This window comes from Lycorma delicatula, chromosome 4 (assembly GCF_047948215.1).
Source record: "Lycorma delicatula isolate Av1 chromosome 4, ASM4794821v1, whole genome shotgun sequence".
NCBI classification, from domain to species: domain Eukaryota; kingdom Metazoa; phylum Arthropoda; class Insecta; order Hemiptera; family Fulgoridae; genus Lycorma; species Lycorma delicatula.
In genome coordinates, this window is record NC_134458.1 from 10,625,194 (window position 1) to 10,686,926 (window position 61,733).

General features: G+C 30.8%; 1 protein-coding gene across 3 annotated transcripts; it reads left to right on the forward strand.

Annotated features, from left to right (window-relative positions):
* The first annotated feature begins 17,916 nt into the window (after positions 1-17,916).
* Arc42 (Activator-recruited cofactor subunit 42) lies at positions 17,917-57,704 on the forward strand. Of its 3 annotated transcripts, none has more exons than XM_075362287.1 (10): positions 17,917-18,209; positions 23,930-24,099; positions 29,739-29,848; positions 33,965-34,116; positions 37,727-37,918; positions 40,933-41,076; positions 42,429-42,556; positions 45,913-46,008; positions 50,678-50,743; positions 54,774-57,704. In XM_075362287.1, the coding sequence occupies exons 1-10, from the start codon at positions 18,179-18,181 to the stop codon at positions 54,915-54,917; spliced, it is 1,233 nt and encodes a 410-aa protein (XP_075218402.1). In that variant the 5' UTR covers positions 17,917-18,178; the 3' UTR covers positions 54,918-57,704. The 3 variants fall into 3 exon arrangements, with proteins under 3 accessions (XP_075218402.1, XP_075218403.1, XP_075218401.1); XM_075362286.1 differs by lacking the exon at positions 17,917-18,209 and adding an exon at positions 18,551-18,638; XM_075362288.1 differs by lacking the exon at positions 23,930-24,099.
* Positions 57,705-61,733: the final 4,029 nt, after the last annotated feature.

Here is a 61,733-nt window from a genome sequence, read left to right on the forward strand (position 1 = left end):
TTAATCATAAAAATGTAACCAACTCAGTTTTTTTACAATCAGTTACAAGTTGTATTGTTGAAAAAATCTTTAAAGAAAAATAAGTCACCAGGAATAGATAACATCAATTCTGATTTAATTAAAAAAGTGTTTATTAATATTAAAGAAGTTTTAACATACATTATTAATATAAGTCTTGAGACTGGCAAATATCCCTTGTTATTCCATTGCATAAAAAAGGCCGAAGACATGAATTATCTAATTATAGACCTATTTCTTTAGTTTCAACTTTTTCCAACATTTTTGAAAAAATAATCAAATTTCAACTCCTAAAATTTTTAAATAAAATAAAATTTTTTAGTAAAAATCAATTTGGATTTTTAGAACAGCGTAATACAGAGGATGCACTTCTTTGTTTTGTTTCTTCAGTTGTGAAAAGACTAAACGAAGGACGAAAAGTTAGTGGCCTTTTTCTCAGTATAGCAAAAGCATTTGATATGGTGGATCACAGTATATTATTACAAATAATGTGGAATTGTGGCATTAGAGGAGTGGCACATAGGTGGTTTGAAAGTTACTTATCAGGTAGGAAACAATGTGTTAAAGTAGAACAGATTAGTGACTAGGGTTTTGTTAAAATTGGGGTACCTCAAAACCATGTTAGGTCCAATTTTGTTTCTCATATATATTAACAGCTTATATTTAATGGTAAAATAATATCCTTTGCAGATGCTACTGCATTATTTTATCACAGTACATCTTGGTTAGAAAATAAGGAAGCTATCTAAAAAGGTTTTATGATTCTCTGAACATGAAATGATTCTAAGCACTCAAAAAACAAATTACATTAACTTCTCTCTAAGAAAATCTCAAGACTCTTCTAACTCAGTTACTTATAGGTGTCTGCAGTGTCTTGTTTCACACAGTGCATGCCAAACATGTTCCTCCATAGTTAGAGGATTTTCTACGAAATATTTGGGTATTCTCATAGATGAGCAACTCTCCTAGAAACTCCACATAGACAGCTTAACGAAAAAATTAAATAAAATCAGAAGAATTTTTTACTTCCTAACTAATCTCTGTCCTCAAGAGATCAGTAGAAAGCTCTATTTTTCGGTGGTACAAAGTAGATTAGATTATGGATTAACTTGTTGCGGAGCAGCTTTTTACACAAACTTAATTCCTGTTGCTAACATAAAAAAAAAATTATTCGAATAATAGCAAACGAAAAATTAATAATTATTCGAAAAAGCTCAAACTGAATGTTCGAGACAAATTTTTTTAATCTAAATATCTTCCCACTACAACATCTGTATGTATATAAAGTTTTAAATTTGTTTTACAAAAGTTGTAATAGCAAACCAAAAGAAATTAATATATACCGACAACAGTTGAGGTCTAGGCATGACTTTCACATGCCAAAATCAAATTTTACTACATTTAATAAATTTTACACATATTTTCCCCCAAGAATCTTTAATAAATTACCTGTATTTATAAAAAAACTCTCCAAACATTAAGTTATTTAAAAGAAATTTATCAACAGGTTATCAACACTGTAGTGTAAAGAGTGTTTACAGTGTTTATCAGTAATATTTGTCTTCTAATATTATGTATTTAATTTTGTATTTTTTTAAGAGTAGCTTTTATCTTTATTATTACTAGTTGTTGTACAATAAGTTTTCTCAAATTATAGAATTCATACTGGTAAATCGATTATTTTTTTTTTTTAATATTTTTTATTTGTCTGCTCTGCTGTAAATTATTAATTACTAATTTTAATTTTTTAGCTCTAGTTTTAATTCTCCATTAACTCAATTACTAATTTTTAAGTGTCATGGTAACCCTGACACAGGCAATGCCTTAATAAGGCACCTAGTTCTTTTAAACCATTTAAATTTAATTTTAATGTACATATCTAATTTTAATTTTTGTTTTTTTACCGTTTTTATTTTATTTTTTATATATATTAAGTGCCTAATAAAGTTTACTGTTTGTATAAAAATTTTATGTACTGTACATTGTAATGGTTGAAAGAATAAAAATGATTTGATTTGATTTGATAATAAAGAACACCAATAGGGAGTGTACAGATATATCAGTAAATATAAATTTAACAGTAAATATTATAAGTTAATTTAGAAAAAGGGGCGGTACTTACAATAAGATACAAAGCCGATCTCACATTCATAAGCTCAACAATAGCAAACTATTCAAGTCTAATTAATCATTTATAAGTAAATTAGAATTTTTAAGTTTATTAATTTCCAATTACTCTAAAAGGTTCAGTTCAATCTGAAAGGTGATGAACTAAAAAGTACCTTTGTTCTTGACATGAAGTACTTTGAAATTACCATTAAAAGCATGATTTTCATCAATTAAATGAGAGGCATAATTAGAAACCCCCTTGTTAATGGAAAAACAAGATTCGTGGCTCCTTATAAGATTCTCAAAAGATCTTCCAATCTGTACAATATAAACTTTACCTCAAGAACCACATTCATGTTTGTAAACAACTTATTTTTTAAGTTTATCAGTTTTACTTTTGTTATTCTTATTAAATTTATCTAAATAATTATTAGATTTAAAGCAATATCAACATCTCCGATTCCAAAAAAATGATTAATCTTCTCTCTGGACTTACCTACATAAGTGAATGTGGGAAATTCCTTTTGTTAGAATGAATTACTTGAAGGAAAAAATTTGTTAATTATAATTTTGTCTAATTTATTCTGAAGCAGATGATCAATTAGACTCTTTTTATAACCATTATTCACTGCAATTTGTCTAATAATATTAAGTTCTTTTACAAACTTATCATCTGATACTGGAACTTTTAACAATCTATGAATATAACTATTTAAAGCCACTAATTTATGTGCAAATGGATGTAGTTGTGTATTACGAATGACAATATCAGTATGTGAGGATTTTTAATGTATGCTAAAATCCAATTTGTTATTGATTTTAATAATATTCAAATCTAAAAAGATAGAACTATTTTGTTCCACTTCCAAAGTAAAAGCTATATTTTTGTGTAATGCGTTAATAAATTTCATGAAAATTCCTAATTGTCCAAGCTAGCCGTAAAACAAGTAAAAATGTCATCCATGTATCTATACCAAGATTTGATATATTTAAAGAAAGGATGAGCACAAATTTATTTTCTAAAAATTTATTCATAAAAATTTCAGCAGCTAATGGACGAAGTGGGATTACCTATAATCAAACCCTCCTGCAGAGTGTAATGTTATTTTTAAACTCAAAATAGTTTTGATTGAAAAAACATTCAATGCCTCAACTATCTCAATTCTTGTACCTTCATTAGTTTTCTAGATAATCAGTAACTTGTTAACAATACTGATAACCTCTTGTAGTGGAATATTAAGAAATAGATTTTTTACATCAACAGAAAGCAGAGTAGAATTATCTGGAATATATAAAGCTTTAATATTTTCAACAAGCACAGTTGTTTTTAATACTAAATTTTGGTTGAAATTTACAATGAGAATGGATAATATTAATCATCCTACTAGACAATTTAACAGCAGTAGCATTAACATACATAACTACTGGTCTAACAGCATGATTTTCTTAACATAATTTAGTAAGAGAATATAATTTGGGTAGCGGCGGATTCATTACTATTAATGTAAAACCATCACTCTCTCTGAAAATAGAACACTTCTTAATAATTCTTTTAACCTCTATTTTAAATTTAGTTGTAGAATTTGTAGGGTTAGGTCCCAAGTCTTAAATTGAATTAACACAATGAAATAAAGAAAAGGCTGATTTTATTCTTATAAAACCACATGAATGAACTGATTAAAACTACTGAATATAGACTGTCTTCTAACTGAATAAATGTGTAAACAAATTCATATTACTATTACTCCTACTGTTACTATAGATAATTAGAATTAAGTAAATTTAATCAGCTGACTGTCTCGAATGGTATGCCTTTCTCAATGCAGAGCAAGGCAAACACATGTGTGTAGGTGGGGAAATACAAAATGTATTAGAAACGCAACGGAATTCACCTTAAAAATACCAAATCTGTTGGGATCTAAAAATTCAAGAGTTTTTGTGATATAATTACTATTTTCCAACACAATAACAGTTTTTCCTTTATCTGCAGTCCTTTCCCTTTTCTTTACATATTTATCTCTTTTGATTTTTGTATTTACCTTTTTTTTTTATAATGTACTTTTACCTAAGTATTCTATTTGTAACATCTGAGGAAGATACTGTGTGCCAAAACAGTTATCATCATTTATTAAATAAATTTTGAGAAAATCAAATAACATATTTTGTTTATTTTCTTTTTTTTATGATCTTCTTCAAGTAATGGCTTCATTCATCAATTATTTATTTATATTATTATTATATATGGATTTTATATTCTATATTACATGAATATTATTGATTTTCTGTGTGTTTTATACATATTTATTTCTTATTATTTTTTATGCAACATATTAATGTTTAATATGTTCTATTCCACCTTCTCCGTGTCTAGGTCATTTAAGTTTCCCAAAATTGTATTTTAGTGGTAGATTATGGATGGCTAAAATAGGAGATGAGGATGATGTAAAAAGTTATTACTATCATTATTATTTTTCTGTAAATTATTAGGATATTTCCAATTCAAAACCCCACTCTCTGTGACCCTGTAGATATTCCAGTTTATTTAATTACAAATCAATGTTAATAATAATAATAAGCCATCAATTTTTTATTCTTAATAAATGGAATAGCCCATACAAGTTGTACTAATAATGATTAGGAAGAAAATAAAGATTCTTTTTTAAATGATACTGCAGAGTTAATACAAACTGATGAAATAGATTGTATTTAAATACTTTAATCTTTTAAAAGCTATGCAACATAAAGAAGATAGAGAAATGTTAAAAAAAATTACTGTACTTCTTTTAGATTACATTGTTTATAATTCTTTATTAATTCACTGTGAGTTGATTTTCTATAACATGACTGCAAAAAATAAAAATAAATTAAAGAAATAATATTTAATATTATTAACTACAAGTTTTAAACTAATACTGAAATTTAGTGTTATTTTTGTGTGGATGAATAAAACAAAATTTTTATTTTTATTTTTATTTTTTTTACCATTCACATGAACAATAAATTCAGCTCTACAGTAAACATTGATACTGTGGGAAAAGAAAGACAGCCCACTTTTTATTATGTTGCTGTTACTTGTTCCCTACATAGTAAAATGGCTGAGTACAACTCAAGTAACCAGCAACTTAAAGTAGACTTATTCATGATTACAATAAGTTGTGTTTACAAGACATATATATATATATATATATATATATATATATATATATATTATTCATTCAGAACAACAATTCTCAGTGAAGAGTATCAACATTATTATCTTTTGTGAGAGTATTGACTAAAGTTATACAACATAACTGAAGGTTATTTAATGGAAAAAGTGGAATAATATTACACACTTAAATATGGGTACACTTTTATTAGAAAAATAGAATAAATAAATATCTCTAATAAAGGCATCTTTCGTGAGGGAAATGTATCAGTTGAAACTGTTTGAGAATTGTCATGTTATTACAACACTATTACAACATGTTACAATACTTATTGATTGGCACTAGTTCAGATATACGCTTAGTGTACATTTTTTTTATTTATAACATTTCATTTATTGACTATGATATCAAACAAAATTAAATCTTTTTTTCTTCTTTTTAATTTTTTTCCAGATTCTGACGTAATCCTTTCGTATAAGCAGGATCAAAGTTGAAAGTGATAGCTGATTTCAGTATGTTATCAGATGTTACAAAGTCTTAAAAATTTTAATTTTTGTTGCAATAGAAAAAGAGATACAGCCTCCAAATGACTTTCCTTGTTAACATTGTTTTGGGTAATACAACTATATGTAAAGTTTGTAAATGTCCAATTACACATTAAAATTACTTGTGAGATAGATCAAACATTTTTTTTTTTTAAAGTAGATTCACAGATCAAACATTTTTTTTTTTAAAGTAGATTCACCATTCTACACAAAATAAAATAAAGATAAACAATACAAAAAATATATCACATTAACATGTATAAAAAACTCAGATAAAAGGCTCATCCATTTAAAAAACTGAATATAATATGACGTTTAGAATCAAACAAAAAAAATCATCATTCAAAAATGCATCCAAGCAAAATACTCCTTTTCTTTCTTTTTCCTGTTTAGCCTCTGCTAATTACCTGTTCAGATAATACTTCAAAGGATGAATGAGGAAAATATGTATGAGTGTAAATGAAGTGTAGTCTTGTACAGTCTCAGTTTGACCATTCCTGAGGTGTGTGGTTAATTGAAACCCAACCACCAAAGAACACCGGTATCCACTATCTAGTATTCAAATCTGTATAAAAGTTTACAGCCTAGCCTTTACTAGGACTTGAATGCTTAGGTCTGACTGAAAGTTTTAATTAAGTTTTACCCACCGGGTTGGTCTAGTGGTGAATGCGTCTTCTCAAATCAGTTGATTTGGAAGTCAAGAATTCCAGCGTTCAAGTCCTAGTAAAGTCAGTTATTTTTATACGGAATTGATTTTTATACATTATTTTTATATGAATTTGCCATTAAAAATCAATTGTTTTCTGTTATTTTTACAATCAGCTATCATTGACCACAATACTGTAGAGAGAATTTGTACTCCTATTCACCACTGCCACAATAATCAACAAAGAAATATTTTATGTTAATTTAACAAGTCAGTCACTCAAAAGGAATTAAAAATATAAGTTTATTACCATATAAAACAAATGATAATTTCTGAGTTTAAAAACACGTATTTGTTTCTATTTGTCCATGTGGACATCTGAATAGCAAAGGGTAGTAACTGTAACAAAACAAGAAATTTTGATATGTTTTATCAATTTTTATGTACAATAAGTACACTATCTGATGTTTAGAATTGTTCTAGATTGATATTTTTTTAGTAAAAAGAAAGTATAGTAATTAAAAAAAGGAAATCATTTTAATCATATTTACAGTAAGGTCAAATGTTACAAAATATATTATTATTAATTCAATAAATTATTAACCGTAATAATAATAACACTGTACCATTTTCTAAATCTTGTGTTGAATTTTTCAATTAACGTATGTATCATTCACATCATTTTTTTACCATTATTACCTATTTTTCCATTGATGGAGAAAGATTTGACAGATTAAATATTTATAATACAGCTGGACCTATATTACTTAGAAAATTATCTACTTAGTTAAAAGTACAAAACGATATGAAATAAAAAATTTAATTTAATCATTAAATATACCTTAAAATATTATTAGGAATTGTGCACATCACTACCAGATCAAACTTAATGATTGTGGTGAATATTTCTTTCATTTAATATGAGCTTTTTATTCCATTTTCTTTGTTTACTTTTACAAAAATTGGCCCTTAAAAAAAGAGACTGATTGTCATGACACAAAAGACTATAACCATCTGTGCACAATTACACCATCAAAGTCATTGAACTGTAATTTAAATTGACTATATAGGAAAATAGATATTTAAATAGTAGTAATTATTTCACTAAAAATTTAATGGTAATGGATTTTTTTAAATTTATTTTTGTAAATAAACTTATTTAATGTATAGTTTTATATGTTAAAAATACAATGATGATTCTATCCTTTGATTCATTCCTAGGAGAGGAGATAAACCTCCATACCATCATTTACCCTTGCCAAGGATATTTTTGTAAAATATATATATTTTACATTTATATATATATATATATATATATATATATATAAACAGGTAGGAATTTATTAAATTTTCATAAAATTTAACAAAAAAATCATTATGTATATGCACTGAAGTACAGTTTCATTTCCATGAAATCTAGCTAAAAAAAATAACCCATCAAATTTCTTAATTTTGAAAAAATAAAACGGAATGAAAGTGATAACAATTGATCCCAGAGGCCAAAGGTCAACCTCTTAACCACACACTTGCATAAGAGTCTTCGAGTATGTTTTTTGTAAATATTTAGAACCATTGTAAAAATATTTCATCTCATGTTCACAAAATGTAATTAGAAACTAAAAAGCCATAAACAAACAACTCTTTATTTAGAAAAAATAAAGCAGATTAAGAGGCATTAAACTGATACCAGTGGCTGTTGGTTGACCTCCTTAATTTAGTCTGGGGGTAAACCTTTGCTGAAAATGATCTTCAAAAACATTTTATGCTAAATCTGTAATATTTTTCACAAAATGTATATTTATAGTTTTATATATATCTTTATCATATCTTATAATACACTGTTTCATTTCCATAAATTCTATAAAATATTTATTTCTTCCTCATTTTGGAATTTCAAAATGAAAAAGTGTTAACTGATCTGGACTGATGATATTGTACACCTATCATAGATTGGGTAAGCCTTTCTCGAATACTCTTTTGTAAAAACATATATTAACTCTTAACTAGTCCAGTACCATATTTGTTACTAAACAATCCTGCGTAGGCTGAGATACTACTTTTTTGAGAGGCCAAAAAGAAACAAAAAAAGGAAAAATTACTGAATGTTTTATTTAACATGAATATTATAAACATAACTGAACTAGAACATATAAAAATGAACAATTTCTAAAATAATATTATGCAGAAAGTTTTGGAAAAAGAATTGTAAACTAAGTGTAAAAGAAAATAAAAAACATATCAACACCCTACTTTATGTTTTTTTAAGTTTTTAAAGCATTTAAATAAGTGAAACATTTAAGAAAAATAAACATTAACAAAAATTGGACTCAAGCATGTTTCAACTTCCATTGTTCTTAAGCATAGTTATTATAGATTGGTTTTGTGCACTATAGACATACAGGCCTTTTGCACTGCAGGCACAGGTATTTCGTCATTCTAAGCTATTTGCTAGGGCAAAAGTAACAAATCTTACATTTTTTCAGAATTAGAAAGTCTGTATTGTTGTCTTTTTGCTTTTCTGGAATTTCTAGTATTTTCCTAATAGTAATACAATGTATTACAAAATGCAGCTGTAACCCAAGGTGGAAACTACCAAGCGGATGGGTGGATGGTTCTATGCACTGAGTCTCGAACGATGTCTTCTGCACTGAGCACTTGGGCGAACCCAGTTGTATTTAGCTCTAGCCTCTGTATGCGTGGGCTCTACAGAGGTGGTCCTGTATTTCTCCAGTTCTCGTGGGACCAAAATTTCTAGTCCTCAAATCATTTCTATGATGGTTGGTGGTTCATCTGATAAAACCACCAAACAATGTCTAGTGAAAAGGCCTCTGTAAGCTTTGTCTGATGAGGATAATAGTCCTTTATATATCTGTAATTCTGTATCTATAGTTACCTTTATTTATAAATACTATCGAAAGGAATGTTTTAAGTCTTCAGTACCGCATTGAAGATGTTTGATATTGACACATGCACAAGAACCTTTAATAATTTAAGAACCTTCCTAGAAACGCACCTTCTGCAACAAGATGCAGTAACACTCAGGGACTATTTTGATAAGAGATATGACTGTCTTGTAGACTGTAAAGAGAGTGTTGGTGTTGCTATCTTCATGCGGGGCGAGACGTTATAAAGGTGAAGCAAATAATGAAACGTCAGAGTGGAGTGGAGGAACCTACTCCTTTCCTTATATTGACGTTCAACCTTCCCATACCACCAGAGAAAATAAAAGTAGGTTACCTGTCAGTTTGAGTACGATCATTCATCCCCAACTTACAGCAATGTTTCCATTACCAAGTGTATGGCTACACTACAACATCTTGCTTGAAAACTGTAATAAGTGCTCGATGTGCTAAAGAAGGTCACAACACTAACTGCCAGGAAGAACAAAAATGTGCTAACTGTGGTAGGTCACCTTTAGCTGGCTCATGAGATTTTCCAACTTTTAGAAAAGAGAAGGTAGTTCTCAAAATTTGTACCGAGGAGAAGCTATCTTTTCAAGCCACGTGAAGAGAATATAAAAAGACATGAACTCCTGGAATCTGGTTAAACCAGACATCTCTTTTGTCACCTCTACATCAAGACAAGCCTTTGCAAATGTGAGTAATAAACAGTGCAGACCCTGCAGTGAGTTAAAAAAGCTTGTTCAGATGTAATCTGATCAAATTGCTTTGCTCACAGCCACTGTTTCTGAACTAATTAATATGAAGTCAATAGTTACAGCTAGTGAAACAACAGTTAGTGGGATCCCTCTGAAAGTTCCTGTCCAAGGTTTTGCCTTATGGGAAAACCCAGCCAGCTGTATTTACTTGTGTAAATACAGCTGGTGGTAAGCTATATAATAACCTCCCTGTTAAGAGAGCCTACACAAATACCCCCTCTGGTTTGTCATCTGTGACTTACCATTTTTCAAAATCTCCTCCCCCTTCATCATTTCATATGCTGGTGGTATGGTTGAGGAGCCCCAACCACAAGGAATTACAGTTTATTAAAATGAACAATTCTAAGAAGAAACTCGGATCATGTACAATTAATTATTAATAGTTTATAGTTTCCTTTATTTATGAACATTATCCAGTGGAACATTCAAGGTCTTTGGCTTCAATTTGAAGGCACTGGAGTATTAATGTGTGCACAAGTACCTTTAATAATGTGCTTCTAAGAAATGCACCTTCTACAACAAGATACAGTTAACACTCAGAGGCTATTTCTGTGAGAGATACAACTGCCTCGTAGATAGTAAAGAAAGTGGTGGGGTTGCTATCTTCATGCAAGACAAAGTGTTAGCTACAAGGATACTACAAGCTACCATCATACCTGCTGTTACCATAAAAATCTCTGTCCCCTTTAAATTACATATTTGTAATCTGTATCTCTTATTGAACTCAGTCAATTTCGAACTCTCATCAAGTTCGATACTCTAGATACATCAAATCTCCTTGCACAAATTCTGTCACTGTCATTAATAGTACGAGACTTTAATGCCCACTGTATTTCATGGGGCTCATCAGTCTGTTGTTCTTGAGGAAATATGATAAACAGAGTTAGACAAGACTTGGACCTCTGTCTGCTGAATGATGGATCATGCACGTTTATGTCGTCATCATCTGGTACATTGTTCTACATTGACCTCTTCTTATGCTCACCAAGTGTACTCTCTCATCTTAATTGGTCTGTTTCTGACGATTTTTACAGCAGTGACCATAGGCCAATTATTATTGCTTTTGGTGACAACCGTTTGGTGAACAAAAGGCCGTAGAAATGGACTGTTGAAAGAGCAAATTGGAATGGTTACCGTAAAGCCTTCCCATCACATTATTACGATAGTGCTTACGCCCTGAATCAACTAACCTCTTCTATCTCCCTGGTACTCAATAATGCTAGTTGATACATCCCACAAACATCTGGAATAAAGATTTCTAAAATGCGATTAGGAAACGATCTCAGGCACTTTATAAATTAACCGCAGACTTACAAATTAACATATGAGTTTGTACCATAAGGCTAGAGCAGATGTTGTCGGGTATTCTTAGATGCTAGGAGATAGTCATAGATGAATTACTTAGACACCACCATACACACTACTCCCACATCTACTATGTGGAAGAAGCTAAGTGCAATTTGCAGATCGCAGAAACAATCTGTTCTCAGACTTACTCATGATGGAAAACTTCAGAGTCGTCTTCTGCAGTTGCAACTAACTTGGCAGACAGTTTTTCTTCAGTGTCTCTTACTTCATTGTATACTAATGAATTTCAGAGATATAAGATACAGATAGAAATACTGTCAATTAATATTGGTGATTCGATCGGTGAATTAAATGCTCTCTTTACATACAATGAGTTTTCATATGTACTAAAAAACTGAAGTGACATCTCCCTGGACCTGACAATATTAATTTCAGTATGCTCTCACACCTTCCCAATTCAGCGCTACAATACCTATTGTGAATTTATAATTATTTGTTCTCCACTCAAGTCTTCCCACCCGTCTGGACAATGGCTAGAAGCCAATTTTGTATTGTCATACCAGTACTTGAACCTGGTAAAGACAAAGTATGCCCCTCAGACTACTGCCCTATTTTCTTGACAAGCATTTTATGCAAAGTGATGGAAAGAATAGTGAACCGCAGTGACTTAGAGTCATGCCCTTTTATCTCCATAATAGTGTGGTTTCCACCAAGGACAATCTTCCATTGACCATCTAGTGCCACTGGAAACAGCTATTAAACACGCTTTCCAGCTATCTTCTTTGATATCAGGAAGGCGTATGACACGCCTGGCGATGTGGTATTCTAAACATCCTTAAATAATGGGGAATCAAGGACAATATGCTTGTCTTTATTAGGGATTTCTTAAATAACCAAACTTTCCATGTTCGTATTGGAGATTCTTTGTTGAGTAGCATCACCTTGGAGAATGGAGTGCCTCAAAGAAGTGTATTAAGTGCCACCTTGTTTATCATAGCCATCAACAATATTACTAAATGTATGCAGCCACCTGTTTCATGTTCTTTATCTGTTGATGATTTTGTGATAAATATCATGTTCCGTTCAATAGCCACAGCTGAGAGACTACTGCAGAATACTATATCTTGTATTGAAGCTTGGTCCAAGGTCACCAGCTTCACTGTTTTGCCTGAGAAAACAAAATGTGTAGTCTTCTCTCCTTCGAGACCCTTTTATTCCACAAGTCTTTCTCAACGGAGAGCCAATTGCTATTTCTCCTGACGTTAAATTTTTAGGTTTGTTTTTGATAGCCGTTTTATTTGGGTCAAATACATAAAACAATTGAAAACAAAATGTTTCAAATGTCTAGATATACTGCGAGTCCTTAGCAATTGAGGAGCCGATTGACCATGTATGTTGCGTTTTTATTATTCTTTTGTGCGTTCCCGTTTAGACTATGATTGTGTCACCTACTCTTTAGCGCATCATACCGTGCTTAAGATGCTGAATGCTGAACATCGTTTTTCTCCATTTTGCTTCAGGTACCTTTAGATAACCCTGTTGATTGTGGTGAGCCATCACTTTGGGATAGATGGGACCAGCTGCTAGCTTCTTATTCTGCCCATCTTAAGGACAACCAAGTCACCTGGTTTTTAAAGCAGTTCTCGCAAACCCTCATTTACAACTGCTATGAAGACCATCCATGTTATACGGCACCATTGGGTGTTCATACCCAGCGCTTACTATAACTTCTAACATTTGACACATCTTCTATTTTTCCAACCTATCCCTGTTCATATCCTCCGTAGAGAATCAATCCCATAAATTTTAATTTTGACCTTACCATGTACAATAAAAACTCTACAACTCCGTTTGTCTTTCAGCAAATGTTTTACCAATTTCTATCCAAGACAAACCCAGATGCAGTAGTATATACAGATAGATGGAAACAGAATGATACCGTTGGATACGCATTTGTTGTTAATGACAGAACCTATATGTTTAGTCTACAGTATTACAAGTGTCTTCACTGCTGGACTGTACATAATCAATAAGGTTTTGAATATCATTAAACCAAAATACTGTCATATCCTTATTTGCAGTGACTCTTGTAGTGCACTCCAAGCTTTAGAAGATTTGTATTCTAGACATTCTATTGTCACCGAAGTCTATAATGCAATCGCTGAGTTGAACCATCGCAACACACAAGTGAGTTTCTGCTGGATCCCTAGCCATGTGGGAATTCTGGGTAATGAAGGTGCAGATTCTGCTGTGAAAGACCATATGTAATCAACTGTCCTTCCCCACTCGTGTTACTACTTCCAACTTTATTAATTGTGTAAAACAGACTGTTTGAGCAAAGTGGCAGGGTAACTGGACTGTTACAGTAAATAATAAACTCTGACACATCAAAGATACTGTGTTGCTATAGGACTTCTCATGTAGAAAAATTCACCCAGAGGAAGTGGTCCTCTGCTGTTAGGACACACCAGAGCTACTTACGGGTGTCTGATGTCAGCAGAAAACGCACCAATATGTGTACGATGTGACTGCTGCTTAAGCGTCGCCATTCCTTGTGGATTGCATATGTTATGCAGCCTTACGTTGTAAATTAAAATTACTGAGGAAAATTTGCCACAACCTGGACAATGATAAAAATTTATTAGACTGGGTATTTTTATTTCTACAAAATATCTATATACTTCATGAAATTTAACGTTATTATTCCATTATACCAACAATAAATTTTTGATTTTATTTTGTTATTCGTGTTGTACATATTATTCTAGTGGCAACGTTTTTTAATTATTATTATAGTTTTAATCTCAGTTTCTTAATATTTTTATTTTCCGAGAAGGGACCTTTATACTCCATTTGGATACCTTTAAATTCTATTTATATTTATTTTTAATTTTGTGTTTTATATTTCTTTTATTTTTGCTGCTCTTTTTAAATAAAGTATATGTTATTTTTTTAATATTCTGTCTGTGATATTAGTTAGAAATAATTTTTTATTATGTTAACTGAGATACTAGTTGTGGTACTTTTTCGTTTCTCCATACCCACCACAAAAGTTTGCAAATTTTTCACCTTTAGATATTAATATTACTAATAACCAGGTTGAAGAAATAAAGCAATAACTCAATATAACCATTTGTATTTATTTATTTAAAAATATAATCAAACCAAACCTAACCTACACTCATTTACCTTGACTATTTAACAGTAATGTTATGAGTATTTAAATAATAAATTCAGTAATTATTACAATTATTTATTATTTAAATAATCAAAACATTACTGTTCATTAGTTGAGGTTAGTGAGTGTAGGTTAAGTTTGGTTAGATTATATTTGTAATTTGTATCAATAATTATAAGCAACAATGCTTATACTTTTAATATGTAAAATAAGTTAATGTGGCGAATGTTCAAAATAACCATTATAAAACTGCAAGTTAGTGTGTTATTGAGTTATTTCTCTAACCTGGTTATTGTTAATATCAATATTTCCTGGTATGTTAAGTTATTTCCAGATGAAAAACTTGCAAACTTTTGTGGGGGGAGACACAAAAAAGTACCCTAGTTGACAGTTTTTTGTTTTTAATATTTTAGTTTTTGTTTATGTTTTGTTCAATGTAATAAATGTTTATGTTTTGGCAATGATAACGCTAAAGAATCTCCCCCCCCCCCCTTAAATAAAACCTTCTGCTTCCACTTTATTTTTCCAAAACAAAGTATTGTATGGCAACTTATTTCTTTCTTTAGATTTAGTAAAAATATATTAGACACTACTAGCTTAAAGTTTTACAAAAACATTTTTGCAAGGAGCTTACTGCAATATATATTAAGAAGATCGATAATGAACATTAAGAAAAATCAGTTTCAATTTATTTTGCCAAAGCAAAATTTTATTCCTCTTTCTTCTGAAAATAAAGTAGACTTGTTTTTTCTGGTTAGAACTATTATAAATAATAAAATATTATTAAATGTCATATTTACTGTTACAAAAAAAGATTCCAAAGGGTCATATGCAAGTATATGGTGATGATGTTGACTTCGATCCAGGAGAGCCACCCCACCAAGCTAGTCTAGTGGTTAACTCATGGTTAAATTAGCTGATCATTTCAGAATTAGCTGACTTCGAAGTGGAGAGTTCTAAGGTTCAAATCCTAGTAAAGACAGTTACTTTTATACGGATTTGAATACTAGATCGTGGATACCGATGTTCCTTGGCAGTCAGGTTTCAATTAACCGCACATCTCAGGAACGGTCGACCTGAGACTGTATAAGACTACACTTCATTTACTTCATATGTATCATCCTCTGAAGTAATACCTTACGGTGGTTTCGGTGGCTAAACAGAAAAGAGAGAGAGGCCCAGGAGTGTCAGTTCAGTCTTATTCACTTCTGTTGCATTATTTTTCTTTTCCAGGACGAAGTAAAAAATACTGGTGTTTAATATCAGAAAATACTTCTTCATTGTATTTGTATTATTTAATTAAACATTAAGCTCTGGGAGGCTTATGCATGTATGTAGTAAGAAAATGGGTCCTGAGTCCTGGGATCATTTTCAATCTCTTGAATTCCGTATACATTTAAAAAATTTTTATCATACTTTGTTTACATATTAAATCTTACTTTATTCAATATCTTACAAAAATGTATTTTGGTGATAGTTATGCAACTGTACATTAAGGATATTGACCACTGGTTCCAAGAAATCAGCTTTAATCATATTTATTCCAGTTTATTATTCTAATGGTGATAATTAAACAAAGAAACTGATATTTCATTTTTTTTATCTATGACAGAACAGAGACAGTATGTGTGTTTGGGGTAAGAGTTTGTGTATGTGGGTGTCTGCTACCATTTTCCTCAAAAACTACTGGGCCGATTTTGATGAGGTTTTTGCATTACATAGCTATAACCTCACTGCATTACATAGGTGTCACTTCAGAGCAGGTTTTTAGATTAGTTTAGTGGTTATAAGCTGCCAGGAGGCGCTACAGTAGACATGTTTCTTCAAAATGGCTTTGTGGGTTTTTAATTTATCACTTGTTAATCAACTCTTATGAAAATCTAAGGAGCTGAGTAAAGAGATGTATTGTATAAAATTGTTGATTAATAAATTAGAAATGAACAATGAGTCACTTCTGTCTAAACTTAATTATAGTTTGAAATATTCTAGAATTGAAATTTACTAAAACCTAACATTATAAATATTAATACATCCAAATCTTAAAAAATCTCTATCTTTTTCAATAGTCATGATTAGGTACTGCAGCACAGCTTTTCTATTGACAAATTCTGGAATGATGATGCAAATTTAGAAAAGCCTGATTTTGTATATAGATAGCTATATATTTGGTGATTTATTATTGTTTTTTTTCTATTTAAGTATCATTGTTTCTACATATGGCCTTATATCATTGGTCTTATATCTGGCTCCAGTAACATCAGTAATACAAATACTACTGTATTATACATTAGTGTATTATAACACTACTAGTATATTATAACTCTGAGGCTTTTGTATGTAATTGTGGAGTTTTATATTTCTTGTGTATACTTTACCACCTAGTTGTAACCTAAAGATGAATAATTTATTAATAATGAAATTATTAATAGAGATTTGCACCCGAAATGGATCAGGTGAAGATAATCAAACTTCATCAAGATCAAGATCTTTTTCAAGTTAACATTCAGTTAAGAGGGAAGTATAAACGAGTCATTTTTTTTTTCAATCAGTATTTTAGGGAAAAACCAAGTATTGGTAACTGGTGACATAAATATTGATATCTTAGATGCTGAAAACTTACATCTTAAAAGTAATTTCTTGTACCTTTGTAAGTATTGTGGAATGAATGAATCATTTGTTTAGTTATTAACATTCAGTTTCGTATTAGAAAGTTGAATGTAATCAACATGCAACAATGGTCTAGATTTTACAGAGCAGCTCCTAATTTTAAGTAAAAAAATTAACAAATAAATATTGCGATATTAAAATAAACATACTTTTTCTGTCATACAAACACGATGCAGACAGGAGAGGAAATGCAACCGTCAGGTATATTTATATAACTTATTGCTCCTGACTATTAACACTTTCGAACCATTAAGGTTTCACATAAATTTGGTAGTGATTAGTTAAGCAGACAAGAACTAGAAAAATTAAGGAAACTGTTTGAGTGTAGAAGAAAACCTTTAGAGTAAAAAAAAAAAAATTATTAGACGGGCCCTTCAATTTCATTAATAAAGATTAGATATTAAAGAAAATTTTGAACTAGAATTAAATAATTTAAAGAAGTCTGAACACAAATTAAATAACATAAATAATTACTTTTTCTAAGCAAAGTTAATTTCATGATAAGAAAAAATATAACTTTTGTGTACAGAGTAAATGAGTAAACGAAAAAGAAATAATTCGTATCTCACCCAATTTACTTTTCTCTGTAAGTTCGTTGCTCTGCATGCAACTTTGATTCAACAGCTGTTAGGTGGCGACCTTGCATTAAGTTAATGAATTGTCATTAATATAAGAATTTATGGAACTAAACGTGAACTGTAGATTTTTCAATTTCTGTTCGAAAAAATTTCCGTGCATATTCGTATACGGGATTGATTTCACGTAATTGCATCTTTGCACTGAAACAAATAAAAAAAAATAAAAAATTGATTTTCGTAATAATGGACTTTTTCTCCTACCACTAATTAGTGATCATTTATATTTTCTGAAAGTATTTGTGTTACTGGATCGATTGCATCAATGGCTTTAACTTCTAGAACATTTTCACGAGGTAATTGATTTCATTATGACATTAAGTTCACTCTCCTAGATGTCTTATTTGTCCGCTCAAGAAGTGTAAACATTAATAATTCAGCTATTATCTGACGTGAAATTCAAGTATCACAAATCACTTCATGTTAAGTGGAGTAATAAATATTTGCGGAAGGTACATTTTCTATTCGGTTTCAGAAGATTATTGCCTTTTTAGTTTAGCATCATATGCAAGTATTATGAATAAAATTAGTTCACAATTTGAGTTAACTAAGATACAAAACTAATGTGGTTTGGCAGAGTTTTCGAAGTTAACGTACAACATAACCTTCAATTATGTTAATGATTGTGGCATTTATTAGTATCTCAAATGTGATGCATTCTATGTTTCATTTATTTTTCATCATAATCTTTCTCACTGAAAATGAGAATTTATTTCATCCATATTGTTTGTTAAATTTAGTTACAATGTTGTACATATTATATTTTAGTAATAACAATAGTGTTAGATTAACCTGTAATAAATTGGGATGGATACCATTGACTTACTAAAACTGACAAGTTTTTTCTGACTTTAATCAGCTAGTTATGCTGTAAAATTAATTGTTCTAAAGTTGATTGATCAAGAAACTATTGACAGTATTCATTAAAAACATTGTATCAATTGAAATTGGTGATTTCTCGGGATTAAGTGAACATTCTTATTTTTCTTTTTCAAAATTTCATTGGTTTATTACCAACCACATGCAAATGGTAGAATACAATTGAAATAAGAAAATCATTAAAAAATCTATATCACCAATTTTTTTTTAATAGATTTTTGATGAGTATGTTACACCACTTATTATCTAATAATATAAGGGAAATGAACTGATAGCGTTCTATGAATCCCCAATTAAACATTGTACAAAACACAGTAGAAATGCTATTATTTATTCTTTCCTATCAGGTATCGTGCATTACACCTGCTACACCATCCAAATCTCTAAATTGGTCACCTCTTTTCATTCTTGGGCAATCTAGACCTCTTCTTCGTATAAGTTTATAGTTTTAATAACTTATGAGGAATTCTTTCTGGATACATTCTGTGCAACTCATACTCTTTTATTTTGCTGTTAACACACATTTATTATTAATACAGATATTAATCTTTTCATAGATATCAATGTTGCACTTTCAGGCTGTTTAAACAATTACAACCTGCTGCTGGCCTCACCTCTGCACTGTGTAATCACTTATGGGGAAATATGTTAAAAGTCTATGTGTCAATTCCAAACAACAAACAGAACCAACATAACTATAGAACTTCAAAATTGTATCGTTGCGTAGTCTATTCATCAGTTATTTTTAATTATACCAATCATTTCATTAATCCTATTGAAATTTACTTAATCTGTATAAAATATTTCACTGTAGGACCTGAAAACTAACTACTTGCTTAATACATTATTTATCTGAAACAATCTTGGATCTCACAATTCCATTCATTTTAAAGACCTTAGTTATGTGAAATTAAACGTATTATTAAAGTTTATTTAAGAGGGAACTAAAATGTTTACTATCTTGCATATTTTTCTGTCTTTGTGATTGCATGATGTCTGAAATACAACTAAAAGAATGCTCCTCCCCCCCCCACAAGTTCATAATCATAAAATGGTTAACTGCTCATCAATTAAATTTTTCAAGAACATTTAATTCTTCATATTGGAAAGTGACTTTTTTTTCATCTTGTTGAACTCCCTTTGGTAATGCTACCAAATTAATTTTCTTCTTTTCTATGCATATTTTTTAAATTCCTCTAACCAGCCTTTACTAAACAAAAAAGATATGCTTTAGACCTTCCCTAAGACAAACTAAACCCCACCACCACCATTGCTGTAAAAGTTAATTTAATTGTACCCCATGATTAGAAAAAATAAAAAGTTAAGTTTTACTAGGTTCATGTTAAATGTTTAAAAACATTTACTCAAATTCATCCTGATTCACACACATGGTGTCTGTTAAATTTCACTTTTTATTTCATTTTATTGTAACATTTTATCTGCGTGTGTATATATTAAGCTTTTCTTATGTGTGCACACATATGCACGCACGCATGCACTCAATAATAAGTGGAAACTAAAATAATTTCTCCTCATTTATTTATTCTTAATTGCTTCATATACACAGGTGACACATATTCAGTAAGTAAGACACATTTTTTTTTTTTATTTCTTCATCATGAAACCATACCAATATTATTATTTTAATGAGGCCAGTTGTACAATTCATTTTTGAGACTCATTTTTTGACTTGCCCAAAGATATTCATTTTGGTTTAAGTCTGCGTAGTTGCCTGCCCACAGGAGCACTTTAATGTTTTCTTCTTTAAAGAATTTTTCCACTTTTTTAGCAGTATGGCATGGCATCAGATCTTGATGCCATAAAGCAACGGAGTGGAACACTGCTTTATGAGAATTTATTTTGAAGTTGTGTCACAACTCTTTCCTTCAGAATCCTGATATATCCATCACTTTTCAGCATACCATCTACTGGAAGTAATGAAGAAGAGCCTTCAAATGTGAAACAACCCCAAAACATTTTTTTTTTTGGGATGTTTAACTGATTGTTAGATATGAGCCTGTGATGTATTTTCATCTGATGCTTTTCTAGCATATGGAACCCTTTACCTCTGAACATAAAAATGTGACTCGTCAGAAAACTATGCTCAGCTCCAGTCTTGTTTGGTCCAGGTAGCATGTGCTTCGGCCCACAAGAGCTTTTTATTGTGCATTGCTGGTGTAAAAAGTTGGTTGATGAGCTTTCTGTGTAGCTGCAAGAAGTCAGCATCTAACAGTTGTTACATGTAAATCTGTTTTACTGGTTGCTAATTATTGATATAATTTTGGATCATGCTTGCTTTTTACAGGATTAACTAACCGATCTTGTATTAGAGTAGCTTGTTTTCTTTTACAGCCATATCTGCCTTTCCTTTGAGATGAAAAGGAACCAGTTTCTTTAAATTGTTTTAAAATAGCATTCGCTATCCCTAGTCCAACACCACACTCTGAAGCTATTTGTCATTGTGTCATACTGTTATGCTCAGAAAGAGAAACAATTTTTGAATGCCTTCTTGTAGTTAAGTCCATTATTATATATTCATCAAACAACAATTATGAAAATATGATTTTGTAACAAAAAATGAAATAAACTTTCTCAAAATATTATTTACAATATGAAAATTGCAAAATAAGGAAAGAACAATAACCTCACATTACATGGACAAGTTAAAGAATGGGTTTGGTCAAGCAGTGTAGCCACAACAGAGAAAAAACTTTTTATTCTGTTTATTTTATGTTATATACAGATAAAAGTTGTATTTTAAGCAAAAAATTTGTCATAACTTTGCAAATTTAAATCTTTTAATTTTTTAATAGCTGTTAAAATTAAAATATAACCTTGGCATTTTCCAGATGCATTATAAAAAGGTTAAATTAAACACATTTGATTTTTTTAATTGAATGACAATTCTAGATTGGGTGGTGGCCAAACACAAACGGTGGAAATGAAGCAATGTTCAAAGAGGAATTAGCCTATAGATGCATTGGATTCATAAGTTTTCAGATTCACAGTATTTAATGGTGAAATATGATGTTAATTGTATAAAATGTATTAAAATAATAATTGAACAATTTTAAAAATGGCTTTTTCATGGGTTAAACATTTAAAAAATTTTTTTGGTGGTAGAGGTGGCGGCGGCGGCGGTGTTAATTATTTATAAATCCTTACTGAGAGAGTAATATTGTTTTTGTAGAGGAAAATCATCTCATTTAATTCTGAAATAATTTATTTAAAATATCCTTTAGATTATTATGTAATTTATTAAAAATGGTATTGAATACATAAGTTCCATTCTCCCAGGGGACTGCATTATGCATATCTGAAAAGAAAATAGTTCTGATTTGTGTATCTTTTAATTTAATTGTGATTGTGAGATTCAAGCAGTTTATGATTTTGTCTTTATTGTGATTGGTGGTGAAAGTTATACTTTTGTAAATTTTTTTGGTTTTTGCGAGTATATTGTTTAATTTTCCCATGCAGTATGAGGATTATATCATCTGCAAATCTATGCCAATTTTTTATATGTATCTGTCATTGTTTATGAAGACTTAATTTTTCAATATATTGTAAGAATATTTCTGCAAATATGCCTGGGTTAGGTAAACACATTAGTCCATTAAGTTGTGTGTATAATTTGTGTTAAAGGTGAAGTAATTCTGTTTTGTGGATGTTGTCTATTAATTCAGTGATCAGTTTTTAGTTGTGTTGTATTCTTCAAGTTGGTTGTGTAAGAACACAATTTTATACAACCAACATAAAGTGTAATTATTTTCAGGAATAGTCTTTTTTCTTCAGTGATATGTGTTATAGAATGGTTTTTTATGTTTTGCTAAATTTTTTATAGGATCTTGTTTTAATAATTCTTTGACATTCTGTACAGTGAAATCTTGTATTTTGTTATGGAGTCCTGTGTCAATGATAACTTTTCTGTTTCATTTGTTTTAACAAAGTGATATTTTGTGTGCTTTTAAGGTAGAGGTTTTGTGTTTCAGTATGTGGTTTATGTTATTTAATATTTTTCAAGTCTTTATTAATTGTTTCATGCCCTGGTGATCAGATTCTGATTTTTATAAATTAGTTTTAGTGTCTGCCACAATTTCTTTAATTGTCCTGGTTTTTATTAAATTGTGATTTAGGGTTCTTTGTCAAGTTGTTGGCTTTTTCACTTATGTGAGTGGAACATTTATAAGATTTACAAGGTTGGGATAAATTTGTGTGTATTGATATTGTTTAATGTTGGAGTAATTTGTGTGTGTGATTTTTGGTTTGAAGTTGTTTAATTGAATATTATATTTTGATTACATAATTTATTTTATCTAGTGAGTTATGTGGTGAAAATTTATCCATATGTGTTAATAGTTTCTAAGTTTAGTTTGTAAACTTTCAGGTTAATTAACTTTTTTCTTGAATAAATGTTTTATAAATTGTTTTTATATAAATCTTTTGAGCAATATTTTTTTTGTAACAATTACATTTTAGACAGTATGTGCAAGTATATTAAATAATAAACAGTTAATAATGATCACAAGTTTAGCATGTGATTAAAATGCAACCAGCTTCAGTGCTGGTAGCAGTGGAGGTTAAATTAACCTTCACTTTGTTGACCTTATATACAGTGTGAAAAAAAACCACTGAGTTTTACTATAATTACTATTTTATTACCACAAAATGATTTTTAATTATGGTTTCACTGCTACATATTGTTCGTAACTGCTGAATTTTTAATAGTAGCTCTTGAATAATAGTAAATTTAAATAAAATTAAAAAAAAAAAATCAGAACAAGTGCTGTTTTTATGTGTATTTTAGTCTTGTTTATTTAATGTCTTTCATCTTGAACCACATTACATTAATAACAAATCACTATAGTAAAAGAAAGCCAGCTTTGGCTTATATAACTTTTGAAATTTGGTAAACTTGTGTCCTGTACAAAATTTAATATGTAAATGTAATGGTAAAAATTTATTTCTGTATCTCAAAGCTGATCGTCAAAATATTAAGTTATCTTTCGATTCTTACCCTTTTTTCTATGTTCTGTGTGATAAATATTGATTTCTTCATTCCATTAATTAATTTAAATCTTATTGTTATACTAACAATTTGAAAATATCTTCTGATGACAGTTATTGTGTATGGTTGCAGTAAACCCCATAAAACCAATCTTACTTCAATGGAGTCGATGTATTGCATCTATAAACACCCTCTCAGAAACTCATCAGATGCTTTACAAAACATGCCGTGACTTTGCAGAAGGTGAATTGAAACCCAATGCTGCTAAATTTGATAGAGATCATTTGTATCCTAGCAAACAGGTAACTTACAGTTACTCAGTAACTGTATGAATGTATATTTTATGTACAGTTTTAAAGCTAAATATGTATTATAACAGAAAAATTTGCCATTAATGATGAAAAAAATGTTTGTGTGTGTGTGTGTGTATAAAAATGTAGCTTCACAAAAAATATAGTTAGGAATAATTTATTCATTGAAAATATCAATAAGGGAATTGCTTCTGCCATGGTAAATTTTTCCTTCTTTCTTTACCAATTTCTTATTCTTTACATTTTACTAACAAGTTGGTTTTTATCTGTGCAAATTATAAATCTGATTATCAAACAAAAGGCAAGGTCAACTTAATTTCCATATGACCTGATGATTCCATTCCACCACAACTGGTATATTTGAGGGAGGTTATGTTTCAAAAACAAAATGTAAGGTAAATAGAACAGTCAAAACCTGCTTTAATTATCTGCTCTCTGTATATCGCTAAAGTTACAGTGCGTGTAGTATCCATTTGTCTTATTAGTTTCCTATTGAAAATTTTTTTTTTGTTAATTGCATTAGTAATAAATTTCTTAAAAAAGAACCTTGAAAATAAATAAGAATTAAAGAAATCAATATTTAAAAGTTAATAAATATATATATATATTGTCGCCTAATGGCTTCGACGGCACATGGCACTTACTAACTTTATGGTAGCCCTGAAAAGGGCCGTTTTTGTCATCGATTGGCTTCAACAGCTTGTTGTAATTACTAACCTTATGGTAGCCCCAAGAAGGGCTGTTGTCGTTGAATGGCTTTGATGGCTTGTAATTCATAACCTTGTGGTGGTACTGAAAAGGGCCGATTTTTGCATTAGCTCAGAGAAGAGCTGTTGGGTCCGGAAGCTGGACTCCAGTAAAGCTGGGGAGTTGCAGCTTGTCCATTGAAGACAGACTGGGCTTTCCCTCAGCGGTAGTTGGGTCCCCACTACAGCGTGGCAGTGGTGACCCCCAGAGCCCTGTAGTGTTGGATTGGCATTGGTTGTCCTTCACCGGCACGGCCAAGGCGGTTCTCCTTGAGCGATCGCAGACTGAGCTGGCTACTGCTGCTGAATCCGCCGGCCAAGGTGATTGAAGCTCAGTGAGCTGGAGCAGGAAGGCAGCGTCTGCATCCAGCGGCTCCCTGGGCGGGCTGACCAGGCCTGCTGCTCTGGCGGGATGTTGGCATCCATCGGGAGGTCCCATGTTGAGCTGGCCAGGGAACTTCTGTCTTCTTCCATCTTCTTCTTGGTCTTCTCCAGGTAGTAGTTGACGATGGATTGAAAATTCACTCTCATGCACACTGTATTATTAGAGCCTGAGAGTGGTGAGAGATATGCGTAGTGGGGGTGATGCTTGTATCAGCGCGTCCGTATACTGTGCGCCAGCTCACATCGTTGCTATTGTGTTCGCCTGCCGATATTAAATTAGACATATATGTGGTAACAATATATATATATATATATATATATATATATATATATATATGTGCATAGTTTTTTGGCTAGTAAATTGCACAGTCATTTATTAGAAAGGGTGGTAAAAACTGTTTATATTTTTATTTGCTGCTCTGATAATCAATGAATCTGACTTTTTTTTTCACTAGTTTATGTTTTGAATAAGCTAACCTATCCAAAAATAAAAATAATAATTGGGGTTTTCCCTATTTTCTGTTCACATAAAATAATTCTTTATATAATTTTTACTTTCTTATCTCTCTTGTTTCTACAACAGCATAGCTATAAAGGGAAAGTATAGTGATTTGCTAAAATGTTGGGTATCAGGGTTTTTGCATATGTTAACATTTCAAGACCCCCCCAGTAATCTAAAGAAACACAAAAAAGTTTTAGAAATTTTTAGATGTACATAAGTATATGTGTATGTATGTGCGTTGGCCTATATTTTTATTAATATCTCTGGACTGTTTCAAATAGATTCTCTGAAAATGGCTCAAAAACTTTCCTTATATAGGGGACTGATGACATTTGGTTTTGGGCAAATTAAAAAAAAGGTAGGGGTAGTTTTCACCATTTAAAATTCTTTACTTCTTTTATAGTGATCATAGAAGGTAGAGCTTTGGTACAATGAAAATGCTTATTAAGTTATTTAAAATTTTAATGTTTTAAGTTGACTGGATTTACAGGTCAAGAGATATTCAATATTATTTCTAAACAGTTTTTGCCTAGCTCGAAAACTCATTGAAAAAATGTTGAAATTCAGTCTTTTATATATATGTATATTTTTTAAAGTCAATTTTAAGACTCATATTCCTCTGTACTATTATACAAATATAAATAAATAACTTGATCCACCAAGTACAGATTAAAATTAAATTATTTATACACAATAAGTACTTTCATGATTTTCTCACATCTTCAGTTGATCTTTTCTTTCTTTCTTTTTCCTGTTTAGCCTCCGGTAACTACCGTTCAGATAATACTTCAGAGGATGAATGAGGATGATATGTATGAGTGTAAATGAAGTTTAGTCTTATACATTCTCAGTTCGACCATTCCTGAGATGTGTGGTTAATTGAAACCCAACCACCAAAGAACACCGGTATCCACGATATAGTATTCAAATCCGTGTAAAAATAACTGGTTTTACTAGGACTTGAATGCTGGAACCCTCGACTTCCAAATCAGCTGATTTGGGAAGATGCATTCACCACTAGACCAACTCAGTGGGTATCTTCAGTTGATCTAATCTTTAATTGTTCACGTAAAATTACTTATAATAAATACACAGCATTGACGAAATAAAATCTTGATAAATACAATGAAACAAAATTTGTTAAACTTTAAAAATCAATTCAAATCAGAATGGAATTAAAATTACAAATGTTTTTCCCTTTAAATTTAAAATTTAAAATCAAAATTAAAAGTTAAAGTTAAAAATTAAAAATTCCATATATAAAAATACATCATAAAATATTAATTAAAAGTTAAAATGATAAAATAGAATGAATATGTGGTGTGTGTGGTTTGGCTAGCCAATATTGTATTACTGTCAGTAATATAATATTATAACATATGTATAATATATAGGAATATAATATTGGCTAGCCAAACCACACACACCACATATTCATTATATTTTATCATTTTAACTTTTAATTAATATTTTTATTATTTGATGATGTATTTTTATATATGGAATTTTTAACTTTTAACTTTAGTTTTAACTTTTAATTTTGATTTTAAATCTTAAATTTAAAAGGAGAGAATTTTTTAATTTTAATTCCATTTTGATTTGAATTGATTTTAAAGTTTATGTCCAAGGTTTTAACAAATTTTGTTTTATTCTGTTTATCAAGATTTTATTTTGTTAATGTTGTGTATTTATAATACATAATTTTACATGAACAATTAAAAGATTGGATCAAGTGAAGATGCGAGTGATTGTAATTGTGAAAGTACTCTTGTGAATATAAGGTAAAACTATCATCCTACCTAATTTAATTTTATTCTGTACTTGGTGGAACAAGTTATTTATTATAACTTTGCCTGATTTTTTATCCGTATGGCTAAGGGGGCCAAAATATACCCATTTTTCTTTTTTAGTCTTCTTGAATAACACCAAATCAGGCCAAATTATTGAAGTAAATAATTACTCCAAAGTAATTATTAAAAGTACTTTGTGTACTTAATCATTAAAAAACAAGATGTTGAATGAGTCCTATACGTAAAATATTATTTTTTTTTACTTTAATAGATAGATATTTTTACTTTAATAAATTGATAGATTATACAAACTGGTGTGTAATATTTATGAAAAAGGGGAATTTCCGTCAGACTTCAAAAAAAGTGTTATAGTCATGATACCAAAGAAAGCAGGGGCAGATAAATGTGAAGAATACAGAACAATTAGTTTAACTAGTCATGCATCAAAAATCTTAACTAGAATTCTATACAGAAAAATTGAGAGGAGAGTGGAAGAAGTGTTAGGAGAAGACCAATTTGGTTTCAGGAAAAGTATAGGGACAAGGGAAGCAATTTTAGGCCTCAGATTAATAGTGGAAGGAAGATTAAAGAAAAACAAACCAACATACTTGGCGTTTATAGACCTAGAAAAGGCATTCGATAACGTAGACTGGAATAAAATGTTCAGCATTTTAAAAAAATTAGGGTTCAAATACAGAGATAGAAGAACAATTGCTAACATGTACAGGAACCAAACAGCAACAGTAATAATTGAAGAACATAAGAAAGAAGCCGTAATAAGAAAGGGAGTCCGACAAGGATGTTCCCTATCTCCGTTACTTTTTAATATTTACATGGAACTAGCAGTTAATGATGATAAAGAACAATTTGGATTTGGAGTAACATTACAAGGTGAAAAGATAAAGATGCTATGATTTGCTGATGATATAGTAATTCTAGCCGAGAGTAAAAAGGATTTAGAAGAAACAGTGAACGGCATAGATGAAGTCCTACACAAGAACTATCGCATGAAAATAAACAAGAACAAAACAAAAGTAATGAAATGTAGTAGAAATAACAAAGATGGACCACTGAATGTGAAAATAGGAGGAGAAAAGATTATAGAGGTAGAAGAATTATGTTATTTGGAAAGTAGAATTACTAAAGATGGACGAAGCAGGAGCGATATAAAATGCCGAATAGCACAAGCTAAACGAGCCTTCAGTAAGAAATATAATTTGTTTACTTCAAAAATTAATTTAAATATCAGGAAAAGATTTTTGAAAGTGTATGTTTGGAGTGTCGCTTTATATGGAAGTGAAACTTGGACAGAGTATCTGAGAAGAAAAGATTAGAAGCTTTTGAAATGTGGTGCTATAGGAGAATATTAAAAATCAGATGGGTGGATAAAGTGACAAATGAAGAGGTATTGCGGCAAATAGATGAAGAAAGAAGCATTTGGAAAAATATAGTATAGTAAAAAAAAATAGCATATAGAAAAATAAAAGAAGAGACAGACTTATAGGCCAAATACTAAGGCATCCTGGAATAGTCGCTTTGATATTGGAAGGACAGGTAGAAGGAAAAAATTGTGTAGGCAGGCCACGTTTGGAATATGTAAAACAAATTGTTAGGGATGTAGGATGTAGAGGGTATACTGAAATGAAACGACTAGCACTAGATAAGGAATCATGGAGAGCTGCATCAAACCAGTCAAATGACTGAAGAAAAAAAAAAAAAAAGATTAATTTTCAAGACTGAAAATTCAGCTGCATCTAGTATTAATGTAGATGACATGGAACCTTCTAAAAAAAGGAGTAACCCATGTTATCCGACTTAGGAATTTAAACTGTTTTTGAGTTTTTTTTTTATCATTTCTGATACTTTATCTGATACTTTTTCAGTTGTGGCTGTTATTAAAAACGTTATATGTCGTAGTTGAAAGCAAGAGAGTCAAATTGGACCCAAATTTTTTTTACAAATGTTTTGATCTTTTTCGCAATTGTACTCTGACTATTGCACAATTAAGTCATTAATATTTTAAAACCCTATGGTATATATTTGAAATAAAAATTTGTCAAGAGCAGAGCCAGGAAAGTTATGCAAAAGTTTTGTCAGTATTTTTTTGTATCTCTTACAGGGGAGGAGGTCAATTGATTTTTACATTTGTTATAGTTATCTTTTGTTCTTCTGTTTTGTAAAATTTTAAGTATTTTGTATTCATTTTAGATTAAAATGATGGGTGATCTCGGTGTAATGGCTGTAGAAGTACCTGAAGATCTTGGTGGAACTGGTCTAGACTATCTTGCATATGCTATTGCTACTGAAGAGATATCTAGGTAAAAGGTTAAAATTTCCTATATTATTGTAGTTGGTTCTTAAGGATACGTATAAAGGATCATTTTTCAAAAATGTTTTTAACAATTTGCAATCTGATTTTGATATGTAACAATAATGATCATTGTTGTCTTTGTAATAGCAGTATTTGAATATATCTTTTTGTGAAGTGAAACCTACCACTCTAAAGATCATGAGGATCAAAATATTGTTGGCAGTCTTTTTTGTTTGTGTTATGTTCACTTTGAATTAGTTTCATTTTAAGAATTGCACCCTCTTCTGCTTTACAATCTGGTAAAGTTATGACGTCTGCTGTATTGCAGAGAATGATAAACTGTTTTCTTCCATGACAGTAAGTATGTCACAGCTAGGCATGGCAGGTACATAGTAGCTACTGCAACAGTTTACATTATCTGTAGTGATTTGCTAGACTTTGATCTGGCTTGATAATCAGTAGGAAAGATTTCTCTAAGCATCGTAAGATTTATTTTTTACTCCTCTTTGTGTAACCTGTGGTTGTAGGTCTAATAATGTTTAAATTGAATTAGTGCTATGGAATTTGAATTTTTTTATCCTGAGAGTAAGCTTATAGAAATTGATGTAGTCTGCCTGTCTGTGGAGCTATATGAACCTTTATATTGAAAATATTGGTAATCTGTTGTGATAATTATATCACCACAACAAAATACGAGGGTTATTTATTTTTCAAGGTCCGATCGGTCATGAACTTAAAACCACAGTGAAAATAAAAAAATTTTTATTTGTTACAAGTACTTACATAGTTACGCTATTTCTCTACATAGTCGCCACTCCGATTTAGACATTTGTCTTAGCGTGGTACCAACTTTCCAATACCCTCGTCATAGAACCAAGCCGCCTGTGTTTTCAGCCATGTTTCTATGCTGGTCTGCAGCTCGATTGTCTGTGCCAAAATGTTGTCCACCTAGCCGGAATTTCATGTGAGCAAAGAGGTGAAAATCGGATGGAGCCAAGTCCAGGGTGTATGGTGGGTGATCAAATACTTCCCAACGAAAACGCTGCAGGAGCTTCCTTGTTATAGCTGCAGTGTATGGCCGAGCATTGTCATGGAGAAAGACAATGCCTGATGACAACATTCCTCTCCGCTTATTCTGAATTGCCCTTCGTAGACGTTGAAGAGTCACACAGTGTGAGGCTGCAGTGATAGTCGTGCCACGTTCCATGAATTCCACCAAGAGAACTCCATTCCGGTCCCAGAACACAGTAGCCATACACTTTCTGTTGGAGAAGGTTCGCTTGAACTTCTTTGATTTATTGGTAGAATGAGAATGCATCCACTGTTTGGATTGGTCTTTTGTTTCTTCAGTTTCAAAATGGACCCATGTCTTGTCCCCTGTGACATTTTTGTTCAAAAAATCATCTCCTTCATTGTGGTAGCGCTGGAGAAACGTTAGGGAGGCGTCCATTCTCATTGTTTCGTGATGGTCGAACAGCATCTTGGGAAGCCATCTCGCACACAGTTTGCGGTACTGAAGTCTCTCACTCACAATGATGTAGGCAGCTGACCTTGAAATTTCAGGAAACAGATCACTCGGTACAGAAATTGTGAACCGACGATTTTCTCGAATTGCCTCATCCACTCGCTCAACGAGATCATTGGTTAACGCTTCCTTCCCTGACCGCCTGCATCATAAACATCTGTACGTCCTGCTTTAAAGTTCCTGCACCATTATCGCACTTTGCTGTCACTCATTGAAGTTTCACCGTATACATTACTTATTCGTCGATGAATTTCAGCTGTATTACACCCCACAGCCTGAAGAAATCAAATTACCACACGCACTTCACACTTGGCGAGAAATGCTATTGTTGTAGACATGTTTACATGCTAGCTGCATGTTCAGAACTAAAAAATGAAGTGACGCGGCCTGATTGAAGGCCATACTAGAGATGCTGCGCAACACATATGCGCAAAAGTTCATCCGATTTTTGCGCAGGTTTTTATTTCGCGACCGATGATCGGACCTTGAAAAAAAAATAATCCTCGTATATTTATTGTATAAATACAGAGTGGGCAGGAATTAACTCCCTATTGAAAATTGTTTATAACATTTTTAATACTTAACTAATTTTTGTGAAACAAAAAAATTTTGTTCCTTACATTGGTAGAATTGTTATGCATTGCTAAAATTCCACATAAGCTCCACCATTATCTACTACTAGTTTTCATAAACGAATGGGGATGTTTGTGACAGACTTCTGCAGATAATCCAGCAGTACGTTTTCAAGAACTTGGTGAATTTGCTCCTCCAATTCATCAAGAGTTTTCAGTTTTGTGCGATAAGCTTCGTCTTTCCCCCACCCCCTGAGGAAGAAGTCGCAGGGTGTTAGGTCAGGACACCTTGCTGGCCATTCAAGGGAGGGGCCACTATGTCCCAAACAGTGTCCTGGAAAATGGGTGTCAAGCCACGCATGGACAGAACTTACAAAATGAGGCAGGGCCTCATCTTGCATAAAAATTAGGTCATTGCATTTGTCCCATGTGGATACAATACTGTGAACATAATTTTCAAACATATCAAGGTACTGTTCTGCATTCATTGTGTCCTGAATGAGATATGGACCAACAACTTTTGTGGATGTCATGCCACACCACACTGTGACCTTCGGGTGATGTTGCCTTTTTCAAAAACCACCCTCGGATCCTCTGTCGCCCAATAATAACAATTGTCTTGTTAAAAAACCCCCCCAACATAAAACATGGCTTCATCTGACCATAAGATATTACCAAAAATATCAGACCAGTCTTCATACCAAGCAAGCATCATCTCTCCATATTCCAACCAATGATCACAGTCTTCCGGTGATAATTCCTGGCAGTAATGTGGTTTCCATGATCGAAAATTCAACTCTTTCTTTAGAACAGTTTGGATTGTGTGTCGGCTTAAACCACTTTCACGAGATGCCTGCGTTTGTGATTTCTGAGAACTTTGAGTGAATATTTCATGAACCACTTGCACATTTTCCTCTGTCTTGGATGTTGAGGGGCGACCAGATTTCTTAATGTTCAGGTTCTGGTACAGAACCTGTGTCCATTAGCTTCAAGTGGCAATTCCTTATGGTTTTTGTATCTACCGAGGCATGAGGTTCTTTTATACTTCGCCACCATCTCTGTACTTGTACCATGGACCGCCATACTTCATGGGGCAGGATGCCAGCTGAGCCCGCTCATGCAAGGTTAGATGTTGCACCATCTCTGCCACTGATACCTGCAATGACATAAATGAAATTTCATGTATTAAATTTTACCACTGTAAGGAACAAAATGCTTTTTGTTTCATAAAAATTGGTCTAGTATTAAAAAAGTTATAAACAATTTTCAATAGGGAGTTAATTCCCGCCCATCTGCTATATTTATTGTATAAATATATTATTGTATAAATCACATTTATACAATAAGTAAATTGTAATTTATTTATTGTAACTAAGGCATTATACATTATGTCTTGTATTACTATATTGTAATATAAAGCATAATAATTACTACTAAAAATTATTAATTATTAATAAGAATCATTATTGATTATTATGATAATGTTTGCATATTCAGTACATTATATTACATTTATAATTTACTGTATATTCATTTACAGTGTAACTCTAAAGTTATATTGTAAATAAAATTACCAGAATATGCAAGGTAGAAGAAATAGTACTGTTCTTAAATCTGGTAATTGATGTTACCAGTTTTATATTTATTGCATAATTTGACATTTTGTCATATGATATATTGTTTTGATGTGATGATGAATGTATACTTAGTGTAGATATTTTTATATTAAGTGGTGTCTGAGAGGTTCTTGTCATCAGAAAATTTGAATGATTCTTCTAATTTCTTCTCTCTTCAGTCAGGTGTAGTCACCTGAGTAGATAGTGGTAATGAATCTAGTTTATAAAGTATGATCTGTTCATAGAGTAGACTAGTGCTTCTATCTGAAAAATTGCAGGATACATATCTAAGCTGTTGAAGACTTTTAGGTACCACTTTACTAATTCCTGACCCTAACTTAGAATTATAATTATTAATTTCATATTTTTGTTATATGAATGCTGATTGTTTATAAATAAATTTGTTTTAGAGGGTGTGCTTCAGCAGGTGTTATTATGAGTGTAAATAATTCCCTGTATCTTGGACCGGTTTTAAAATTTGGCACACAGAAACAGAAGGAAGAATTCATTACCCCTTTTACTGCTGGTGAAAAAATTGGTTGTTTTGCTCTTAGTGAACCAGGTAATCATTTATTTTTGTTGTGTTTTATAGATTTAAAAATGCCTTAATGGCATCTTATTCGTATGTAATGTATGAAGTATGAATGTTTCCTCTGGGAATCATGAGATTGCATTTGATGAGAAAGTTGCATCTCTAATAAATTGATAACTGTATCTTTTATAGTGCTTCTACACCAGATAGGTATCTATGAAAAAGGTAGACCAAGGAATGGCTTCTGAATAGAGGCAGCATTCCTTTCAGGTTTTTTTTTGAAGCGTAATGTTTTATACTACCTGAATAACAAAAATTTTAAAATTTGCATTTACTTCCTCTCTCTGCCACAGTAATAATTTCCAATGATTTAAAATGCATCCAGTTCCAATTGCCGTGAGCACCAGGTTGAAATCATCATTGCAAATCAGCTGATCTTAAAGTTGAGAGTTCTAAGATTCAAATCCTAGTAAAGGCAGTTACTTTTATACCGATTTGAATACTAGATCATGGATACCGGTGTTCTTTGATGGTTAGGTTTCACTTAACACACATCTCAGGAACAGTTTACCTGAGACTGTACAAGACTACTCTTCATTTACTGTGAATGTGAAGAATTTATGGAGACACTGAATCTCAGTGCAGTACACGAAGTTACTGCGGCAGAGGACAGCGGCACATGTCAGGTCGATTGCTTGGAAACAGCATGTGCTGCTCTTCTCCCTTGCAGGTATTCTTGGAAGAATCATTCCGCAGTATATTGATGGTCAGAAGACATTGCTCGGAAATGCAGGGAGTGCCTTAAGGCTAGGAGGCTCATGCAGTATATGCATCTCTACTTACTAGGACAGTTATACATGGCCCGATATAGGAGGTGCAGGAGCGAGCTTAGTAAGCTCGCTCCTTATTAGACTCTAAAAGGGCATCTTGGAAGCAATTCAGCTCAGAAATTTATACAGACCCATGGGGGAATTCATTTAAAATTGTCATTAAAAGGGCACTAAGAGCTAGAGTCTCCTTATCATTGGACACCAGAGAGGTTCAGAACATAATTGAGGGACTGTTCCCTCATGAGGATGGGGTTGTTGCAGAAGTTGAGGACGGTGTGAATTCCCCTCCATTTTTCACCAGAGAGAAGAATACAGCAGCAATGAAACAGATGCCTCTGGGTAAGGCGCCAGGACCAGACCTTTTGCTAAATTTGGCAGTTAAGGTGGCTGTTGGGGCGGACCCTGATGCCTTTTTGAAGGTATACAATAATTGTTTAGATGAGGGGTGTTCCCTCAGAGGTGGAGATGGCAGGTGCCTGGAACAAAGACCAGAGGTCTTGGTTCCAGAGAACCAAGCCCAAGCCAGAGAGGGACCCGGTGCTTCTGTTCTCTTATAGACCACTGACGATGATCAACACTATGCCAAAGATACTCGAGTGCATGCTGCTGCAGAGGCTGACCAGAGTTATTGAGGATGCAGGGGGACTTTCAGATAAACAATTCACTTTTTGCAGAGGAAAATCTGCTTTGGACGCAGTATCGGAAGTTGTTGGTATGGCAAGGAGAATCATTGAAGGGAGGAAGATCTGCATGCTCATGGTGCTTGATGTTCGCAATGCATTTAACTGTGTGACCCATGACGTCATTAGGACTGCGCTGGAGAGTATGAGAGTCCCTCTATATCTGAGAAGGATAATTCTCTCCTATCTCAGTGAGCACAATTGATCTGCAAAGTGAACGACAGAGCGGTCGAACAGTGCATAGATAGAGGAGTTACATAGGGTTGATCCTTGGGCTGGCCCTTTGGAATATAGTGTATGATGGCATCAAATTTTTCACCCCTCTATTGCTGGGCGTCACTCTTGTAGGTTACACAGACAACTTGGCCCTCGTGGTGGAGTTGAGTATCTTGAGAGAGTCCATCGTTCAGATACAAGGCTCATACACAACAATCAAAATCTGGATGGCCGAAGTCAGGTTAACTATGGCTCCAGATAAGACAGAGATTGTTGTGATTACAACAACCAAGTGAAGGCCCACATTGAAGATTGTGCTTGAGGGCAAAAGGATAGTTTGAGAGTTTCAAGGACTGCGATAAAATACCTTGGAATATGGGTGGATGCCAGGATGTGTTTCAGCACCCATGTCTTGGAGGCCTGCTCGAAGGCTGAAAAGGTCATGCATCTGGTTTCCAGATTACTGCTGAACTTGAGGGGGGGGGGGGCTGAGGCAGTAGAGGAGGAGGCTGCTGTCTGGAATGATATACTCCACATTACTTTACAGTGTCAATATATGGGGAGGGGTCATTAGATACGGCATGTACAGGGGTGCTTTTGAATCAGTACACAGAAGGAGCTGCCTCCATATTACAGCTGCATGTCCTATGGTTTCTAGAGAGGCAATTGAAGTGTTGGCGGGAATATTATCGGTCTCACCCGCAGAAAGAAGATTAAAGAACAACGGGCGTCAACACCTGTGGAAAAAATGAGAGTGGCTAGCTCCATCATGGAAGAAATGAGGAGAGAATGGCAGATGCGGTGGGACACTAGTGATAGAGGCCAATGGACACACCGCATAATTGGGGCCCTGAGAAGTTGGTGCGAGAGGGCCCATGGCTCACTGGATTACTGTCTCACACAATTTCTAGTGGGCCATGGGGGGTTCAGAGAATACCTTTTTAGGTTTAAGCTAGATTACTCTGCCAGTTGTCTGGTTTGTGTAAAAAAAAAAAGAGACAGCATATCACGTCTTCTTTCGCTGCCCCCGATTTGTGGATGCGAGGAGGGAAATATTGGACACCATATATAAAAGGGAAATGTTCCTCCCAGATGAACTGTAGCAGATCATGTTGGAAAGTGCGGAAAACTGGATGGCTGTAGCAAGGTTTGCTAGGAAGATCATGGAGTAGCTGTACTTCTGGGAGGAGTCTTGCAGGGGTAGAAGAAGGGGTTGTCAGAGGGTTTAGGGGTGGACAGCCACATGGCTGAGAGCATTGGGGGTTCCCCATATGTGTGGGGATTGCATGGGTGCAATGAGGTCATGGGCACTTCTGTTGGTGACCCGGATCTGTTGGTGACCCGTGAGGTAAGTATACTATAGTGTTTGATTGTCTGTGAGATGTTTGTTTACGTGATACGTGATTGGATGTGGCTGGCTTTGATGTGATGTCTGGAGTGTGCGGTGTGAGGTATGTTTTCTGAGCGATGATTAGATATTATGGAGGGTGTGGTGAGATTTAGTCTGATGTTTGGTATCTTGTGGGTGTGAGGTCCGTGTCTGTTGACTGTGGTGTCTGAATGTGTGTGAGAGTGTAGGTTCCCCCCTTCCTGAAGTAATGCACATCAGCTGTACCAGGATGGGTGAGTAACTAGGGTGGAGGTTTGGTCGGTAGTGTGCAGGAACACATACGCATTTAATAACATCTTGTGGAACCTGTTAGTGAGCCCAACACTGCCCAGGCTCCCATAAATGGGGTTCCTCCACCTCTTTAAAAAAAAAAACCTGCTGCAGTATCCTGATGCAGTATAAAAAAAAAAAACCTGCTGCAGTATAAGTGATTATTTATTATTCTTTTTATGCAGCTAGAATTGTTAATAATGATTAGTTATTTTATAGTTAAGTTTTCTGATTATAAATCTAATGTTTTTCAGGAAATGGAAGTGATGCTGGTGCAGCTAGCACTACAGCAACATTGGATAAAAATGGTAATTATGTTTTAAATGGAACAAAATCATGGATTACAAATGGTTATGAAGCAGAAGCAACTGTTGTATTTGCAACGACTGACAAAAAAATGAAACATAAAGGAATTAGTGCCTTTGTTCTTCAAAAACCTATTGAAGGTAAAGAATTACTTGTACATTATTGTATTAGTTTTAAGGATTCTTATAATTGATCCTACTTGAGATGTACTACCCTTTTGAGAAATGCTATCAGATTATGTAACAGTTCCTGAACTATCATGTAGTACTTTATCTGAATAATTTTTAAAAATTTTGTTTGTGGAACGCTATTGTGTCAGTGTGACCAGAAACATGTTTCACTGTTATGTGATATACTCTACTGGCTTTAGAATGAATTATTTCTGTTTGTGTTTGTTAAATATAATTTAAAAATACAATTAAATTATTGTTTAATGTTATTATTAATAATAATTTAATTGTTTTTTAATATGGAAAAAAAATTTGTTAGTAACATCATAACCAAACATCAATAATGATTTTTGCAAACAACTCTTATAGACTTGTTGCAAATATTTTACAGTCTTTCTTATGTGTATTATTTAGAAATGTATTATTTCAAATAGCAAAAATGAAATTTTATTAAATGCTGAGTCAATTGATGAATATGAGTTTTCATTGTTATGAAAATTTATTGGAGAGACAAAAATAATGAAGTTACGTTTTGTCTAAGTTCCAAAATAGACTTAAATTATATTTAGATTTTCCATTATAGAACTTGTAACTGAAAAAGAGATGTCTACTGAAATGTAGCAAATGTACTTGTGTATGAAACTAACTTGTGTGTACGTTCCATTTTATAGTAATGTACTACCAAGTGCTAAGTTACTATGTTATTAGTTTTATTTTTTTTAATTTTATAGCTACCTTGCTGTTAGAAGATATCCCATCTCTTTACACATTTTTTATTGATTTTAGTTGCATGTAGACCTAAATTCTTTTTTGCTCCATGATTAACTTTTAATTCAGCACTCCTTACAATGCTGATAATTTGTGCCATTCACGACCAATATTTTCATGCATAATTGAAAATACAAAATTGGCTACATCGTTATGATATTATAGAGGCATTAATTATTATAGTTAACAAAAAATGTCATATTCTTAAATAAAACTATAATTTTAATAATGAATTTACTTATGCATTACTTAAATTCTTTTTTAATAAAAAGTCATCAATTAACAGAGAAATTATCCTCATAAGACCGTAAAATTTCTGCATAAGAATATTCTACATAATATTAATGTATATTTATGCACAAGGTTAGCAAGATTGTGTTTTGTGTGTGTGTTTTGTATGTATGATTACATTTCTTTCTAAACATGATATATTTTTACTCCATTAGTATATACAGTACAAAACTAATTTTCAGTATTTATAAAAAAAATCCCGTAGGGGTTGGTCATATCAAAAATTGTTCAGATGAATGTTTTAGGTAATGTTCAGAGGACTAACAACCACTTTAAACCAATTCGATACTGTGTCTATTAAGGGAGGTATGATTTTTTTTCTGTCTTTGAAATCCCATTTTTTCCACCCCCTGGGCTAATGGATGTGATATCAAAAAACTTTACTTAGATAGGTTTTAGGTCCTTATCCAAAGAATAGTAGAAACTTTAAATGAATTCAATATTTTACTTAAGAAAGTTATAGCGATATTTTGTTTTTTTGAAAAGGCCTCCCCATTTTCACCCCCATATTCTGATTTTGCCCATTAATGAACTTGACTGAGATTTTGGGTTGTTATATTTAATGTGTCAATTTGAAAGTGCTTGGTATGTAAAAATTATATATAAACTTTTGAAATGAAGGTGGTTTTGGGGTTTGGAGAATGTGAAACACAAAAATATGTCAAAATTTTCTGGAAATTGAATCACGATACCTATTACAATAGGTAGCTTTCTTATGAATCTACCTATAAGCTTATTTTAATGGTATAAATTACCTAAATGTAAATTTTTGGAGTTTTACTGTACATATTTCTCATCATGTTTGTTGCTGTTTTTTATCTTTCCTTATAATTTTCACTCACTATTTGTCCTTCAGATAAATATTGAATAAAGGGAACATTAAAAATTGATTTAATCCATATGCTTTTTACTTTCCCGTCTAGATAGCAGTCTCTAGAAGGGAAAGTATCGTAATCCGTCCAATTTGGGCATGTGTGGTTTTCTTGACATTTTGACACCTAAGGAACCCAAAAAACCACATGGAAATTTTTTGAATGTTAGGATGTTAATGTTCGTATTTACATTTGTATGCTTAGTGTTGGTCTTTAAATCACCTTATATCTCCAGAACTATTAGACTGATTTTGACCAAACTTGGTCAGATTACTTCTATATATGGGAAATTGACACCATTAAATTTTCAACTTAAAAGGTCAAGGGGTTGAGGCTGTAGAGCAAGGTCACCTCAGTATCTTGAGATTTCACCTAATATATATATATATATATATAATAATTATATATATATATATATATATATATATATATATATATATATATATATATATAATTAAGGTCATATTTTTCTTAGGCACATTTGTTAACAATTAAAAAATTACAATATTTAAAAAAATAGTTTTTTGCAAAATTGCACTCCCAGCCCAAAAAATGCTCTAAACTACTGCAATGTTGTGATGTCACAGGTGAGCGGTAGAATTCAACAAATGAATAGTATTTAAAGTGTAAAAAAGTATCTCGGTCTGCCTGGGTCTCAAACTCAAATTTGATCGCCTGGTTGACTCAGTACCTCATGTGTTAAGCTTCGCGGCTACACCAGTCTGCTGACCATACAAGTGAAATTTGTTCTATGTAACTTGTGAAATTACATTAGTTTAGCTAGTGCCAACTGTTGCTGTTAATACCGCCACACTGTGTGAATTAAATACGGTTTTTGTGCATGCTTTAGTTAGTCATTGAGTTAAATAAATGAAAAAATATTATATTTAAATAAAATTATAAATATTCTTAATTAAGTTGTGTGTATAAGCCATGCATCATAAACAATCCACAGTCCTACAATGTGTTGTCAATTTTTTTATGTATTGCTTATATTTACTATGATTTAAAACTATATTTTTAAATCTTCTACATTTATTTTTTTACTTTTAGGCTTATCACTGGGAAAAAAGGAAGATAAACTTGGCATAAGGGGTTCATCAACTTGCAGTCTGATATTTGAAGATTGTGAAATACCAGAGAAGAACATGCTGGGAGATCCAGGTCTAGGATTTAAAATTGCAATGATGACATTAGGTAATTAACAGTTTCTGTTTTTGTGTATGCGTATGTGTATGTGTGTGTGTGTGTGTGCGCACACGCGTGCTTTATAATTCATATCACATTACTTTCATGTTTGTTTATTTCAAAAAATTTAGTAGATTATTTTTTGCTGTCAAGAATCAGAATACATATTGAAATTCTCATCTGGCAAGATTATTTATTTCTGTGCACCTTATAATTAATAATGTAGAGCAACTATAAAATAGTACACCTGCTGTAGCATATATAATTGCTGATAAATATGTTATATGTATATATTTGCTGTATTCTTATTTAAGATGATCATCGATAAAAAACCTCCAATTTTTAAATAACAAACCAAAGCAAATTTTATGTGTGTAATCTTTAAAAATACATGTATAACATTTTCAACTATGTTGTGGCCATCTTTAGTGGCTGGTGCTACTGTTCTCATTCTGGCTCCAGCTGATGTATACCTGAATATCTGGTGCTTCTTTTTTAAGCTAGATGTGTAGTTAGAATGTAGATGAAAATAGTGTAGAGCTTAAATTTTATATATTCATTTAATATGTTGTATGTTTATATGTACTCATAATGTTTAAGCATGTTAAGATGTGGTCCTTTTTGCGAGTACATAGAATGTCATATTTTTGTCGCACAAATGCAATGTAAAGTGTTAGTGTATCAATGTAACTAAATAAAAAATTGTGATAATTGAAAACTTTGTAGGTATGAAAAAACCAATTAATCTTTTCAAAGCATTTTTCAGAGCACAATGCAGAAATTGAGAATACAAACAGCAAAACATAACACTTGATAAAACCAATCACAAAATGAAATCCTTTCAATGTTTATGACTAGTGGTTTGATACCAGAAACTAGTCATGACTATTAGAAAATGAACATTACTGATTAAATATAGGGAAAATTTACTTTTTGTTTATGCTATTTAAAACATGTTATTTGTCATAGTTAAGAAATATTCTTACGGATTTAGAAAAATGTATATTGTTAACTCATAGTACAGTTTTTCACTGTCACTCTAGATGCTCTCATGTCTTAAAAATTCTTGTCAGAATTAAATGTAAAGCCATAGCTTTTCACACGATATCAACCAATTTATTAATTTCAACTAAGGAGATTTTATTCTAAATTACATGATCTGTTAAAATTTAGATTTTTTAGTTTTCTTAATTTAATTCCAGATTTGATTGTAAACAATGACCCTCAATTTGGTCACAAACAATGACAAGAGCACAGATAAGCTTGAAATTTATATTTTCATACCTTCTATGCAGTAATTAACTATTATTTTTTAATAATAATCATTATTAATTATTTGAAATTGTGCATCTAATTCACAGATTCAGGACGAATTGGTATTGCTTCACAAGCACTTGGAATAGCTCAGGCTTCCCTTGATTGTGCAGTGGAATATGCTTCTAAAAGAACTGCATTTGGTGCTCCGATCATAAGGTTACAAGCTATACAGGTAATTACTTTAGGCTGAAACATTGCAGCTGAATTACATTATGAACAACAATTCATGATCTTCAGTTAAAAAAAAAATTATAGATAATAATAACTACTCCAGCCAGTTTTGTGTCCTTAATAACTTGCAGAACCTGTTCCTGGAAGAAAGGATAATCAAAAATTACATTTTAAGTAATCACATTTCAGGAGAGTTGTCATGTCTACTAGTCTTGTTAGACTACAATAATAATCATTAATAATCTTTAACAATAATTAGTTAATGATGTTTAACTACGAAACTTTGTTTTTAAAAAAAGCATATAGTTAAAATTTTCAAGTAATTTCTGGACATAACATCTCCAAAGTAAGAATAAAAAAATAATTAAACATTTTTTTAACCACCCAAAAAGATGTATTTTCTCAACATCTTTTGGGTTTTTAAACCATCATCAGGAGATTAAAAATATTTTAAGTCAAAAAATTAAAATGAGAATACAGTCATGACTGTTTGAATGTCAACAATATACTGAAGATAATATAGTGAATTCTGGTGGAATAAAATATAATTAAAGGAAACCATATTATAAATATGATAATTTAGTTTTTTATGATTATTATCCCTTTATATTTGTATTTAGGACATATTTAAGTAATTTATCTTTAAAAAGTTTTTGTTCATTAATTAAATTTTTATGGTTACTGTATATGTGCAATTTTTCTAAGTTATTAAAATTATTAAAATATATCAGCGGAAACCATGTTTAAGAAATTTATTCCAAGTACAAAATTTATCTTTTCCATGTATGATATTGCTGTCAGCACTATTAAAATTTTATTTTACTTTCTTGAAGTGGATTATTGAATATTTTATGATATTTATTACTTTTCTTCCTAGTCCCATTTATATGTGTATAGGTAGATACTGGTGTGTTAGAATGCATGAATTCTTGAGTAGTTGCATGTAGATTGTCAAAAGAAAGAGGATGATGTCATGTCTTTCTAAAAACATTAATGATTCAGTTCCTGCCTTATCTTTTACTTTTGGTATAAGCTATTTACATATTTTAATTTGAGTAATTCATTTCCTCCTGTAATTGTTTCTCAAGTGAGAATGGTTATTTGTTATGCACTAGTATAGTCATTCATTAAATACATATTACTGTTTTATTGTTATAATTACTTTACCAAGAGAAAAATTCATTGTCATATCAGATCAATCTGAATTCATCGCACACACATGTATTGCACACAACCATGTATGTTATATGTATCACACATCACTATAATTGTTTACACTGTGATGAATCTATTGATAAGTCTGGCACTAACTATTGTTTCTAATAGTTATTGTTCGTCAAGTTATAAAACTTTTAAATTGCACTGTAATACAGTTAAAAAGCTTTGTGTATTATAAAACTTATATTTTTTATAGGCAAAACATTAATTAATTGAATCCCAGTTGTTTTATTTTTATTATGTTGGCTGAATTTACAGAATAGTAATTAATAGTTAGTAAGTAAATCATTATGTTAAGAGTGATGTATAAAAATTATAAACAAAAGCAAGTCAATTAAAATATTTTCTATTTAGTAAAGATTTTTTATATTCTAACCAATATTCAATACATAAAACATTGTTGAAAACTTGAATTTTTCAGGATTTCTTTTATTTGTTACAATCAATGTTGCTATGCTTATAAGAATTGACCTATGCACACCTTCATTCATTGCAAAAAAAAAGTAAAATTTTATTATGTATTTTTTGTTGAGGTGTTTTTTTTTTAGAGTACATAATACACTTAAAAAGGTTTTAAAGTGTATGCAATTGTTATTTATTTAAAAAAAAAAGTCTTATTCATTTTATCTTTATATTTCCACTTCAAAATAATCCTCTTCTGATAAAACGTACTTATGTAACATTTTTTCTGCATTCAAAAACTTTTTAGGTGTGTTTTCAGTGTAACCTTCAGTTTGCTTATTGATTTTGGTTTAATGTCTAACAGTTGCAAAAAATTCTATTTTATAGAATGAATTGTCAACTTCTTGAAAAAGCAACAATGTGTGAACTGGTGCATTATCATGGTGTAGTTTCTATGAATTGCCTTTTTGTAAAGCTAGTCATGGTTTTTTATAAATAACTTTTTTCAAACAATATAAAGTTTCTAAGTAATATTTTTTATTGATCATATCACCTCAGGGTAAAAATGTATAAAATATAATACTAAAACAATTTAAGTAAACAGTAATAGTAATTTTAATATTTGATGGAACTTGACTATTTCTTGTCTTCACACACTTGGGAGCTTCCATTGAGATGATTAGACATTCATTTTGATGTAATAGCAAGTATCCGTGATTCATCAACGTGTTGCGCTGGAGTAATGTTATGTCATCAGTGACTTTTTAGCAATCTCTTGTTCCTTATGTAACAATTTTGAAAAAGCTTTTCTTTATTAATCCCATGCCCAAAACATTTAGTGAATATTGTTTCACATGAACAATATGAGATACCAGGCTTTGCTGAAATTTTCCTACTGATGATATTTTCATAACAAATTTTTTCTTTAACTGCTACTTTTTAATTTGCTAATGACTGTTTAGTTTTCCAATTTTTAGCATCTTTAACTGACTTTTTTTTTATGAACCATCTTGCATGGATATTTTCCATTTATCGACTGCTCATTGCTGTAAAGTAGATATTTTTTATTTTTTCTGTATTTTTCAGAAAGTCTTTTACAACATCTTAGAGCATTTAGTTTCATATTCTATACAAATTTTGATGAAACTTCTTTGATTGTTGTGAATTATATCAGAACAGTCAAATACAATTTACACATGTGGCTATTAAATCTGAACTACAGATCAAATATGAGTCTACATATAGACTCATATAGTCAAGGAAAAAAGTGGTTTTATCCAAATATTTTTATCAAACCTCTTACATTATTATTCTCTTAATGAATTAACATTTTCTTCTTAGAGAAATTTTAAACCCTCATATTTGAGTTAACCAAGAATAATTACTTAACCAGTTGTTTCAGCTGTTTAATGCTGATATTGCTTTTCATTTTTATCATTTAGTAACGTATCTGTCATGACTATTTCAGAAAACCCAAGGTGGGATAAGCAAGGTTATGATATAGTAAAAATATTCTAAATACACAGGCACACAAGTTGATTTGTAATCATTATGAATTTAAACTGGAAGAAGTCAGTGTAAATCATTTGTAATTTATATTATTAATTTATGTACATGAGATGCTGTAACAGCTGGTAAGCCTGCTTATAGATATTTTGTTACATTGTGTAATTATTTTATAAATTTTTCCTTTTCAATTATCACTCTATTATTTTGCATATATTGTTCTTCTTTCAGCAAAAAATTGCTGATATGTCTTTGAAATTAGAGAGTTCAAGATTACTGACCTGGCGTGCTGCTTACCTTAAAGACCAAAAGAAACCATATACTAAGGTGAGTAATAAATATCAATTTCATTTATTGTTTCAAATTATTAAGTACAATATTGGTGAAGAATTTATATTACTTGTCCAAGTTTAATTTTAATTACTTACCAAAGAATCTGTTAACATACTATTAAATACATAGGGGTCACTGGATTTTTAAAAATCCAGTGACTCCTATGACTTCCTTGGGTCCACCATCATCATTCATAATTAAGAATTTTATTTTAGCGCATTTTCTAGCATGAGTTGTGTATAACCAATGAAAAATTGTTATGTAGTACTGTTTTCATACTTGCACCATATGTTATAAATAAAATTTTGTTGTGAATTGTTTTTAGAGTATTTTTATACAGTTATATAACATTTCAGTGAAAAATTTTATGTGACTGAAATTTAATTGTGATGAATATCATCAGAGTTACACAGAACTGATTTTGGTAAAAAGTGTGTAATTGAATTTGTTTCTTAAATTCCTTGTATATATAGTAATTTATTACATCATATTTACTAATTATTATAACAGCCTACTTATATAAATTGTTAAAATTACATTTAGAAGATAACAAGTGAAATATATGTAGATAAGACTAACTTGAAGTAACTTTATAGTATTGATTTCTAAAGAGTTTTCACTATAATCATGTAACAAAATATTAATTCCTGCATTTTTATCATTTTTTTTTGTTGAAATATTAAATTTTTGTGTGTGTATATTATGTACAGAGACAAAATTATAACTCAGTTTTCTACCAGCAGTACAGTATTCAATAATGCATCTTACCTTATACTTATTGCTTTTCCATTTTAAGAGCACTTTCGAGGGTTTCCCTCATCGTCAGTTAATAAATTTTTTTTTTAAATCACATTAAATTCAAAAACATTAAAATGGTCGCGTATTATAAAAATATGTATTCAAAAAATTAAAATAAAATATTTCATGTGGCCTGCCACACGTACAGCTCTAACATTATTTAAAAATTTTATTTACTAAATTATATGAATGTGCTGTTATCTATGGCAGTTTTGATAAAAAGACATTATCAAACTCTGCACATTAATCAAGTGAAACTTTTGTCTATACTTGTAGATATAATATTTTTCTAAAATATTTAATTTTGTTATTATTATTATAATAATAATTTTACAATTATCCTTTACAATTTCTATTATTTTTAAATTTGTATCTGAGTTGGTGATTGAATATTTATTGATTATTAAATGGTCTGCAAGATTGGAGAAACCTAATTTATTGTTTTTATAAGATCTAAAGTGTTTTGCAAAAATTGCCCTAAATGATCTACTAGTTTTCCCAATATAAATTTTGTTACCATCATTGCGTGTTATTTTATAGATATCACACAAATAATTAAGACCATTATCATCATTATGCATTTTTAAATGTTTTATTATATGATTGTATGGTCTATAAGCTATTTTATATGTTTTATATCATTGTAAACATTAACCAAGTTTTCAATAATGTTGTTAGTATAGGAGTATTTTATATAAATATTTTCATCATCAAATTTATTATTTATAGGTATCAACGTTGTTGCATTATTAGACTCAATTTCTGTTTTTTATAAATATTTTCAATTAATGATCTATTTCTGCATCCAGTTTTTCTTTATTATTTTGTGTGTAATGTATTGCTCTATTTAACATATTTGTAAATATATTAATTTTGTGTGCCCAAGGATGATTCGATCTTCTGTTAATAGTTATTTTACTAGTTGTTGGTTTCTTATAGATAGATGGATGTTATAATTTTATTACTTTTACTAATTTCTGTCAACATCTAAAAAATTTATTTTTCTGTATTTGTCTGTTATGTGTGTTCGCTGTAGACTAAAAGCTACTGGACCGATTTACGCACAAGGAAAAAGGGAAAAATTGAAAAGGTAAAATGGAAGGAAAACAGAGAAAAGTAAATGGAAAGGAGAAAAAAGGAAGGGGAAAAAGGAAATAAGGAAAGATAAATGGGTGAAGGATAGGGAAATGGTGGAAAGGGAATGTGGTAAAAATGAAAATGGGAAAAAGAAAGGGTGAAAGGGAAAGGTTAAATTTTATGAAGTTCCGTAATGTTCATCTTGTTAATGTTTTATCAAACTTTCAATTGTTTTCATTTAATCTATATATATACTCTAATCTAGCAATAGCGAAGTATTGCTGGGTCTGCTGGTATTTATATATATATATATATACACATACACACACTCTCACACTAAAATTATTTATATATATTTAAATTCTGTTAAATAAACCACTTAGTACAGAATATTGTGATGACATATCTCATCTTAATTTTTCATGAAAGCACTTTTTCGTGGGTTCCTGCACCCTCAGTCGTGATTGAATTAATTCTGTTATAATTTTTTATAATTTCAGTAAAATAATATATATACCAGTTGAACCAAAAGTCATTACCCATCGTAAAGGTCATTATTTTAATATAAAACAAAACCAAATTGAATTCATAACTAACTCTTTATTAAAGCTACACGATTATTTATTACATTTTTCTGAAAATGTTTTTCATTTTTGTTGATACATTTCTGCAGACAACCTGGGACACTTAAGCATATTTGTCTGCACAGTCTTGAATTGGAATGTATTTCTTCAAGAGCATTTTGAATAGCTTCTTTCAAGTCCTCAATTATTTGTGGTTTTGTAATGTAGACTTTGTCTTTAAAAATTCCCCAAATGATAAAATCCTTGGATGTGAGGTCTGGAGACATGGGTGGCATTTCTATTGTTGCCCCTTGCTGTCCGATAACTTTCCCACCACATAAATCATCAACGTATCGCACAGCTGTTGCATAATGAAGTGGGATTCCATAATGTTAAAAGTAAAGTAAGGTGAAGTTGTCATAGTTCATTTGTAGCCCTGGAATGGCATAGGTTGCCAACATTTCCAGGTAGTTCTCTCCAGATACTATTCCATCAAAAACCCAAGGCCTGATTATTATTTCGACATGAGATACCACTCCAAACAGTAACACTTGGTTGATTTAGCTGCCTCTCAAAAACAATTCTATGGTTATCTGAATACCAATAGTATTATCTAATATCAATAGTATATCTAATACCAATAGTTGTCTGCTGACATGGCCTGTTAATTTGAAAGTCGCCTCATCACTCCAAATTATCTTAGAAAACAACTTGTTATGTAAGATAGTTAGAAGTAGTTGTAGAAGTAAGACGTCTTGAAGTAAGAAGTCTTACTTCATTTAACATTGTCTCACAAAATTGAAGCTTACAGTCAGGATCATCTTCCAATAGGCCATGTATGAGATGAGGTATGTAATGTTTGAATTTAGCCTTATATAAATTTTCCGAACAGAAGTTCTAGAAATATTCTGTTCAAGAGATAGCCTATGAGTAGACTTTTTAGGGTTTTGGATAACCGCTTGTAAAACTGTAAACTTAGTTTCATCACTTAATGATGGCCTACCTGACCTGGAGCAGTCTGCTGCAGATGCATTTCTGTCAAAATGTTTTTCTAAATTGTAGACAGCCTTCCATGTCGGTGGAACAGTGTTGAAATGATTATTCTACTCATTTATTTTAAAATTATAACCATCTTTATACCAGGTTTTTAAAGCAAAAACTGTTTCTTCATTAGTAAACATCTTCACAAGTTGGAATCAACAGTGTCCAATGAACATAATAACAGCTGTATACAACAGATGTTTGATTGAATAGCAGTGCACTCTGGTATTTGTGTCAATAGTTATTTAATGAAAACAAAAGGTGGTAATTTAAAATTGAAGGAAGCTCACAAACAAGATTATCTTAATGTTTACAATGGGTGTATGACCTTTAAGAAAATAATATATTTAAAAAATATAAACCACATCTATTAAAAACACTGCACATTAAAAATAAAGTTACAAAAAGTAACATGGATGCAAATCAGGTGTGTTGGGATTATAACAAGAAGCTCTGCACCTCTTTGGAGGTCAGTAATTTTTTTTAAAAATCTGTAGTAGTTCCATGACATATTTATGAGAAATGTACAAAATGTTTTAGCGCATTTTGTCTTTGATTTCTTATAAATTAGAATTTTTTTGGGCCAAGCACATATGAAAAAACAAATCTAAAATTTTGTCACTATGTAGAATGTTACTACTCATTTTTTTATAAAATTTACTTATTAGTTCTTTAGTACAATTAGTTCATTTTAGATAGAATATTCACTTTTATCAAGTGCATAAACCATCTAACCCGAACAGACTATAATCATTCTATCCTTACTATTATAATTTACAACATTGGAAAACAGTGTCTGTTTATATCAGTAGTTAATAGTTACATACTGTTCATTTTTTCACAAAATAGGTGAAGCTTATGAAAAGATGATAGTATAACATTCTTTGCATTACTGAGGTGAAAAGTATGGACAAAATCACGGCCAGAGTAAAAACACAGGGGCCTAGTCCCTCCCTTATAATTTTTTTTATACTAGACTTCCATTGGTAGTTAAAAATATTTTATTATCCTTCAGAATAAGGATGATGTTTTTACAAAATTACATTCATGATTTTGGTTGTATTTGTATCATTTAATTGTAAATTTTCATGAAAAAATTGCATAAAAACCAGAATAGTTATGTCATCGTAATATACTGTAATCTTCTTTTTACACAACAGTAATCTTTTCTTTTTTTTTTGCAGGAAGCAGCCATGGCCAAACTATCAGCATCAGAAGCAGCTACTTACAATGCTCATCAGTGTATACAGGTTGGATCTATTGATAGTTGTTATAACTCATTTTAGGTATATTTATTAATTAATTTGCTTTTATCATAGGGGTTTAACTATGTAGATTTATCTCAGTAATTTGGAGTGATTAACCTTTTTTTAATATGGGTCTACTTATACATACATACACAAGCTTATGTGAAAATAAAGAAAAAAAAGTTCATATAAACATACAGTTAAATACGTATAACATACATACATTAAATACAGTACTGGGTCCTGTTTAATTCAGTTTTTCAGGTCAAAAGCCATAAAATACTATCAAATTTATCCCTGAATTTAAATTCTAGGAACTTTAGTATGGTTTCATTTTATCATTAAACAGAAATCAGGATGAAATTTTTTAAAATGACCGTCCAAATTATGCTGAAATTTTTCATTCATTATTCCTTATGAATGGTGTTTTGAAATCTATCACCCCAAACTGTGAACTTTTATAAGGCAATAAAAAAAAAACTAAATCCATTCATATAAGCAGAGATTTCGAAGATTGGGCAGAAAATAACCAGAAAATTTTTTTTAGCATAATCCAGCAAATAAATAAGCAGCTTTTTAAAATAGCCAAAAGCACATAAACAATCTCAGGTCCTTTGGGAAACACTCTACTCATTTTGTCAGTGGAAGATGGAAGTATATGCTAACGAACTTTACATTCAGTCGGTTTCTTTTATAGGCTATATTTCTTTTTTAGATGGTTTTTATAAAAGGAAATTATGGGAACACATTTTATGATTCATTCCCCCATAGAGATGAAAAAGAAAATAAATTGTGATTTGTGTAGGGAATATTGGTAGACCAGTTATTTTCAAAACCGAACCACTGATGAATAGGATTTACAAAGTGAAATATAAAACAAAAAATTATCAGTACTAATTAAACAAATTTTCATATGATTGCAACCAATTTGAGAATAATATTTCATAGCAATATGACAGGGTATTGACACTACTGCCTTAAAAATTTCACCTTCTCACAGGACTTGATAATTCATACATGTAAAAAGTCCCATAAATAAGAGGAAATAGAACCTGAAGTTAAAAATAAACAAGTCTAATTTCACACCAATAATATTGCAGCATATAAATAAGTTTTAGAGTAGATAAAATTTGGGTAGATGTTACTAAGAAAGTTTATCAATCAGTAAACCTGATAATAAAAGAAATAAGATTATACTAAGTGTGAGAAACATCTTGCATATTGTTACCACATACTGTGCTTACTAGTAGTGAGCTCGATGCTAACCAGTAAATGTCAGAGCCTGCAGTCCACCTGTGCTCCCTCCTCCTACCAAGCCAGCTGACAGTCCAACATCTCACCAAGGACTGGCTGGCAGCTTTATAAGCAGCAGCACAACAATATGGTAACATTCACACTTGTACCACCACCAGGAGAAGACCGAGAAGAAGGAAAAAGTCCCTTGGCCAGCCCAACATGGGATCTTGCTGACATCCCTGCCAGAGCAACAGGCCTGGCTGGCTCGGCATGAAACTTACTAGCACCAGAAGGCATAGAGATGGACAAGCATCACTCAGGGAGAACCCCCTAGGATGTGATGGAGGAAGACAACCCAACAGTGTAGGGCTCTAGAGGCCACTGCTATACAGACACTGAAGATGGAATCCAACTGCTGTTGACGGGAAACTTCGTCTGATTCCATTGGAGAAGCTGCTACAATGTGTCAAGCCGAGCTGACATTACCGGAGACCAGTGAATGGAGAACTCAACAGCCCTTCTCAGTCCTATCCCCTCAAACACAAACGGCCCTTTTCAGAGGTAACACAAGGTTCTAAGTTACCAAGTGCCATCAAAACAATTCAGCGACAATATATAAGCTGTCTCGCAAAGAAACAGAAAGTATTTAATTGCATGTTCTCCAAGTGAAAATAAAAAAAGGTTCATATAAACATAGGTCTGTAAATTTTCGTTTTTGAGTTACAGTTTGCAAAATATTTCTTCGTGTTTTCTGTTTAATGGTAAAGTGAAGCTGTACTAAAATGCTTGAAATTTAAATTCAGGGTTAAATTTGATAGTTCCTTAAGGCTTTTAACCTGAAAAATTGAATTAAACAGGACCCAGGACTGTATTTAATACATAGTTAATTACAAATAAAATTAATAATTTTTTTTAGAAAATTATCATAAAACACAAAAATTCTAAGGTTTACATATAAGTTCACTAAATGGGCAGTAAAAAAACAAAATTTGTATGAAGTTTAATTCTGAGAAAATCAACACAACATAAAAAAGAGTTTAAGAAATTGAGTTTTAGTAAAAACAAAACAGACCAAAATGTGGTGAAAAATATTGTATTATAATTTAAATCAAAACGAGAAAAAATCAGTTATTAAAAATAAATAAAAAGAAAAAAGGTTTCCAAATCCATATTTATATTAATTTTTTTCTTTATTTTCACAGGTATTTATGTACAAGTAGAGCCATATTAAAAAAAGGCTATTAAACAGATTTTACTTTCTCACTACCTACTTTCTGACGTTAACAATTAAAACCTTCCATTTCTTTTTAATTGAAAAATAAAATTTTAATTACTTCCATTATGTGTCAAGAAAACTTAATTATTAATTTAATAGTAATATTGAAGTTATTAACTTATCTAGTTGTTTTATTTATATTTATTATTTTATTTGTATGACATCAGTCTACTGAGTCATTGTACGTATTACGCATGCATGTCATACTCGTCCATACAGATCTGTATTTAGCAGGTTATTAACCAATTAAACATCATCCAGTCTTGTTTTTTCTTTCTGTCATTTAGTGTGTTCTTTATACATTTAGTTGAATGCATTACAAATGAAAATGATGCTGTTTTGTTTTTCCAGGAACACCCATGTACAAGTAAATGATATGATTTTATGAGTGGGTGGATGTGCTTCAAGGGGGGGGGGGTGTACAGAATTTAAATGGTTATACCAAAATACATTTCTGACTTGTCTAAATTACCATTTTGGAAAATAGTATTTTTCATTTATGCTTCGGCAAAGGGCCTAGCATCAGTCAAGTTTTGTACACATGAATTATAAATTGACTACAACACTTTTGTGGACTTGAGTAACTATGTGCACGAGGTTTGTGCTCACAATATCATTAACAATCCAGTGATAATCGGCAGACCCATGTGACATTGGAAATCTATGAAAGTATGTTCACGCAATGAAAATGTTGGCCATATACTGCCTTGGCAGTGGGTCTTCAGTGGTTGTTTCCGAGAAAGTAAAGAGTATCTTTTGTCACAGTGCCAGATAGAAGCATGCAATCTTTAATGGCTTTGATAACAAATTACATAAAAGCAGGATCAACAGTTTTTTTGGATGAATGGTGAGAATATCGGGGAATTCCAATCCTGCTAGGAAATTAAGTCCACCAAACAGTTAATAATTTGCAAAATTTTGTAGACCCACAAACAGGAGCCCATATACAAACTGTAGAAAATGCATGGAATGAAATACTGTAACAAATGTGGTGTGGTACATATAGAGGAATTATAGATTTGTATCTTGCAGAATTCATGTGGCATCACTGTCATAGAGATCGTGATTTGTGAAAATCCTCTATGATATTCCCACTTTCTGGTCTCCTGAATAAAAATAAGTCAATATTTAATTCTTCTTTTTTTCTTGAGGCTGAAAAATGCTTTTGCATTGTTACCCAGAAAATATTAAAAATAATATAATAACTAAAATTAATGTAACGACTAAACTAAGATTAATGTAACGACAGCAATTTTTTTTTAACCTAATTAAAAAAACATTTAATTCACAAAATCTTCAATTACTTGTAGATCATTATTCTATGGTCCATGCTTTAATGTCAATTTGAAAACTGACATTAGTGTTTCTTGACACATAACAGAAGAGTACAAAATTTTAGTTTGTAAACAGAACTATATCATTTTCAATTTATGATTACATTTCAATAACGAATTAACATGTGTTGTTAAATGGATTCAATCTTTGTATTTTTTTTATTATAGTCAAGATTTTCTGTTTTAGATCCTTGGTGGAATGGGTTACGTTTCTGATATGCCTGCTGAAAGACACTACAGGGATGCAAGGATCACTGAAATATATGAAGGGACTTCAGAAATTCAACGCCTTGTAATAGCAGCTAATGTTATTAAACAGTACAATCTGTGAAAATCAGATTTCTAATAAAATATCCCAATTTGAAATTCTGGTTTTTGTTTTCATAAAAAGTTTGAGTTTATGAAAGTGGTAGTTACAAAATTTCATTTTTTTTTAATTTTGGATAATATAACATCTGAACTATAAATAATTTTGCAATATTTCAAATTTTAATATTAATTGATGTAATGTTGAATGTTGTTGTTAATGTAGACTGATTAATTATTTCTAGTTATTCATTGTTTACATTACAATAATTATGTAAAATGAACCTAAAAAAAAAAAAAAACAAAACAAAACAATAGGTCAGTATAATATGGCTGATTAATTCATCTAAGATAAAGTGCCTTTTAAAACAAATAAACAATGTTAGTGATAGGTATAAATCTGAGAAAATATACTCATGACATACAACTAATGTTTCAGTTCTTAGAAAAATATTAGTTAAGTGAATTAGCACAATCAGGGTATCATGTTCATACATTTTGATACAGAAAATATCTGTCTATTTTTAATTCATGAATTTATTATATGTACAAAATAATTGAATTTCCAAAATATTTTATTTATATGGTCAGGGTTTTTTTGTTATAAATTTAAATTAAGTAAATTGTGCTCATTTTTTAATGAAAATAGATTGTATTTACTTTACAAATTGTTTTTTTGTTGAACCTTATTGTTAAGTATGTTCTAATTTGAGTATCTTCATATGTGCATAATTTTCTAAATCCATTTTGCCATTATGTTCCATATTCAGTTTGAGTGAACACATTCTAATAAAAATTTAATTTATAGAGATGTGTACTGTACAATATACAGTTCACTGTTGCTGACAACCCAGAACCTTTAAATACATTAATAATATGTATTTACCAGGGAAATGTAAATTTTCTTGCTTCCCAAGTATTTCCCTACGGGAATTTAAACAAAATCATTACTTTCACAACAGATACTGTGCTTAAAATGCTATATTGGAGAAAAAATAATAGGCAAGAGGCATTTTTATAAATTTCAGTAACAGAATCTTATAAAAATGATTTGGGAGGTGTAGTTGTTAAGTTCGCTGTGGTCAACCACAACACCTATCATAATGTAAATAACTATAATAGGTAAAAGGTTAAGTTCTGAAATTTAACATAATAGGATTTGTACAGGGAGTTCTTTCAGATGTATCTGTAGCACCAAAATGGACTCTGGTAGGCAGAGATTTCAGTAGTTTTGCGTATTTACAGTTTTTATAATTTCCAAAATTGAAATTAACCGAAGCAAAGTACATCACATTTCACTAAATAGAATTTACTATATAGCTATTTACTGTGTTAGTTCTTTATGACAGCATCTTGTTTGGCACTACTTAATAGCAGCTTATCAGAACCTGCAGAACACTGATTAGCATTTTAAAAAATGTAAATAAAGTTCACACAAATTATAGTAATATACTTCTGGTAGACAATTATTTCTGTGTACTAATATAAATTACTGCTGACATTTCAGTCATCTAATTTCATCCATTAAATATCAGATAAAGAAGTTTGAATGGTTGAAACCAAGCAACACTGGAGTTTTGTAAGATTAGGTTAAGTTTGTTTCATTATTTCAATAGCATTTACATTTTTTTTTTAAATAACATTCTTTTGAAAACAACACCCTAAATATATTAAAAACAAGATGAATGCAAATATTCCGATTCACAAATCTATAAACTAGGATGCCAAGATCAAAATGTAAAAAGCAGTTCTTGAAGGCTAAGATTAGTTTTTATAATTTAATTCAGTATAAGAATTTATGACTTAAGTTCATTAACATGTTTGTGCGAGAGTATACATCATCTTGGTTGGATTTCTGCAAGGTTTTTTTTTAAATTGATTAACTGGAAACAACTAAAGTATACGAAATTTCAGTAAACAGTAAACCCACCACCTCAACCTTTTGGTACATCTCATGAGGTAGACTGTTTACAAGGAAAAGGCAATTTCTTTTCTTTATAAAACTTTGCACTACGGTAACATAAACCCAATTGATCACAGATTTCAGAAATTACATATCATAAACTTTAAATTGTGAAAAAAATTTAAAGAGAACAAATACACATTCACCTCAAGCTATGAAATAACCAAGCTAAAACAACTTTGTAGACTGACATTCTAGCTCACACAAGCATTTGTACACTGACCTTTTTATACTGTCTGAAACACTTGGTGACAGTATCTTGGTTGACAAGGAATTAGGTTAGCTTGTACACTGTTTTTATCTGTTCTATATATTTATGGATTTCAGAAATTGTCACGATTCTTAAGAGGGTATTTCTCTTTGAGATGTGTGCTATTCAGTTCACTGTAATCCTACACCCCACCATTGCAATACATTTCATAGACTTTGTTCACAAGGAAATTAAAATTTCCCTTCTTTATAAATTTTTCCCCTGTGGTAACATAAGTAATCATTACTAATTTTAGGAAAGTTATAATTGCATAGAATTTAAAATGATAAAAAAAAAAGGAACAATTGAATTGAAAAATGACAATTATAGATTAAAGGACAAATATAGATTTATCTTATTACAAAATAGCATTTTCATCCTACTCTATAAAGGGAATTTGTATGTGTGTCTGTCTGTGTCTCCATCCCCTTTAGCTTAGCACTGGAATGTACCGATCACTAGCAGAAAATCCCGATTTGTTAGTATGTCTTGCGGTGGTCAGGTGTATACTTGTTATTACATATTTATTGTACTTGTAATATATATTTATTTCTTTAAATTATATATATGCAAAATAAATATTAATAATATATTTTTTATTTATGTGATTGTTTTTCTTCATAAAATAATGAACTATAACCAAAAATGTAATTACTCAAATTAACCATGATACAACTGGAAAACTGTTTCTTCTGACCATCCTTTTCTGATTTCATTTAATTTTCATATTCATTATTCATCAAATATTCATTTTAATTTAAAAAAGGAACTGCTAACTTTTTTTATTATTAATACTGATGTTTTAATTCACCTTATAAATTCATGTTTTCTATTATTATTTAATATTGAATTTTTATTAATTTTAAATATATTTTTATAGTTCTATTTAGAGCCCATCACAGAGTACTCGGACTAAATTATGTGTAGTTTTTCTTTTAAGGGAATTCTTATTCTAATATTGTTTAATATCATCTTTTCTTTAAGTAATAATGTGTTTTTTTGTTACAAAACTTTTTTTACTAAGTGTATGAAATCAGAAATACTAATTATTATTATCTGTGAAATTAACTAGAAGAAGCAGTAGGTTGAAAAATGACCAATAACTGAAAATCGATGATACAAATTGTTTACACTGGGCAATAAGAACCAATAAAAAGTGTAGTGTGTTTAGTTCTTGGGATGTAGAGGTAATCAATTTTGAACAGCTAATAATCCTATTCCGAGATGCCACCTGCCTGGAGAAGCTAGTTTATAAATAAATTGGTAAGAAAACACTTTTACATTCAACCTAGCATATGGATTTGAACAGCAAGCTTGCTTACATGCCTGTCTAGAACTTTATTTAAAACTTTTAATTAACAGTGAAGATTAGCTTAGGTTCAATATTTTAATGTATTTCTGTACCCGTTATGTGGATATTTCCCAAGAAAACGGGTATTGTTCAGTTTGCTGTACCCACCGTATCCTTCCAATATATTTTGGTAGATTTTCTTTAAAGAAAATGAGAATTTCCCTTCTTTTCAAATTATTTTCCCGGTATAACTTAAAAATAATTATTAAACATATAACTTCAAATAGTGAAAAAAATTGAGCCAAATATTTATTCATTTGAAATGTATAAAATAGGGAAGCTCATATAACTATAAGTTAATGAAAAACAGATATTTTTTATTAATTTCAGTAGAGCATTTTTCTAGGAATCTTGGTTCAGATGTGAATACTTAATTTTACTGTTCCCAACAATTATATATACATACAACACACAGTCTTGGTACTAATGGAGAATTATCAGAATTTGAATTAGCCAGATACCAGGAAAATATAGCAACTCGCCAGAATGCATGAACCAGTTTTTTTAAAAATAGAATGGTCTTTTTCATAAAATATTTCCTTTGAACAGTAGAGCAACTATGACATTTTTTGTTAAGTCAGGAGGAAACACCAGTCCTTTAAACAAAAATAGTAGTTAGCAATTTATAAAGCGATGTGGACAGGTCAAGCAATGACCTAACCACATTATAAAGCAAAGTTGCTTAATGAGAATAACATTTAATTAATTCGCCTAACATGTACAATCACATACATGAAAGAGTAAAGGAAAATCTACTTATGAGCAACTAAGGGGAAAAAAGGATAAACTACCCATGTGTCTGTATATAAAATGCAATTATAATTGTAATTTCATAATTTTTCAATTAAAAATCAATTTTTATTATAAAGTAAAGTAATATTCTTAAGTTTATTGAATAATTACAATAAAATATAATGTAAAACTGTATAACAGAAAAAATATATTATGAAAATTGATAAACACTTTAAAAAAATTTAATTTTCATTTATAATAATAATAATTACAATATAAAAACAAATCATAAACATTATATAATTCTATACAATAAACAGATTTATTTTATCAGGGTGTAACAGGGCAATCCAGCATATCAAAAATAAGCCGTAGTGATACTTACCAAAGTATTTTAATAAAAAAATCTATAAATATTTTGCAGTAAGAAGTACCAACTAATTTTTTAAACATAACCATAATATATTGTGATTTACAAAAAACCTATAATTTTTTTTAGTAAATGTAAATTAAAATTCAATATAAATATTTAAAATGAGTTTTTAATTAAAAATCATATACTGCAAAATTTTTAAATAAAATAAAACTCTGAGATTAGACATAAAATCATTTCTTTTTTGTTATAATTAATAGCAATGAATCAGCTGACAGAACCTAACACCACATTAGTACACAAGAAGTCTTTTCTACGTCACTGATACAGTAAAGCTACTGCAGATCACATTTTATAAATATTGGGTGGATGAGAAACATCCATCCAATTAAATAAGCTTTAAGTTTTGCTGTCAATAATTTTACTATAAGACCAAATTGTAAAAGTTGTTCATGGAAATCTTTGTCGAGTATTTATATTACACATAGGACCTTCAGATTTTGCCTAGACTTTATTTTACGCTCTACAAAATCTGGAAAAATCACATTTAAAAAAAATCTGGATTGCAAAATTATTGTGCAAAAACTGTCAGACCAATTTTGTTGAAATTTGGCATGTTCCTTAATCATACCATACCAAAAGGTTCTTTGAGGCAAAATCTGAAGATCCTATGCAAGTACTCAAGAAAATCTTCTTTTTTGTTGACAGTTATTGCTATTTTTGTATCAATAACATATGTTTCAATTTGCAACCGATGATATTGTGTGTAAAATTTAATATCAAAACTTTTCTCTATCAATTTTTCCTCTAAATGAAGTTATCTTGGGAAATAGGAGAAAAAAAAAATCATACATTTTTGCAATTTTCTTTTACATTTTGTTTAATAAAAATTTAAGCAAACATTTTTCAACTGTTGCATAATGAAATAATTATTTCTGATGATATTCTGGAGGCATAAAGTAAAAATTAGCATCATATAGAAAAAGTCCAAATATGCCTATTTTAAAACACGTACCCTCTGAACTATTATTTTTAGAAACACTTCTGCAATCAGGCTTTTAATATTTTAATTTGGGATGATATAGGCACCCAGAATGTCATAACATACATAATTCTTATAATTAAAACTTGTTTAAGATAAAAGATTTAATTTTTTTTTAGTCAAATATGCTTTTAAAATGATATAAAAAAACAAGTATATATATAGTCACAAGAATATTGCCATTGTACTACAAAAATTCACATCATATAAATCATTATTATTTTCAAATTCTAGCAAATGGTTCTTTAAATCCCTAAATCTTACTACAAGTGAATATCTCTGTATGGCTGAGGATAATTCACTAGACAATAAAACTTAATCAGAAGAATCAATTATTTGATTATTATTTTGTTGGTAATTACCAATTTAAAACCCAATTAATTTCCTAATAAATTTATTTAAAAATTCATCATTTTATTAACAGTCAATCATATTTAAAGCAAATTACAAAAAAAAAAAAAAAAAACATTAATGACAGTTTTAATAAGATTTGCAGCGAAAATTCAAACTGAATCTTGTCTACAAAACACACTTAAAATGAACTTGTTTGTATTATGCTATTATTTTGTAATATAAATATTTAAATCTTCAAGAAATAATGTTTTGATAAGACAAAATTCAATCTAAGATTAAATAAAGTAAATTTTAACACATTCAAGCCTACCAGCTTATCTCATCAGTTTTTTGTCCTAATGTAACAGATATTTTCTGTTTTAATTGTACATAGATTAATTTTACTTATCACTTGTATTGACATACAAATAGTTAATTAGCTGAGTTCTATTATTTCATACTAAAAGCAAAAAAATGTAGTAATTTTCAATTTTTTTTTTTGTAATTTGTCAGATCATTTCGTGGTTACATTCATTTGTTTGTTTTAGGTAGATTTCATAAGAAAGCTACCTATTGTAATGGTTACCATGATTCGACTTACAGAAAATTTTGACATATGTTTGCGTTTCACACCTCCCAGACTCTAAAACCACCGTCAGTTCAAAAGTTTATATATATATATTTCAATTTCTTGTGGACACAATAACTGCCATAATTTTGCGCCAATAACTTTCAAATTGTTCCTAAAAATAACTCATCTCAAAATCTCAGTTGAGTTCGTTAATGGCCAAATTCAG

Coding starts and splice junctions, on each gene's coding strand:
- Arc42 (XM_075362286.1), top strand. CDS start 18,566: ATGCATTCTATGTTTCATTTATTTTTCATCATAATCTTTCTCACTGAA. Junction 46,009..50,677: donor AAAAGAAACCATATACTAAG/GTGAGTAATAAA, acceptor TTTTTTTTGCAG/GAAGCAGCCATGGCCAAACT. Junction 50,744..54,773: donor ATGCTCATCAGTGTATACAG/GTTGGATCTATT, acceptor TTTCTGTTTTAG/ATCCTTGGTGGAATGGGTTA.